Source organism: Emys orbicularis, chromosome 20 (assembly GCF_028017835.1).
Source record: "Emys orbicularis isolate rEmyOrb1 chromosome 20, rEmyOrb1.hap1, whole genome shotgun sequence".
Taxonomy (NCBI): domain Eukaryota; kingdom Metazoa; phylum Chordata; order Testudines; family Emydidae; genus Emys; species Emys orbicularis.
In genome coordinates, this window is record NC_088702.1 from 17,112,925 (window position 1) to 17,184,535 (window position 71,611).

Sequence of the window (71,611 nt, forward strand, 5' to 3'; positions counted from 1 at the left end):
CCATTCTGTCCCCATTTCCCAGCTGAGGGAGTGGATAAATTTGGCATCTGATCCCCCTTAGTGTCCTCAGACACTGATGGCCCTGCCTTCTTTCTGCATTAATCTGACACATTTCCCCTTGTTTTCCAGCAATGGCAATGAAGGGGACGCTGCTGCTCTGTGCCTGGCTGGTGCTTCTGTGTGGTGAGTAAGGATCAAAATATCAGGGCAAAGTTTTCAACCCTGGGTGTCTGAAGTTATGCACGTAGGGGTGGGATACTTAAGCTGGGGGGGCTGGTGCTCCTTAATCACTTAGACGCTGTTGAACATTCTGCCCTAAGTGCCTAAATATGGATCTAAGATGAGAGCTGCTCGGTAATTTCCCCATTGAACGTTTTCTGTCGAAAATTGTGGCTTTGTGGAACATTCTGCGTAATTTCAATTTAATTGTTTCAGAAAAAAAATTGAAGCAAAGCAGAGAGTTAATTAGTTTTCAGAGAGAGCAGGAGAAATGTCTGCGTGGGATTGTACGATGGGTTGTAGGGCCTAGCAGTCTGGGGCTAACTTCCGGTTTCTGTCTTACGTTCCTAAGGCTCATGTTCAGGGTTTCAGCCGGCCGCCATCAGTGGTCAGGAAGGGAATCCCTCCACATCCCCACCTCCTGCTCCTATGTATTCTGGGAGGGTTTTTTAATCTTGTTCCTCTGAAGCATCCGGGATGGCCACAACTGGAGATGGGACATTGGCCAGGGTGAGCCAGGGCTCTGAGGTGGCACCGAGTATTCTCTCTCTCAGGGGGTTGATGGCTGGTTCTTGCTCATATGGCTCAAGGTCGAACTGATCACCATAGATGGGGTAGGAAGGAATTTTCTCCCAGATCAGATTGGCAGGGATGTTGGAGGGTTTCTGCCTTCCTCTGCAGTGGGTGGTGCAGGTCACTTGCTGGGATTATCTGGGTATATTTAAGTTAGGGCTAACAAATGATTAAAAAAATTAATTGCAATTAATCACGTGTTTAAATAAATTAAATGCGATTAATCGCAGTTTTAATCACACTGTTAAACAATAATAGAATACTAACTGAAATTTATTATAAATATTTTGGGATATTTTTCTACATTTTCAAATATATTGATTTCAATTACAGCACAGAATACAAGTGTACAATGCTCACTTTATATTATTATTTTTAATTACAAATATTTACAATGTAAAAAGATAAACAAAAGAAATAGTATTTTTCTATTCACTTCACACAAGTACTGTAGTGCGATCGCTTTATTGTGAAAGTGCAATTTACAAATGTAGATTTTTGTTGTTGCATAACTGCACTCAAAAACAAAACAATGTAAAACTTTAGGGCCTACAGATCCACTCAGTCTTACTTCTTGCTCAGCCAATCGCTAAGACAAACAAGTTTGTTTACATTTACGGCAGATTCAACAGTATGATTAAAACTGCGATTAATTGTGATTAATTTTTTAAATTGTGATTCTTTTTTTGAGTTAATTGCGTGAGTTAACTGCAATTCATGGACAAACCTAATTTAATTTAATCATTTCCCTGCCATTGCAGGGGCCTCGGGCACTGGAGGTCCTCAGTCCCTCCTCTCGTCTGCCTTGGCACGTAATAGTTTATTTTCCTGTGGGTTGTAATACTTTGGTCTCATTTCAGTTGATGGGTTTAGTGTGCAGGTTCTTGGTGGTTTTTGTGGCCTCTGATGTACAGGAGGCCAGCTAGGTAATTTGGTGCTCCCTTCTGGCCCTAAACAATATGACTCTATTTCATAGATTCTAGGATTCATAGATTCTAGGACTGGAAGGGACCTCGAGAGGTCATCGAGTCCAGTCCCCAGCATGATTTAAATGATGTCAAAATGGAACGTTTGCATGTTTTCAGAATGAAATGTTTTTGATTTTTCATTTCACAACAGCTTTTCACTTTGAAATGTATTTTCTTGTCTATTATACTTTTTCACAAAATAAAAGCATTCAAAATCAAAATAAAGCATTTCAATTTTATCAAAGTGTTTCGATTGACTCAAGATAAAATATCATTTTTGGGGGGGGGAATCAATGTTTCTTTCTGATTTGGGACAAAAAGAAATCTTGAAATCTCAGAATTTCCCATGGAATGAAATTTCCAAGTTTGGACCAGTTCTATTTAAGGGTCTAACTTTAGGCATGCAGATTTTAAATTTTTGTCTCAACTCCTGATAAATTATTGCTGCTATTCATTAGGTGTATTACAGTAGAACCTAGGAGCCCCAATCATGGATCAGGACCCCTCTGTGCTAGGCACTGTACATTATTATTGCTATATACTAGGTCTATTATGGCAGCATCTCAGCACCCCAGTCATAGACCAGGACCCCAATGTGCCAGGTGCTGTACATTATTTTTGCTGTTTATTAGGTGCACTACAGTTGCAGTTAAAGCTTTATAACAGTTAAAACACAAATTGTCAACATCCCATGTTAAAATATACAAAATAAATAGCCTGAAATCTAACTCTAATAAGTTCTCAAGCTGCATTTTTCTTACGTTGTCTATCCGTGCATTTTAGTTACTATCAATGGATTTTTTTTGTCAGTGTGTGCATGTATGGTGACATTTATCAATAAAAATATAATCCTCCCAAGCCTAACAGTAGACTGGTTTTAACACACTGGTAGCCTAACTATTCCCATGTGTCTTGAACCCTGGGGCTTCTTATTTGAACATATTCTTGTTGAACTCAAGAGCTCACTGTTAGGAGCCTCTGGGTTTGGGATAGATGGTTAAAGTATGGGCATGCAGTACTCAATCATTCGGCACATGGACAGCATTGTGAGCAGGGCCGGCTCCAGGCACCAGCTGAGCAAGCTGGTGCTTGGGGCAGCAGATTGTTGGAGGCGGCATTCCGCCCAATCCTAGGGCGGCACGGCCGCTTTTTTGTTTGTTTGTTTGTTTTTTGTTTTTTGTTCTTGTTCCGCTCCGGCCGCCCTGTAGGGGGCGGCGGCGCGGAAAACCAGGGCAGTCCTCTTCCTTCCCTCCCCGCCGACCGGAGCGGAGCCCTCGCGGCAGGCAGCAGGAGGCGGCGCAGCGGGAGGGGCCGTGTGCTAGCGCCCCTGCTGTAGCCCTGGCCTCCCCCTTCTCTCTCTCTCTCCCGCCCGCTCCCGGTCCCCTTGCACCCGCGCTCCGGGTGCTTTGCCGTTGTGGCCGCCTGTTTTTTTTTTTTGCTTGGGGCGGCCAAAAAGCCAGAGCCGGCCCTGATTGTGAGATAGACAGCCCTATAACTGATATATAGAGGACTGAACCACTGGTCTTTAGAAGTGAGTGGAGATACAGCTACAGCTTGCACTAAAGCTCCTTAGCTCAGAGATCCCCCTAGAACACACTCACCAGTGGGTTACAAGCCTGTGCTGTGACTGACCCTGAGGTAACTGTGCCGTATGGTGTGTGTGTGTGTATGTAGCCTTCCCACTATTTTGGTATCATGTGTAAACAATTTACCTAGAATGATAGGGCCAGGTATCCTGCGTAAGGTTCTGCCCCTGGGAGAAAGTGCCAAACGGCAGAAGTGTGAGGAATCGTGGTTCTGTACCAGTGTGCAGAATTGGCTGGTACATGGTGGGGAAGGGGAAATTGATTATTTTCCCCTCTCCATGGGAAAAAATGGCTCCCATTAGAGTGGCTAAACATCATGGCTAATTGAGGTCTCATGAGTAAGGCTAAGGTTTTGTCATGGATATTTTTAGTAAAACTCACGGCGAGCTCATGGGCAATAATGAAAAATTCATGGAAGCCCATGGCGGCTGGGAGCTGAGGGGGTCCGCCTGCCTCTACAGACGGAAGGGCACCCTGCAGCTCCCTGCTGGCACTGGCGGAAGTCACGGAGGTCTTTGGAAGTCATGGATGCCGTGACTTCTGTGACCTCTGTGACTAAATCGCAGCCTTACTCATGAAAGCAGGGCCGGCTCCAGGCACCAGCTTAACAAGCAGGTGCTTGGGGCGGCCAAGGGAGAGGGGCGGCACCTGCGGCAATTCGGGGGCGGCAGGTCCCTCACTCCCTCTAGGAGCGAAGGACCTGCCGCTGAACTGCCGCCGCCGATTGCGGCTTTTTTTCCCCCCCCAATTGCCGCCGCCGGTCACGATTGCGATCGCGGGTTTTGTTTTTTTTTGCTTGGGGCGGCAGAAATGCTGGAGCCGGCCCTGCATGAAAGAGTGTAGACTCAGCAAGTTAACCTACAGTTATTAATATTAAAGAATAGAAGGGGAAACATAGCTTCTGAGACCACTGCTTCTTCTTATCCTCTTAGCGCTGGGATGGTGGAGAGTGAAATGGGTTAAGGGGTGACTTGATCACAGTCTACAGTGGCCAAACCACGGTTCAAGAGTCATATGCAGCTCTTTTACAGTTAAAATGTTTCTCCATCACTGGCAATTTTTAAATCAAGATCAGATGTTTTTTCTAAGAAGTCTGCTCTAGTTCAAAGAGGAATTATTGTGGGGAAGTTCTATGGCCTCTCTTATGCAAGAGGTCAGACTAGATGATCGCAGTGGTCCCTTCTGGCCTTAGAAATAATGAATATGAAAGTCAAAACAAAATAAATCAAAAAGATAAAGTCAAAATGAAATATTTTTACCATATTGAAATGACATAGTTCCACATTATCAAATCAAAACATTTCAAAATGGTCCCAAACTGAATAGTTTTGGAATTTCCATTTCACTGGAAATTAATTGGAATTAATTCCCCCCACCTCCCCACTCCACCCAAAAGGTCAGAATTTCCTGCAGAACAGAAATCCTGTTTTCTGATCAGCTGTACTGTCTGCAGTCAGGAGGACCTGTGACATCTTCAGTAACTCCAATCCCCAAAGTTCAAAAATCACAAGTCAGACTCTGACCTCACAAATGATGATATTCGCCCCAAAATCTTAGTGGGCATAATTGGGAAGGTGAATGGAAGGTTAAGCTGTAAATAGGGGCTTCTCAAACAGTATGCTGGAGTCAGGATGTCTGTGTTAGCTAAAATAATCAGTGACACCCTGGTGCTAGGAACTATGGACAAAGTAAATCTGGAATGTGAAGGCCAGGATCCATGTAAACAGCACATGGACAGAGCACGCTGTCAGGGATTGGTTCCTGCAAAGTAACATCCAAAAATGTGTGGTGCAATGGATAGCAAATGCAATGTAATATGTAAATGTATATAAAGGAAGAGGTTTGCTGTGTAACTTTGGTTCTTCTTCAGGTAGTCACCCCTATGAGTGCTCCACTGTAGGTGCAGTGGTGCCTCCTGTGCCTGAGATCGGAGAGTAGCAGTGCCCGTGGGGCCACACATGCACTCCGCGCTGTGAGCAGTGTCTATATAGCGTTGTGCGCTCCAACCGCCCTCAGTTCCTTCTCAACCACCTTTGGTCTGGGACTGAGTCCTGAGCAGAAATAAAAGTAGAATTGCAATCTGTGTTCTATAAACTAGACAGGATTTAAATCAAGCAGTGTCTCATCCTGATGGTGTAGTTCCTTCATACACAAGCTGGGATTCTGCTTTCCAGTCTGGCACCACCTCCCCAGTTCAGTCTTTGTTCTCCAGATGTGTTTCCAGGGGTTGAGTTGTGATGGGAGTGAGGACAAATGATGATGTCACTTCCCCTCTTTTATGGGTTCTTCCAGCTAGCTGGAAAGATCTTTTGCTATGACATGAGTCAAGCAGTGTCCTTTGTCTATGTGCTCCTTCTGAGAAGTCTTCATTGTATATAGATCCTGTGATAGTCCTTGGTAGTGTGGATTCCCCTTAATGGGCATCAGTGCTGTCTGGCTTCTCCATTGTACCTGAAAGGCTGGTTGTGGGTTTTTCCAACTTCACAACATATTTCAGTAACACACACACAGAGCAAAACTTCGTAACTTCACATACAATGAGAGCATGTACAATCCAACAGGATATTAATGTTCAATAGATCAAGACTTTTAGAATGATGCCTCACAAGGCATACTTTGTACAAAACATATCATAATCATATCACTAGGGTAAATATGGGGGTACCGGGGTATTGCTTTGGGGTACAGAGTGTCACATTTTCCCAAACTAACCATGGAGCAGAGGCAGACACAAAGATGATCTCCATCTTCATCAGTCTCTAGACTGCCTGATATGGAACAAGAAATGCTAGTGGAACAGGAGGAAGAAACTGAGGAAGAGGTGACAGCACCAACCCACTTTTCCTCATCTTCCCCTGATGAGGCCATCATGCCACCACCTCCAACATCTGCAGACATTTTCAAGAACCGTTCGATAGGATGGTGGAGGAAGTCAGAGAGCAACAACACAAGTTGCCTGATATCCTGCAAGCCTCTACATCTGCCAAAATAGCACTGTCGGTCAATGAGACCTTGTTTGATCCCGTCAAGGTAATCTGGCAGACCATAGCCTCAATATCATCCACCTGCAAGCAAGCGAATAAGAAATACTATGTCCCCACTAAAGACATGGCGCTTCTTTTCTCCCATCCTACTCCAGACTCCCTGGTGGTCAATGTGGTACAAGAGAAGAGGTGGCAACACCACTCTATAATATCCCCTTATGACAGGGACTGGAAAAGGCTCGACCTCTTAGGTTGGAAAGCCTACTCGCCAGCTATACTCCAGTTCCACATTGATAATTATGAGGCACTCCTGGCAAAATACAATCATATAAAATATTCGAAATGCCAAGACTTTTGTCAACAACCCCCAGAGGACAAAAGGGAACAGTTCCAGGCAGTGATCACAGAGTGAGAACTCCTAGTCCATACAGCACTGCAAGCCTCTTTGGACTCCACAGTCACGGCTGTCCACTCAAGCGTGGGGGGGGAAGTGGGGGTGTGGCTCCTCTCCCCTCTGTCAGGAGGCCGTTCAACTGTGGGAGTTCTATATAGCCCACTCCATTCACCCGGTGGCATCCTTCCTCCCCGGGGTCCAGAACATGCTGGTGGACCGCGTCAGCAGGTTCTTCTGCTTGCATGAGTGGCCGCTCCGGACGGATGTCGTCCACCCCATCTTCCAAAGGTGTGGGATTCCCCAGGTCAACCTCTTCACCTCCCGCAGCAACCGGAAATGCCCGGTGTTCTGCTCCTTCCAAGGTTGCTGCCCGGGCTCCCTCTCTGATGTGTTCCTGCTTCCATGCACAGTTCACCTGTTTTACGCCTTCCTTCCATTTCCCCTTGTGCACAAGGTCCTGCTCAAGATACGCAGGGACAGGGCGTGCGTGACTCTGGTGGCGTGGTCCAAGCAGCATTGGTACACCACGCTGTTGGAACTGTCCGTGGACGCTCCTGTCCTGTTGCCTCTTCTTCCTGACCTGCTCACTCAGGATCACAGTCGCCTCTGTCATCCCGACCTGCATTCTCTCCACCTCATGGCATGGATGCTGCATGGCTGAACCCTTCAGAGCTTCTGTGTTTGGAATCCATACAACAAGTGCTGCTGGGCAGCAGGAAGCCCTCCACTCGAGCCACGTATCTGGCGAAGTGGAAGTGGTTTTCGTGTTGGTGTGCCCAGCGCCGCACACCCTCTCTCCAGGCACTGGTGCCTCTCATTTTGGAGTACCTCCTGGACCTGAAGCTGCAAGGCCTGGCACCATCCTCTGTGAAGGTTCACCTCGCGGCCATCTCGGCCTTTCACCCGGGCGTGTCTGGCCACTCTGTCTTCGCCAGTCCGATGGTTGGTCATTTCCTCAAGGGCTTAGACTGGCTCTACCCTCAGGTCCGGCAGCCAGTCCTCACGTGGGACCTTAACCTGGTCCTTTCAAGACGGGGGCAGCCCCAGCAGCGCCAGACAAGTAGCTCTGTCGGCGGAAGTCTCGCCCCGCTCGTACTGGGCATGCTCCAAATGCTCAGGGAGTATAAAAAGAGGGAACTCAGCTCAGTCTGGGCTGGCGGCCGCAGGAGAAGCACCTATAGGGAGAGCTCCGGCCGAGGACCAGCCCGCACTCTTGAAGCTACCGGGAACGGAGGCCTCTCCAGGCCGGTGTGAAGCCCCACTGCAGGAGGAACCAGAGGAGGCAACAGACCCCAAGACTGGCGGAGAACCAGGGGAGCCGTGGGAGACCCCAACGGCTGAGCTGGTAGGAAGTGACCCGGGGTGGGGAGTGATGGACTGGTATCTCGGCCCCGGTAAGCCTCAGCGTGTTTCGGTAGGATTCCCCTGCTGAGTCAGTAACAAGGTCCTACTGCCCTGTCATGAGGGCTAATTCCCTGGACTCTGGCCACTAGGCCATGCTGCCCTGTGACGAGGGCTAATTCCCTGGACTCTGGCCACTAGGCCGTGCTGCCCTGTGATGAGGGCTAATTCCCTGGACTCTGGTCACTAGGCCGTGCTGCCCTGTGACGAGGGCTAATTCCCTGGACTCTGACCCCTAGGCCGTGCTGCCCTGTGATGAGAGCTAACTCTGTGGGCTCTGGCAACTAGGCCGTGCTGCCCTGTGACTCGGGGGTTAAACCCTCACACGGCCCCCGTTCGAACCACTGGCCACATGCTCCCACCTATATCTCTCTTGGAAGATGGCTTTCCTTGTCGCTATCATGTCGGCGAGGCGTGTCTCCGAGCTGAGGGCCCTTACCTCAGAACCGCCTTACACGGACTTCCATAAGTATAAGGTGCAGCTTCGACCTCACCCGGCCTTTCTTCCCAAGGTGGTGTCGGCCTTCCACACCAGCCGGGACATTTTCCTGCCAGTTTTTTACCCTAAACCGCACTCTGGTCCCCGGGAACAGTGGCTGCACTCCCTCCATGTCCGCAGGTCCCTTGCCTTCTACATCGAGCGCACAAAGCCGTTCAGGAAGTCGACCCGGCTTTTCGTTGCGGTGGCAGACCAGATGAAAGGCCTTCTGGTCTCCTCTCAATGGATCTCTTCATGGATCACGTCCTGCATCCGCCCTTGCTATGAGCTGGCCGGTGTACTGACCCCAGCTCTCACCGCTCACTCCACTAGGGCCCAGGCCTCGTCAGCGGCATTTCTGGCCCAGGTGCCGATCCAGGAGATCTGCAGAGCAGCGACTTGATCCTCAATGCATACTTTCGCCTCACACTATGCCATTGTCTGGCACGCAGCGTTTGGTAGAGCGGTACTGCAGTCCACGTTACCAGAGCCCTTTAAATCCCCGCCATGGAAGCCGGTGCGGTCTGGCACGGCATACTGGCTCTTGCCGGTACGCCGTACCGGACCGCACCGGCTTACTTTCACCTCTGCACCCCCTACAACTTGAGTCTGATCAACTCAGCATAGTTTTGCCAAATAAAGGAACCTGAGTAATGAAATCCAGACTCAAACTGAGTGCTTTGGATCCTAGAGAACTGGATGAAGTGTTCTCCCAGAACTGGACAAGGTGTTCTGGATAAGCCAAGTAGAAAAGGTCTTGGAGGGAATCCCAACAATGAGATTTTTTAAAATGAAGATGATAGAGTGTGTTTTGGACTGTCTTTTCATTTTTGAACCCCCACCCTCCCTGTGTGTGTGAGAGAGACACTGACAATGCTTCTGGCTCTCACAGATGTACAATGACATACGGGGCTTTGACCCTGCTGCAGAACCTTTTGCTAAAGGACCCGATAGAAAGCAAAGTGCTCAGATCTGTATAAAGTGCCACCAGACTGTGCTGAGCTCACAGATTCTCCCTGACCCCTCAAAATGCCAATTAACTAATGCTGTACTCCTCCTCTAGCCCCACATCTGCCACCCCACATCCTGTCTTGACAATTTCACAACAAAAACAATCTGTTTCGGGAGGGATAGCTCAGTGGTTTGAGCATTGGCCTGCTAAACTCAGGGTTGTGAGTTCAATCCTTGAGGGGGCCACTTAGGGATCTGGGGCAAAATCAGTACTTGGTCCTGCTAGTGAAGGCAGGGGGCTGGACTCAATGACCTTTCAAGGTCCCTTCCAGTTCTAGGAGATGGGATATCTCCATTAATTTATTTATTTCAAAGTGACTTTTTGTTTTGACCTGTAAATTTACTTATTCTAAAACTGTGAAAAAAAGATCAAAATTGGAATGAAATGTTTTGAAATGATCAATTCAAAATGTTCCAGTTGATTCAAACTGAGAAAAAATTCAGAGTTTTGGTTTGCAAAAATTTTCAGCATTCCACATTTCATTCCAATTTGGAATGGGAAAAAAATTAGAAATATTGAAAATTCTCAATGGGAATATCATTTCCTATCCAGTCCTTATCATCAAAGTGCTTTATAAAGCGGGTCATTATCATGATTCCTATTTTACAGTTGTGGAAATGAAGGCACAGAAAGGGGAAGTGCTTTGCCTACAATTACCCAGCAAGCCAAGGTCAGACCTGTGAACAGAACCATGTCTTATGAATCCCAGTGACCAATTTTAGCCACAATAGTACACTGCCCCTAAGCACCATTCAAAGTTGCACAGGTGTCTTCAGACGGTTAAATAGTCAAGCTGGCTTACGGTTTTTTAAATTAAAAGGATTCTTATTAAAAATGGCCTTTTTAAAATAACTTTTGCAAAACTGATGGGTTTCCCCACCTTGAAATTTTTTGTTTTTTGAAAAATGTAAATAGAAACAATAAATAAAAATGTGGCCTGTTGGTTTTTCTATTTTTTTTTCTTTTTTAATTTTTTTTCATCTTCCTTTTTAGCCTTCTTGTGCTCAGTCATGTCTATGTTTGGTCTTCTTCTTCCTCTTCTTATCTATGGTAATTCATTACTTTTTTATTTGGTTTTCTTCTTTGATTGAAATTCTTAATACTTTTTGTTCTTCTTTCTCAATCTTCTTCAAGTTGGATTTTTTCCATGCTCATTCTTCTTCCGTCTTCTTTATTCTCAACCTTTTTCTTCAAGTTTGGATTTCTTCATGTTTCTTCTTCATACTGTTCCATCTTCTTCATGCTCAATCTTCTTCTGCTGTGTTCTTTTGTTCAATATTATTATTCAAGTCTGGATTTCTTCATGCTCATTCTTCTTCTGTCTTCATGCTCAGTTTTCTTCACTTTGGGATTTCTTTGTGTTCATGTAACCCACACACCTCCTGGGTGTGGTGTTCTGTCCCATCTAGTGGCATCAAGACCACTTAGAGAGAGAGAAAATAAGTCTGCTCTACAGCCTTAGCTAACATTTATGTGTGCCCGCCTAGTGCCCAGCAGGGGAGAGAAGCCGCAGCCCCACACCTGCCAGGGACAGAGAACTCCGGGGCTGCAGGCTGCAGGCGCCGGTGTTCTCTGTCCCCGGCAGGCACGGGGCCCACCTAGTGCCCAGCAGGGGAGAGAAGCCGGGCCCCGTGCCTGCTGGGGACAGAGTACTCTGGGGCTGCGGGCGCCGGTGTTCTCTGTCCTTGCGGCTTCTCTCCGGCTTCTCTCTTCTCTCTGGATTCATATATTATGTAATATTAAATATGATGTTTTTTGTATAATTTAATGTACAAATACAAAATAAGCCTTGAAAAATTGTTGGCGCCCGCCACACTCTTCTGAAAACATGAATGTGCTACTGGCCACAAAAAGGTTGGGGACCACTGCTGTAGAGGCTCATGCACTAACCTCCAAAGGTCCCCAGTTTGACCCCCGCCCACCAACGTCTATCAGCATTGCACTCACTATCTTGTTCTAGCTTCTTCTTGCTCAATCTTTTCTCTCATTAATGCTCAGTCATTCTTCTCCATCAGTTTTGAGTTTCTTCATGTTTGGTTCTCATCTTCGTGGTTTTCTGGTCTTCCTCACATTTGGTCTTCCTTGTCCTTGTGTTTGTTGGCACTTCTTTGTAGTCTTCTTCTTTGTGTTCATATTCAGTGGTTCTTGTTTTTCAAATTCAGGCATCTCTGCAATGGTTGATTTGCTTTCTTCATTTTTCACATTTAACCTTCTTTATATTTTTCTTCTACCTTTATTAGATCCTTGTATTTGCTCTTCTTCATGATAGATCTTCTTTTCCATGTTCTCCCTTTTCCAGGAGGAGAGTGATAGTCTAATGGTTAAAGCAGAAGCATCTGGGAATCAGGACTTCTCATTTCTACTTTTAAATCTGGAAGGAAAGTGGGATTTAGGGTTGAACTAAGAGGGCCTAGGAGTCAGGACTCCAGAGTTCTATTCCCACCGCGGGTGGGTGACTAGTATCTCTTGCAGTGAATCTGGAAGTTGGGACACTTGGGTTCTTTTCCCAGCTGTGATTTGGTGTGGAGTTTCTGATCTTCTTTCTTAACCCACAATCTGTTACTTTCAGGTCTTTGCAGAGCAAGTTTCCATGGGAAAGAATTCATTACGGTCTTCATGCAAAACTATGTCCAAAATGTCAGAGCAGATTGCAAGCTGTTCATCACTGGTTACCATGCCTCCACTACGGTTACTGTGACGGTGAACAAGGGTACGTTCCGGAAAGTGACGCCTGTTGGAGAAGGACAGACGGTGACCGTGCAGATCCCAGCCTCGGTAGAGATGTTTGGGAGCCAAACATTTGATAGCACCATCCTGATTCAGGCTGACAAAGACATCTCTGTCCTGTCAGTTAACTCAAAGCCCAATTCCATCGATACCACTGTAGTGTATCCCATTGAGAAGTTGGGTACTGTATATTACGTTGTAACTCCCCCTGGCAAATATGGAGGCAGCTACAAAGAGTTTGCTGTCGTAGCAGGGCAGGCTCCCACTACAGTTGATATTTACTTGAAAGGGGCTGTAATGTTCAACCGGTGGATGTATGCTGCTGGGAGCAAACTCACTGTTGCCCTCGCTCCCTACCAAGCCTTGCAACTGCAAAGTGCTGCAGATTTATCTGGCACCAAAATCGAGTCTCGGGAACATGTGGCCGTCTTGACTGGGCACAGCTGTGCTGAACAAAACACCGTTTGTGATCACGCTTTCGAGCAGCTCCTGCCCGTCTCCAGCTGGGGCAGCACATACATCGTCCCTCCTCTGTCCTTCCAGAACAAGTATGACATTGCGTACATCGTCGCCTCCCAAAACACGCGCATTGACTATCAGTCAGGGCCCACACGAGCTTCCCGCAACATATTGGCCGGGCAGGTTGTTGAATTTAAAGTCCGAGTCTCTCACCCACTTTACATCTCTGCTAGCGCCGGCATCCAGGTTCTTCTCTTCTTCACTGGTTCTAAAAATGAGAAATCCACATATGACCCATTCCTCATCAACATCCCACCCGTCACGAACTACTGCCAATCCTACCACATTGATGGGGTGAAGGATTATGAGAACTATGTGCTGATCATAGTCAAGAGCTCAGAGTCCAGCAGGATCATCTCTGATCAGAGAGCCATAGGAAATGTCCAGTGGAGGCAGATCCCCGGCACGGAGTATTCTTGGGGAGAGTACAACTTCGGCACAAAGATTAGTACCCTTTCCATACAGCACCCGACCTCTCCCTTCGGTCTGCTGAGCTTTGGAGGGAGGGCGCGCAGTGGATATGGCTCGGCTGGCCTTTGTGCACGCAGTAAGTAATTTTTGTGTTTCTATAATTCCCAGGCAGTAAGTAATTTTTGTGTGTGTTTAATATCCAGGCAACACTCCACTCCCCAAGAACTGCATAGGATGGGAAATGACAACAAATATACACAAAGAGGCTGTACACTGCTTGAAATCAAGCTTTGTCTCCTTTGTTTACCGGCCCCCTCATCCTGCACTGAGACTGCTAGTGGCTGAAAAATGCACAGCAAACAAACAGATTGTTTCAATGCCTGCCAGTACATGGCATACGTGAGTTCTTGTATAACTGGCCGGTTGAATCTTTCTAGGTAACCCGACCCTGTCCTGCAGCACTGTTCAATGCAGGAAGAAGGAGACGTGTCAGATTGTAGATGGCCGCCCGGAGTGTGTGGCTGAGTCAGAATCCACCTGCTGGGCCCAGGGAGACCCACATTATCACACCTTCGATGGGCGGAATTTCGACTTCATGGGCACCTGCACCTACACCATCGCCAAGACCTGTGGCTCAGACTCAACTCTCCCGTCGTTCAGTGTCAAGGCCAAGAACGACAACAGGGGCAACACGCGTGTTTCCTATGTTGGTTATGTGACGGTTGAAGTCTATAATGTCACCGTCTCAGTGGTCAGAGATGAGACTGGATTTGTGAGGGTAAGAGAGCAATGTGAATAGATACTGATACTTTGTTTTCTGCTTATGTTTTAAGGGTAGATTTGGTGATGCTAACATAAAATCGCATTTGCTAGAGGCAGTTGCTGGAAAGTTTTACTATAGAGATTCACACTTCTACTTTAGATCTGAACAACGACTCACTGCTATTCCAGCCTCCCTTCCCCTTCATCTCTACTTCTCCTTCCTCACTTCCCCTTCATCTCTGCCAGTGCCCCTCAGTCCTGACCCACAGCCCCCTGCTACTCCAGCCCTGGGCTCTCCTCACACAAAGTGGTGCCAGTGCCTCTCAATGTCAACTCACAGTCCCCCAGCAACTCCAGCCCTGGGCTCCCCAAATACACACAGATCGGCTGATGGTCATCAATCCAGCCCCCCAGTGTCCTCCCCCCACACTATCCCAGCCCTAGGCTACCCCCACAGCCCCGCATACATACAGCTTTACTATCCCAGCTCTGGGATCCCCTCCCTCTCACAATTCTGCTCATGTAACTCTCTACCTCTGTCTTCACCAGAGCATGACAAGCTACATGGTGGCTTTATATAGAAAAATCTGTGTCTGAGATTTCCAAGGATGACTTGGGTATGTAACTACATTGCAATTAATGGGAGTTGTGTGGCTAAATCCCCTAGCTAACCTTGCAAATCTCAACCTATTATTATTTATTATTTGTACTGCAGTGCCACAGAGCAGCCTCAGTGCAGGGTCAGTAAGTCCTTCACTGTGCCAGATTCCTTTGGGTAATGCACCCAAAACAATGTCTGTTTCTTGTGGTTCCTTTCCCAGGTGAATGACCAGCGCTCCCGCCTTCCCATCTCCCTGCTCGAGGGGAAGCTGAAGGTGTATCAGAGTGGAGGTTCTGTGGTCATTGAGACTGACTTCTCCCTGAGGGTCTCCTATGACTGGAAGAGCTACCTGGTGGTGAAGATCTCCAGCAGCTTCTCGGAGAGCATGTGCGGCCTGTGTGGCAACTACAACGGGGATGCCAGGGATGACTTTGCCACCCCGGCCGGGACGCTGGCTGCCAGCCCCGTTGAGTTCGGGAAGAGCTGGAAGGTGAAGGACGGGGACAGGTTCTGCTGGGACGACTGCCACGGGGAATGCAAGAGCTGCTCCCCAGAGCTGGTCAGCAGGTTCAAAGCTGAGCCCTTCTGCGGCTGGATCACCAAAGAGGGGAGTGGCCCCTTCAGCCGGTGCCACTCCGTGATTGACCCCAAAACCTACCTGGACAACTGCGTCTATGACCTGTGCATGAACGATGGCCGCAAGGAGATGCTGTGCTGGGCGCTGACAACCTATGCTGATGCCTGCCGGAGAGAGGGGGTGGCCATCTCCGAGTGGAGGATATCAACAGGGTGCTGTGAGTATTCCCAGGGTGACAAAGAGATGCTGGCTCATGACCTTCAGGCAACAGGTTTTAGTAGCAGAGTTTGAAGCCAATGGCAAAATGGGAACAGGTCCCCCAAGAGGTCTAAAGTGATTTGTAAAACTGAGTGTAAATATCATGGAGACTCTGAGATATCATGGATGTGGTAGGACTGCACAGATAGATGTTTAAGTGGCTTTGGAACATAACAATGAGAATTGATCTCTCTGTATCAAACCTCAGTGGTCCCCAGTTGGCTTCTTTTGAATCTCTGTCTTCTTTTAATACTTGTGCTGTTTGTTAGGCACCTATAAACTAAAGACAATGAGACATTCCTTCCCTGGTGGAAATCAGCAGGATTTCTTTGATTTCAGCAGAGGTTCTGGCCTCACTCTTGGCTGTTGGGGGAATTTTAAAAATGGCCAATGCAAATAATGTAAAGAAGCGGGGGGACTGAATAAGAAGGAAACAGTCAAAGGTGTGCCTGTGCATAGCTTGGCTAACTGATGACTCAGGCCAGGTCTATGCCTGAAACATTTGCCAGTATAATAATGGCAGTTAGGACTGTGATTCTTTGTAACATTTTTATACTGGCAAAAAAACCTAGTGTAGACGCAATTACACTGGCAAACATGGGACTGGAAGGGACCTCTTGGATCATCGCGTTCAGTCCCTCCTGTTGCAGCCATCCTGTCATACAATCCCATTCATAATTTTATCAAGCTCCATCTTCAAATTAGGTAGGTCCTTTACCCAACTGCTCCTATTGCAAATCTGTTCCAGAACTTCACTCTGCTCTGATGGTAAGAAACCTTCTAATTTCAAGTATCAGGGGGTAGCCGTGTTAGTCTGTATCTACAAAAACAACAAAAACTGGTGGCACCTTAAAGACTAACAGATTTATTTGGGCATAAGCTTTCGTGGGTAAAAACCTCACTTCTTCAGATGCATAGAGTGAAAGTTACAGATGCAGGCATTATATACTGACACATGGAGAGCAGGGAGTTACTTCGCAAGTGGAGAACCAGTGTTGACAGGGCCAATTCAATCAGGGTGGATGTCGTCCACTCCCAATAATAGATGAGGTGGTGTCAATTCCAGGAGAGGAAAAGCTGCTTCTGTAATGAGCCAGCCACCCCCAGTCCCTATTCAAGCCCAGATTAATGGTGTTAAATTTGCAAATGAATTTTAGTTCTGCTGTTTCTCTTTGAAGTCTGTTTCTGAAGTTTTTTTGTTCAATGATAGTGACTTTTAAATCTGTAATACTTCTAATTTCAAGTGTAAACTGACTCATGGCCAGTTTAGCCTCCTTTGTTCTTGTGCCAATGTTGTCCTTCCGTTAAAATACCTTTTCTCCCTCGATGTATTTATGGAGCGCAATCACATCATAGGCACCGACTTCCTGAGTTCCCTGGGGGTTCTTGACCCCCCTCTCCATCCCAGGCCCTGCCCCCACTCCACCCCTTCCCCCAAACCTCCATCCTGCCCTGCCTCTTTCTGCCCCCATTTCTCCCCCTCCTCCTCAGCACCTCCTGCATGCTGCTGAAGAGCTGCTCACCGGTGGGCGGGAGGCACAGGGTGGAGGGGGAGGAGCTGATAGATGGAGCTGCCAGTGGGTGCTGAGCACCCACTATTTTTTCCCCCTGGATGCTCCAGCCCCAGAGCACCCATGGAGTCAGCACCTAATCCTCTCCTTTGCTAGGTTAAATAAGCAAAGCTCTTTTAGTCTACATTCGTAAAATAGGCCCTCCCTTCCCCATATCATCCTACTAGCCCTTCTCTGCATCTACCCCACTCTGATTAGATCTTTCTTCAACATGGGTGAGCACAGCTGGACACAGGACCCAGCAAAGACCCTTTGCCATTATAGCTTAATTCATTTGGGGAAATGGTATGAGCTATATCAGCATAAAAACTCTTTTGCTGGTATAAGCAGTATCCCGACTCGGGGAGTTTGCTGGTATAGGTATACTGGCATACCCTTTCTCGTGTAGATTAGGCATAAGCACTGGATGAGACAACCCTCTCAGAGGATCTGAAGAGTGAGGAAGTGGGTAGGGGAAATGTTCAAGGTACTCCCAGTGGGTATATCTAACAGTAATGGGACAAGACGGAGCAAAGGGGAAACGATGAAGTCTATCAGCCTACAGAATTATCTTCTCCAGTGGATGGGTGGGAGCCCCATTACTTCAGTCTTTTAAAGGTAAACTGGACAAAGCCATGGACTGAAGGTGATGGGGGCTGTAACATCTCTAGGTCTATGGGTCAGAGCTCACTGTAGGTTCAGGAGTATCATTAGGGGCTGCTATGATGCAGAATTTCCAGCTGGGCCTCCTCAGACCTGTGCCAAACTGTTTAATGCTACAGGGAGCAATATTCCCAGAGACCTCAGTGTCCTGTTCTTTTGACAGCTCTGCCCTGCCCAGAGAACAGCCAGTATAAGGCTTGCGGCTCTGCATGTCCTGCCACCTGCAATGACCAAGCGGCCCCTAACAACTGCTCTTCGCCCTGCGTGGAGACCTGCCAGTGCAATGAGGGCTTCGTGCTGGATGCTGGAAAATGCATCCCCAAGGCTGGATGTGGGTGCGAGTTCCAGGGGCGTCTATATGCCCTTGGAGAGCAATTCTGGGGGGACGGTGCCTGCACCAGACGGTGCCTCTGTGACCCCCAAACCAGGCAAGTGAGCTGCCAGGCCACAGGGTGCAGGACTGGGGAGCAGTGCCGGGTAGAGAATGGCATCCGGAACTGCTACCCCAGCAGCTACGGAACCTGCTCCGCTTCGGGGGATCCTCACTACATCAGCTTTGACGGGAAGAAGTTTGACTTCCAGGGCACCTGCCTGTATCAGTTTGCCGGGATGTGCATCAAAAGCCAGGACCTGGTGGATTTCCAGGTCCTAGTTCAGAACGACCATCGGGGCAGCCAAGTTGTGTCCTTCACCAAAGTTGTGCAGGTCAAAGTCTATGAGGTCGACATTGTGATCAGCAGGGAAAACCCTGGCAGAGTCATGGTGAGTTTATCAAACCTTTCTATCCTTTCCTGGTCAGTCATCAGACCTGTCTTCCTTTGCCATGTTTAGCCACCGAAACTTTCTTTCTTTCCTGTGGTCAGTCATCCTTCTTTTCTTCTTTCCTGAGTTCGCTCATTTTACCTTTTCTTTTACCCAGGACACTGTGATTAGATGTTTAATTCAACCACATTTTTAACACACACTGAAATTGCCATGTATATTTTGGACTTGAGGTGGCTAACGGTTTTCATACCAAAACTTTTTTGGTAAAAAGTGCAGGTTTGGCGAAACGAAAACACTTTGTGAGATTGTGTCAGTTTCACCAAATTGTTTCAATTGGAAAGAACCCTAAAAAAAAAAAAAAAAATCCAAACAATCAAATGTTCCATTTTGACATTTTAAAACATAAATTCAGTTCAAAATGACTTTTAATTTCAAATTTTCCTTTATGATAGTTTTAGAAATAAAATTAAACACAAGACCTGCTTGAAATTCAACCAAAACATTTTGTTTTGGGTCAAATGGAAAGTTTAGTCCCATCCCATCACCCTCCCTCCCCCCCCATTTGCTTTTTCATTCACTGAAAATTTTGGAACCTTTCATTTTGGTTCAATGTGATTTTTTTGTTTGTTTGTTTTTGTTTTTGTTTTTGGAATTGCCACCAAACTGAAAAACCCGTTATTCTCCCAGCTAGAATTTGGAGTTGTCTGGAGCTGCATCCATCTAGGACATGCCCACATCTGCCTCTCTCAGTTCTAGGGTTGCCAACCTTCTTATTTCTGAAAACTGGACCCTTTTCCCCATCTCTTCCCCCGAGGCGCCGTCCCCCATTTGCTCCTCTTTCCCGCCTCCCCCTGTCACTCACTGCTCTCCCCCCTCAACTCCAGGCAGGGCCGGCTCTGGCTTTTTTGCCGCCCCAGGCAAAAAAGCCTCCGGCCGCCCGCCCCGCCCGCCCTCCCCCCACGGGGGGGGGGGAGGGAGGGCGGCCGGAGCCCCGGGGGGAGGGCGGCGAGCCCCGGCGGGGGCTCCGCTCTCCCCCCGGCGGCCGGGGGGAGGGCACCGGGGGGGAGGGCGGCTGGAGCCCCGGGGGGAGGGCGGCAAGCCCCGGCGGGGGCTCCGCTCTCCCCCCGGCGGCCAGAGCGCCGGGGGCAGGGCGGCGAGAGGTCGGCGAGCCCCGGCTGGGGCTCGGCTTTCTCCCCAGCGGCCAGAGCGCTGGCGGCCGGGGGGAGGGCGCAGGGGGGGAGGGCGGCCAGAGCGCCGGGGGGAGGGCGGCGAGCCCGGCTGTGGCCCCGCTCTCCCCGGCGGCCGGAGCGCCGTGCCGCCCCCCTCCAGGTGCCGCCCCAAGCACAAGCTTGGTGGGCTGGTGCCTGGAGCCGGCCCTGACTCCAGGGTGAGCCGCCCCAAAGGACTTGCCAACCCCACCTCCAGCGGGCTGCCTGGGAGTGCAGGTCAGAAGAGCGCTGTAGCCACCCAGGAGCAGCTCCACTGAACTAGGAGGCAGCCCTCCTGCACGGCAGCCTCCCACCTCCCTCTGCGCTGCCTGCCCAGCAGCCCCCTTCCCTGCCCGCTCGAGCCCTTCCAGTTGGGTTACCAACTTTCTAATTGCACAAAACTGAACACCCTTGCCCTGCCCCCTGTCCTGCTCCTTCCCTGAGCCCTGCCTCGTCTCTTCTCTGAGGCCCTGCCCCCACTCACTCCAACCCCCTCCCTCCGTCACTTGCTCTCCCCTACGCTCACTCCCTTTCACTGGGCTGGGGCAGGGGGTTGGGGTGCGGGGGGGTCTGAGGGCTCCAGCTGGGGGTGAGGGTTCTGGGGTAGGGCCAGAAATGAGGGGTTCAGGGTGCAGGAGGGCGCTCTGGGCTGGGGCAGGGGGTTGGGGTGCGGGAGGGGCTGAGGGCTCCAGTTGGGGGGGTGGGCTGTGGGGTGGGGCTGGTGATGAGGGGTTTGGAATGCGGGAGGGGGCTCAGGGCTGGGGTAGGGCATTAGCGTGTGGGAGGGGGTGCGGGCTCTGGGAGGGTGTTTGGGTGTGGGAGAGGGTTCCGACCTGGGGCAGGGGGTTGGTGTGCAGGGTCTGGGAGGGAGTTAGGGTGCAGGAGGGGGTTCTGACCTGGGGCAGGGGGTTCGGGATGTGCTCTCCAGCCAGGTGGCACTTACCTCGGGTGGCTCCCGGTTGGTGGCTCAGCAAGGCTAAGGCAGGCTCGCTGCCTGCCCTGGCTCCGCGCTGCTCCCGCAGGTGGCCGGCATGTCCACTTTTCGACTGGACTTTCCGGTTGAAAATGGGACATTTGGCAATCCTGTTCAGTTTCCCCAGCTCAGATGTAATTTCATGTAGATAATCAGCCGAACCTTACTTTTGGCATTGCTGCTACACAAATAAGGCCTTCTCCGTGTATGTCTGCATGGCAAGTGGAGCTGAGTGAAATGTGGACTGTGAACCACAGAGGAAGTTTAGATATTTCCAGACTGAGTTTTCATCCCAAAATGGGGTAAAAAGTTGAAATGTCAAAATATTACATTTTGTGTTCAAGTGAATGAAATATTTCAAGCAACTCAAACAGAAATGTTCTGATCCAACTTGTTGAGCCACATTTCAAGATTAAATTGTATTTCCCTATTGCCTGATAGGAGCTGTAGTTCTTGACACCATTTTCTCCTTGGGGACTATATCACCCATAATACAACTAGAGTAATGTGATACCCATGATGCTCCAAGGAGCGGAAATCTATTACAGGGAGTTGTTGTCCTCCAGGGAGTCCAGCCCATAGGAGAGAATGGGGACTAGAACTACAACTCCCATAAGGCAATGTACAATAGGGAAAAGAAGCTAATTTCTTTTTAATTGACTCAAAATGAAACATTGTGGGGCAGTTACAAAATGAAATATTCCAGTTCAGGTCGAATTGACCCAAAATGAATATTTCATTTGGGTTTTCTTGTCAGGAAAATAGATTTTTTTTTCAGGAAATCAAAGTTTTCTGACTGCATTTTCTTCTGTAAAAATCATTCTAATGGAGAATTCTGACCAGCTTTTGCAAGTTATTTCTCCTCAGATTCATTAGCTTTCTTCCTTTTCTATGTTCATTTGTCAGCCTTTCTGTGTTTCTTCTCTTTTTGTGTTTAGTTGCCATAACTTTCTTTCTTTGGCATTTTGTCATTGTACCCCTATCTCTTATTCTTCTATCTACAGTCATCGGTGATTGTGCATTGCGCTTCATTTGGGAGGAGGTTTGTATTGGCAATTTTAATCAGTCACCCTGCTGACAAAACGTTCCCAAATTGAAAATGTTTGGTTTTGGAATCAATAAAATTTCATTTTCAAAAACTACTTAATCTCCAAATGGAAACATAGTTAAAGAGTTTTTTAAAAAAGGAAAATAAAAAATGAACAGAATGAAAATGAAATCAAAATTCACCATTTGGGTTTTGTTTTCAACCAGCTCTACCTGTAAAGTTCTTTAGAGGGCCGGGGTTCTGCAGGTTCAAAGTTGCTTTCTCAGTGTCAGACCATTCTCACTGATCCTTTGGCATTGATCCCAGGTGAACAGCGTGCTGATCAACCTACCATATAGCACCAACAACAGCAAGATCTCCATATACCGGAGGGGGCAGGAAGCAGTGATCCAGACTGACTTTGGTCTCACCGTCGCCTTTGACTGGCAGGGCCGGATCACTGTCACTGCTCCAAGCACCTACGCTGGAGCCATGTGCGGTCTCTGTGGGAACTTCAACGGAGACAAGGGAGATGAGTTGACCACGAGGGGCGGCACATTGGCCCCAAACCCAACGGCCTTTGGGCAGAGCTGGAAGGTGAAGGATATCCCCGGCTGTGTGGAGGTTGCCAAGGATGAGTGCTCAGATCTAGCAGCTGTTGAGAGACGCCAAAGAGGAATGAATGGGGAGTGTGGGATCCTCCTAGACAAGAGCGGCCCCTTCCGAGAGTGTCACAGCAAAGTCGACCCTGAGGGCTACTTCCAAGACTGCGTGTACGATTATTGCTTATTCAAAGGCCAACAAGCCGTGATATGCCAGCTTATCACCAGCTATACTGCAGCCTGCCATGCTGCTGGGGTGACTATATATGCCTGGAGGACCAACTCCTTCTGCAGTAAGTGGAAGCAGCTTGGGACCGCCTTCTGGGATGAAAGTTAATGTACGAGGGAAAGAAAACAGGGTCTTTGCTCAAGGGAAAGCCAAGTTGGTTGGTGTTCAGGGAAGGGGATAGGAGATGTTTCTCCCCTAGGGGGTGCAGGCTTTGATCCAGCCCCAGGGTAGGGGGACTGGCCAGGTCAGGGTGGGCATGGGAGATGATATGGGGCTTTTCCCTTCTAGGGGGCACCAGCTCTGATCTCACCCCAAGACAGGGTACCTGACTGGCTCAGGGGCAGGGAATTGGAATTCAGGGCCTGTTGCCTGAAGGGTGCGAATTCCAATCCAGGCCCTGCCTGGGGTCGAGAAGTTGACTCAGTGTGGGTTGTCCAGGGAATGGGATATGGGGCCTGTATTTCATGAGCATGTGAATCTCATGCAGGTCCTTACTGTACAAATGAGCCTGTCACAGAGCTCACGGTAATAACTGGAACTAAATACCCCTGAGTTGCCAGTGTCAGAAGAGGCCAAGAGCTGAAGGGGCCATGGAGACTGAACTCTCCTCTGACAAGGGGTCCTGCAACAACATACTGGCAAGGCACAGTATGAAGGAAGCTTGCCTGGCAGCTTCCCATACTGCACCCAACAGACTCCATTCTCCAGGGCTTTCATCAGGCTCCCTTCTCCAGCCCTTACATTGTTACATAGTTCAGACTCCATCTAGTTTTCTTTTATGGGATGCTACCGTCTTGTTGTTTCAATGGCAGGTCTCTCCTGTGCCCAAAACAGCCACTACGAGGTCTGTGCCCGGGGCTGCCAGTCGACCTGCAGCAGCCTCTACGCCCCAGTTCAGTGCTCGGCCCAGTGCTGGGAAGGCTGCGTGTGTGATGAGGGCTTTGTGCTCAGCGGTGATGAGTGCGTCCCTATATCCCAGTGTGGATGTGTCTACCTGGGATTGTATTATAAGGCTGGGGAGACCTTCCACCCAACATGCCAGGAGCAGTGTGTGTGCCAGGCCAGCGGAGAGGTGGTGTGTAAGGGGTTGACCTGCCGCTCTTATGAGGAGTGCAAGCTGGTGAATGGCATCCGGAAATGCCAGCCTGTCGGATCCGCAACATGCTCCGCAGCCGGGGACCCCCACTACCTCTCCTTCGATGGGGTCGCCTTCGATTTCCAAGGCACCTGCACCTACATCCTGGCCAAGACCTGCACCAACACCGGGAACCTGACGTCCTTTGCCGTGAAGGTGGATAATGTGCCCTGGGGCAATGGGAAGGTGTCTGTCACCAAGCTGGTGTCCGTGGAGGTCTACGGGCTCACGCTCACCCTGCTGCAGAACAAGAAGGGGCTTGTCATGGTAAGTCCTGCTCAAGATGATCCCGTGGGGTGAACCCTGCAATGGGGCAGCCCCACTGATGTGGCAATGCAAGGAGCATTTGTCTCACAGGTCAGTCATTAGAATCAACTCTCTGGGGAGATCCCAACTGAGATCAAAGACTGAGTGTGTGATCCTGACCTCATTGACACCAGTGTAAATCCAGAGGCCTCACACTAAAAAATGTGGACTATGGATTTTGAATGGTACAAGTGACACCAGAATCCAGTCCTCACCCCATTTCAGTGAGTGGATGATTGCAGATTAACCCCAGGGAACTGAGATCAGAATCCAGACCTGACCCTGTTACCCTGAAAGAAGTGACTCTGGTTTTACCTTGGGATCAGTGAGATGAGAATCTGGCCCTAACTTAATTCAGTTCAGTGGAGTCACTACAGATTTAACCAGGTGTCACTGAGACCCTATCTTCTGCCCATAACCCACCTCTACAGCATCCACTCCCCCGGATCACAGGGAATGCTCTGTCTCTTTCAGGTGGACGGGGTGTCCCACAACCTGCCTGTGGTCGTGGCTGATGGGCAGCTCCAAGCATATCAGCACGGCGGGAACATGCTGGTGCAAACGGACTTCGGCCTCACCGTGAGCTACGACCTGGTTTACCACGCCAGAGTCACCATCCCAGGGAACTACCAGGGCCAGATGTGCGGCCTGTGCGGGAACTACAACGGGCTTCGGTATGACGAGTTCCTGCTCCCCAATGGCAGGGCGGCCCTTAACATGGCAGTGTTCGGTTCTGCCTGGAAAGTCCCGATCCCGGGGGCGGCCTGTGAGGACGGATGCGCCGGGAACAACTGCCCGGTCTGTGAGGAGAGGAAGAAGGATGTCTTCAAACAGCGCAACTACTGCGGGCTGCTCACGGCCCGCGACGGCCCCTTCGCCGCCTGCCACAGCACAGTCAGCCCCACTGTGTATTTCAACAACTGCCTGTATGATCTGTGCCTGGGCAACGGAGACTCCCAGGTCCTGTGCCAGAGCATCCACAGCTATGTGACGGCCTGCCAAGAGGCCCGGGTCACCATCCAGCCCTGGAGGAGCACTTCCTTCTGTCGTAAGTGCCGTGATGCTGGTATAGCACAAGGGCCTGTCCCACTCGCTCCCCTCCCTCTGCAGGGCGGGGACAGCGATTCTAGGTATCTCATTCCAGGCCGCTGGGCTTCTTGAGAGACTCCTTTGGGTGGGAACCAACAACTTCATGTTCCGTTATAAAGGTGACCTGGTCCTCTCGTCACTGTTAGATTCTCCTCTCCTTCATGTCTGTCCCTCTAAGCTGTGGGGTGAGATCTCTCCAGCCATCAATTACTTCTCTCTCTGCTTTAGCTCTGCGCTGCCCGGCCAACAGTCACTATGAGGTGTGCGCCGACCTCTGCACCACCACCTGTGCCAGGATCACTGACGCCAGGAAGTGCCCAGACACCTGCGCCGAAGGCTGCCAGTGCGATGATGGCTTCCTTTTCGATGGCCAGGGCTGCGTGGCTCTACAGAGCTGTGGGTGCTTCAACAAGGGGATATATTACAAGGTACCGCCCCCTGCTGGGGTATTAACTCTTATCCGTTCGCTTCCTCCACGCCCTGCTCTCATCAGCCATGTTGTTTCAGTCCGTTGTCACTTGCCAATGGCCAATACATAAATCTCTATAGAAAGGCAAACAACACTAATGGTGCAATTCTCTTTCCATGAACCCTGGCTCTGAAAGGGGAGTTTGATCTAGTGGATTAGAGCAGGGTGGCTGGGAATGATAACTAATAGCTTCTGTCCCTTGCTCTGGGAGGAGAGTAGGGTCTAGTGGTTAGAGCAAAAGGGGGCAGGGACCCAGGACTCCTGGGTTCTATAGCGAGCTCTCAAGGAGAGTGGGGTCTCTGTCAAATCAAGTCAGGGATTTTATCATTGGCTTTTGGATCAGGGACTTGACAGTCAAGAGGTAAAGAAAAGAGCTGGGGGGGGGGGGGGGGGAGCCAGGACTCCAGGGTTCTGTTCCTGGCTCTAGGAGAAGAGTGAGATCTGGTGAGTTAGGGAGGCTGGGAGACAAGAGATGTGATTTTTGTACCCATATATGGGCTACATATAACTGAAAACCTCCTCACTGTAAAACTATATTTGTCTGGGTTACATTGTATTATTTCTCCTTTTTTCAAACAGCCCAACAACACGGTCCTGAAGAACAAGTGCCAGCAAAGCTGCACCTGTATTCCTTTCCAAGGATTCACCTGTGAGGCCCACAGCTGTGCCAGTGATGAAACCTGTGAGATCAGAGATGGAGTCATGCAATGTATCAACAAAGGTAAAAGAGAGTGAGTGAAAGAAGAAGAGAGGTGACTGTAGAACTGGACATTAGAGCAGACTCAATGGAGTCACAACAGCTGAGGGTCTGGCCCAGAGTAGAGTTTCTATCCTTAGATCTAGGAGGGGAGTGGGGTCAAGTGGTTAGAGCAGGGGGGCTAGGAGCCAGTTCTCCTGGGATTTATCCCTAGTTCTAGGAGGGGAGTGGGATCTAATGAGTTTTATGGGTAGGAGATGGGGGGCTGGGAGGCAGGACATGTGAAATCAAGTATTGATTTTATCCTTGGCTTTTGGATCAGGGACTTGACAGTCAAGAAGTAAATAAAAGTCTCCTTTGTTCCTGCCTTTTAGGTCAAATGTTGAGGTCCTTACTCTACCTATTTACTTAATCCCTATTCAGGCAGAGCTTCTAGCCTGCATCTTAGCAGGAGGTTAGACTACTTGACCCTTTCGGTCCCTTCTAACCATCTGATTCCATGATTCTACAGAAGCCAAGGGAATTTCTTCCTCATCAATCACTGAGCAGGGACATATAGTCTAGGTCTCTCATCTGTAGCAAACTGTCTCTCATTGACTCCTCTCTGGTTGGCCCCTCTTCCGAATGACTTTGGTGGGCCAGTTGGTTCTGGACAATAACTGGGCCTATGCTGACCCGAGCTTGCCTGGCATCTAGCTCTCACTCACGGACTGCTGGGGTTTCTCCCCTTTCAGATCCTTGCAAAGTCCTGAAGTGCCGGACCAAGGAGACGTGCAAGATTGAGAACGGCCGTGCAACGTGTGTTCCCAACTACACTGGAACCTGCTGGGGCTGGGGGGACCCACACTATCACACCTTTGATGGGCTGAAATTTGACTTCCAGGGCACCTGCACCTACACCATTGCCAAGTACTGTGGGACCGATCCCACCTTGGTGCCCTTCACCATCAATGAGAAGAACGACAACAGGGGGGGCAACCAGGCTGTCTCCTACGTGCGTCTGACCAACATCTATGTCTACGGGTACATCATCTCCATCTACAAGAAGGAAGTTGGGAAAATCAGAGTGAGTACAAAATGCAAAAATGATTGGAGAGGTTACATTTGGAATAAAAACTTCTCCCCGTCCACCCCCCCAAATATGTCTATCTTTGAATCCATCTCCTCTTCCATCCTCGTACACATCTATCTATCCTCATACCTGTGCATCCATCCTCCCTTCCATCTCCGTACAAAGCTCTTTATCTATCCATCCCCATACACATCTATCCATCGCTCTGACTATCCCCCACAGACATCTCTTTTTCTCTCCATCCATCCTATCCATCCTCATGCACATCTATCTATCTATCTATCTATCTATCTATCTATCTATCTATCTATCTATCTATCTATCTATCTACCTTGTTGAAGACCAAGTATTCTTTGGAGAATTGCAAAATCTTTTTTGTTCCATTCATACAAAAAGGACCAATATTTTTATTTGCTTTTCAAGAATTTCCACTGAATCATGTCATTCATTTTGAAATGGGTAATTCAAATTATATTTAGAAATTTCAGAATTGAAAACTTTTGGATTTTCATTGAAAAAAATCCGCTTTTTGTGGTCTCAAAGTGGCCATGAAAAGAAAAAAGATCCAAAATGCCAACATCACATAGGAATCTGAACAGCCAAAAATGAACGGATTTTAAATTATATGCTCCAGGCCCCTGGGTCCTACCAAGTCATCAGGGCAATCTTGTCTCCATGAACCACATGGGCCACCTGGTCCCCTTGGGCCTCCCAGAATTCCTGTTCCACCAGTCTCTCTAGGCCACATTGCCCCTCCAAATCACACAGGCTAACTGGTTCCTTGGATTGAGCACATTGAAGGACAGTGATGACCAAATGCAATACAGGGCCATGGTGATTGAACACCAGGAAGAACAAAGATGATGAGGACCAAACCTGGTACAGTGCAAAGATGACCAAAACCAACACAGAACAAGGATGAGGATGACCCAACCCAACAAAGGGTGATGAGAAATGACCACAAAGAAGAACAAGGACAACAATGACCAAACAGAAAGAAAAACAAAGATGATGATGACCAAACTCAATAATGCACTGTGATGAATGTCCATAAAAAAGAACAGAGACTACAGTGATGATACTCAGTAAATGACAGGAACAACCAAAAACAAAAACAAAGATGACCACGGCTGAACACAATAAAGAGTTACAGTGACTGAACACAAAGAAGAACATGACCACGCACAAAGAAGAAGAAGGATGCTGACAGTTTGTATTCAGAGAAAACCGATAATAAAGAAGCCAAGTTTTTCATTTTGAAAAATTGTTTTCATTTAAAACATTTTGACCATCTCTCCCTCTCTTTTTCTCTCTGGTTTTGTACTGCCAGCCAACACCACAGTATCCAAGCATCCTCTGCATAAAATATATATTGACAATAGTAAATGCTCTGGTGAAATCCATGGAGTTTTGGGTTATTCTTCTCTTTTTGGACTATACAAAACTCTACTTGAGGTGGAATTTTGTGGTGAGTTAGGTGGGTTTCAAGCTGTGAATGTCATTGTCATTATGATGGGAAAGCTTTATGATATGGAAGGGTCTTCCAGCATTTCCTAAAGTTGGTCAGACTCTAGATTTATCTATACTGCACTGGGAATACATTCCACAGCCAGGTCCCTTGGACAGAGAACATTTTATCGCTGAGCTCTCAAGTGCTTAATTCTGGGCTTTCCAATCTGTATTGTCCCAGAAGAGCAACTTGTAAGAGGTGAGATTGAAAGAGAAATAATGATTGGTTCTTTCCTCCTATCTCTAGATCAATGACGTGATCACCAGCTTGCCGGTGACCCTTGAAGATGGTAAAATCAAGCTCTACCAGAGCGGTCTCAATGCTATCCTGCAGACAGACTTTGGTCTGCAGGTGTCATATGACTGGAATTGGCACCTGATCATCACCCTCCCCAGCAGCTATTATGGGTCCATGTGCGGCCTCTGTGGGGACTTCAACCAAAAACGTGGCGATGACATGACATCACCCAATGGCACCAGAGTCTCTTCCATCGTGGAATGGGCCAAGGGTTGGAAAGTCAAAGACCGGGACCCTTTCTGCTGGGATGATTGCAAAGGGAAATGCCCAACGTGCGATGAGAGCAAGCAGAAGATCTACGGGGGCGACGAATACTGTGGTTTGATCAGCAAAGCACCGGGAGGGCCCTTCAGAGAGTGTCACCCCAAAGTGAGCCCTGAGGACATTTTTGACAGCTGCATCTACGACGTGTGTCTGAACGGGGGAGCCAAGAACATCCTGTGCCAGGCGCTGGAGGTCTACGCAGCCATCTGCAAGAAACAGGGCATCACCGTCTATGACTGGAGGACACCGTCCGGCTGTGGTGAGCTCTGTGGTTTGCTTTCTTTATTGACAAAAGCAGCAATAAGACTAACCAATCTACTTACTCTACCGCTTGAGGAGATGTTGAGGGGGGTTAGCATCAGGCAGATAAACTTAGATACTGCACCTTGGCAACTAGGCACTATGGGGATCTGTGCATTAGAAATCCCTGGAACAGACTAGATAAATTGACAATGGATAGACACATGGGTTTGGTAGATTAGATTAGAGAAAGAGAAAGACTCAGTATATTGTTGGGAGGAATAGATGGATTGCATGGATAGGGAGATTAAATGGATTTAATGGATGGATATATGGATTTGATGCACAGGGAGATTAAATCGATTAGAGGTAACGCTTGGTAGATTAGACATTAGACAGATGGATGGATAAATTAAATGGATTAGATCATAGATGAGACAGATATAGATACTCATGGGTGTACACATCAGATGTGTGGTGTAAACATCAGGTGTACACATTAGGTGGAGGCATGGGAGACAAAGAAAATGACTGACTGATCAGTAAGGAGAATTTCCATCCCATGGGAAATTCTGATGTTTTAATATTTCCATTTCTCCCCAAATGGGCCCAAAATGTCAAAATATTCATGTTCTGAAAAAAATTAAATTCAAAAATGTCCAAATGAAATACTTAGATAGAAACAAACATTATGATATTCCCAAATCGAATGTTTCAGATTGGGGTTCTGAAAGGAAACATTTTATTTCACATCAGCATTAATCTCTGCTCCTGCCTGAGCAGCCACATGGGAGCTGTAGTTCCGGATCCCTCGCACTCCCATTCTCTCCTACGGGCATTGCTCCCTGACCATCTCCCATGATGCACCATGGTCTCTCCCTGCCCCATTATGGACCACAAGAATTCTGCCATTTCTTTTTAAATTTCCCACAGAAAATTTAAATTTTGACAAAGCCGCATTGTCTGATGGAAAAATATTTTTTTCAAGCTTTTTTCAGCCAGCACTATTAGATAATTGCATAAAATCATACGACTGGAAGGGACCTCGAGAGGTCATCTAGTCTGGTCCTCTGCACTCAAGGCAGGAATCAGCATGGACAAGCTGGTTGGGGCACGGTTAAGGAATCATCACTGAGCAGCTAAGTTCCCTGTAAGCTGCACAGCCGCACGGCCGTGCAGCAGTCTAGCAAGGGCCGTGCAGGTGGGGAGAGGTGCCCCTCCCCCGGCCCGGCACAGCCCTGCCGGTGCTGCCATGGCTGTGGAGAGGCGCCTCTGACTTGGCCCTGAGCTGCTGCAGCGAGAGAGGGCTGGGGGGAGTCCTCTCTCCCCACTGCAGCCCTGGAGCAGCCTGCACCCCAAACCCCTCATCCCCGGCCCCATCCCAGAGTCCTCACCCCCCCACAACCCAACCCTCTGCCCCAGCCCTGAGGCCCCTCCCACACTCCAAACCCCTCATCCCCGGCCCCATCCCAGAGTCCTCACCCCCAGCCAGAGCCCTCATCCCCCCACAACCCAACCCTCTGCCCCAGCCCTGAGGCCCCTCCCACACTCCAAACCCCTCATCCCCGGCCCCACCCTAGAGCCCCCACCCCCAGCCAGAGCCCTTATCCCCCCACAAACTAACCCTCTGCCCCAGCCCTGAGCCCCCTCCCGCACCCCAATCCCCTCATCCCCGGCCCCACCCAGAGCCATCACCCCCCACACCCCAACCCTCTGCCCCAGCCCTGAGGCCCCTCCCACACTCCAAACCCCTTGGGCCCACCCCCGCAACATGAATTTTGGTGTGTGCACCAATATGGAGGTGATTCATTCCACATATGGTGGGAAAAATGAGAGGGAACACTGCTGAGCAGGTGTGTTTCCAGAGGGATTGCTAATTACCATTTTATCAATGACCCAGATGCAGGAGGGTGCAAAAGGGGGGGCAACCAGGGGCATGGGCCCCCCAATAATTGGCAGGTGGCACAGAGCTCCTTGGATGCCTGGGGGCCCCAGCAGGAAGAGCGCAAGCTCCTCCAGCCCCCAGGGCTCTGGCAGGGTCGGCACGCAAGCTCCTCCAGTCCTAGGGCCCTGGCAGGGTGAGCACGCTAGCTCCTCCAGTGCTGGAACCCCGACGGGAGCTGACAGTTCCTCTGTCCCTGGGACCCCTGCAGGGGCACAGAACTTGCCCCTCCAAAAATGCTGGAATCTAAATTCCTGTGCACGCCCCTGCCCAGAAGAAAACATCAAATCATCACTGATCAAGTTTGCAGATGACACAAAAGTTGGGGGAGTGGTAACTAAAGAAGAGAACAGGTCACCAATTCAGAGCAATCTGGATTGCTCGGTAAACTCGGTGCAAACAAATTATATGTGTTTTAATACAGCTAAATGTAAATATGTAAATCTAGGAACAGAAAATGTAGGCCAGACTTACAGGAGGGGGACTCGATCCTGGGAAGCAGCGACTGTCGAAAAGATTTGGGGGTCATAGTGGATAATCAGCTGAACACGAGCTCCCAGTGTGTTGCTGTGGCCAAAAGAACTAATGCGACCCTGAGATACATAAAGAAGGGAATCATGAGTAGGAGCAGAGAAGTCATTTTACCTCTAGATTTGGCATTGGTGTGATTGCTGCTGGATTCCCGTGTCCAGTTCTGGTGTCCACAGTTCAAGAAGGATGTTGATAAATTGGAGAGGGTCAGAGAAGAGCCAGGAGAATGATTAAAGGATCAGAAAACCTGCTTTATAGTGATTAAGCTTAGCAGTGGTTAAGGGCTGACTTGATCACAGTCTATAAGTATCTAAATGGGAAACTAATATTTAATAATGGGCACTTCAGTCTAGGAGATGAAGTTATAACACCCCCCAATAGCTGGAAGGTGAAGCTAGACAAATTCAGACGGGAAATAAGGAGTAAATTTTTAACAGAGAGAGTAATTGACCATTGGAACAACTTGATAAGATGCATGGTGGATGCTCCATCACTGACAATTTTTAAATCAAGATTGGATTTTTTTTTTAAAGATTTGCTGTAGGGTTTATTTTGGGGATGTTCTCTGGCCGGTGGTATACAGGGCTAGATGATCACAGTGGTGCCTTCTGGTATTAGACTCTGTAAATGTAGCCTACACTTAGAAGACCACGGTTCCAATCCCTGTTCTTCCAGCTGCTTCCTGTGTGACTTTTGACAGGTCACTTCTTCTGTTTCCATGTGTACAATGGGGATAATAGAACTGCTTTCTCTCACAAGGAGAAGGGAGGGTAAATATATTCTATATTGTGAGCTGCTCAGATAGTATAGTAATGTATGCTATATAATTACCTAAAATAGGCAAATAGTCTTTGATGCAGTGGATTTCATGATTTATTGGATTATATGGATGGATTAGATCAGTGGTCCCCAATGCGGTGCCCGCGGCGCCATGGCGCATGCCGGGGCGTCTACGTGCGACCGCGTACTGGCCGGCGGATGAGCATCCGCCGAAATGCCACCGACAAGCAGCGTCATCCAGAGGCGTTGCCGCCTAAATGCCGCCAATCTTCGGCAGAATTACGGCGGCGACGCCTCTGGATGACGCTGCTTGTCGGCGGCATTTCAGGATGCTCGTCCGCCGCCACGGTCCTCCGTGGTGCGTCATCTGGTGCCCGCCAGACGAAAAAGGTTGGGGACCACTGGATTAGATAAATGGATTTTTTTTTAATGGATGGATTGAATGCTTTAGAGAAGTGTTCCTCAACCAATGAGTCACGACACACCCCTCCCCCCCAGCAGAAGTCACGAAAGACAATTAAGGGGTCTTGGGAGGCATTGAGCATTTTATTACAATCAAAAGTAAAGAAAATCTCACTTTCTCCTCTCCCTGTGCATCCTAACGCTTCAAGGTCAAGTATTCTCGGCCAACCTTTGGAAACACATCCACATTCCAGTTATGTAGCTGTATCATTGTATTCATCAATATATTTTTTGCTCTTACCAGTAAATGTAAGGAGGTTGTGAAAATGAATGACTTCAAATAAGGGGTCGTCAATATTGTGTAAGAGGGATGTAACTGAGGAAGAGAAGAGAGGGATGGATTTGGTGGGTGGATTGGACAGAAGAGAGGGATGAATCAGAAAGAGATGGAAAGGTGAGACACATCCAAAATACTACCTGGAAATACAGGATCTACTTAACCGCTCGACTTCAATGGCACAGGTGCTAAGTCCTAGGCCATCTGGCATGGGTGGGGCTTCCAGATGAGGCCCTGACAAGTGAGGTCTTATCTGCTCTGGGTGCACTTTGCAGATCTTCTTGGATTTTCTATATGAAGAGAGCATTTCCCTGCTCTCCCAGCTAGCAAACACCCTTGCCCAGTGGGGTTGTTCCCCGTGCTGTGCTCCAGAGGTGGCCTTAGTGTGGCTGCTTGTACATCGGGCCTGTGATATAGAGGATGCTGATTGCACATTAGAATTTGTCTCTGGCTCTTGCTGCATCTAAGCAGGTGTTTTTAGTTCATTTCCTGTGATGTTAAATCTCCCCCTCTCTGACCCCCTCCCAGTCCTGCCCTGCCCTGAGAACAGCCACTACGAGGCCTGTGGAAACGCCTGCCCGGCCAGCTGCTCTGACGGAACTGCCCCCTCCTCCTGCCGGGAGCCCTGCGTGGAGACCTGCCAGTGTGACAACGGTTATGTCCTGAGTGCCGGCCAGTGCGTCCCCGTGGGGAGCTGTGGCTGTGACTACAATGGCCGCTACTACCAACCCAACGAGGAGTTCTGGGCTGATGAGAACTGCCGCTCTCGGTGCAGGTGTGACCCCAGCCTGGGCATGGTGGTTTGCCAGGAGACCAGCTGCAAGGCCAGCGAGAGATGCGCCGTGATCAACGGGGTCCGTGACTGCCACGCAATCAGCTACTCCACCTGCACGGCCTCCGGGGACCCTCACTACACCACCTTCGACGGGAAAAAGTACGATTTCATGGGCACCTGCATCTACCAGCTGGCTGGGGTCTGCTCCGAGGACCCCACGCTCACCCCGTTCAATGTCAAGGTGGAGAATAACAACCGTGGCAGCAAGGCCGTGTCCTACACCAAAACGGTGACCTTGGAGGTCTACGGCAGAAACATCACTGTCAGCCAGCAATATCCCCGCAAGATCAAGGTAGGGATGCAGAACCACAGGGTAATTTTGGAAGCTGTGAGCAGGAACTCTTGCTCTTGATAAGTTGCCCCTGATTTCAGTCCCCGCTGTAGAACCAAGTCCTGTGTCCATTGTACACTGAGCTGGTGGGTGTGTGGGAAGTCACTGAGTGCCCCTTTGTGAATCTAGAATGAATGATTTTCTCCTCCCCATAAGTGCAGTTATGCCATTGTAACTCCTGTGCACTCAAACAACCTACTCATTTAGCTGGGGATTGGGCGCAATTAACTCCAATGGAGCTATGGCCGATTCATGCCACTTTGATATCTGGCCCCATTGACTCCAGGGGAATCAACAGCCCTAAAAGCTTCCTCTGCTAAGGTACTTGACCCTGACTTGTGTTGTGCTAAGGCCCTTTACACTGCTCTGCCAGCCAAAGTTGAAATAAATTGCACTTATACTGCCCAAGAGGTGTGAAAGGGACTTAGTGTAACTGGGAATTCAGACCTTGACCATCCCTGACACGTCTTTTCTACATGGATAGCATCTTTGTGGACTGGATGAGGGATAGCTCAGGGTTGTGAGTTCAGTCCTTGAGGGGACCATTTAGGGATCTGGGGCAAAAATCTGTCTGGGGATTGGTCCTGCTTTGAGCAGGGGGTTGGACTAGATGACCTCCTGAGGTCCCTTCCAACCCTGGTATTCTATGTTTCTATCCTTCTACATTCTCTCAAGACTAGACCCCACACCCCTTGCAGAGCCAGGGATAGAACCCAGGTGTTCTGGATCCCCACTCTCTGCTTGCAGTGTTCATTCAAAATTAAGCCCCGGTCCTGCCACATCTGTTCCAGGTGGATGGAGTCTTCATGGACCTGCCGTTCTACCATGAGGAGAAGCTACAGGCCTACATCAGTGGATCCCACATCGTCATCAAGACCGCCTTCGACCTGAAGGTGACCTTCGACGGGAGCAGCGTGGTCCGGGTCACTGTTCCCAACACCTACACCAATGCCCTTTGCGGCCTCTGTGGCAATAACAACCAAACTGCCAGTGACGACCTGACCATGAGGGACGGGAGCCGGGCAGCCAACGCCATCCAGTTTGCAGAGAGCTGGAAGGTGGGGGAGGTCCCTGGATGCTTGCCCAGTTGCACCAAGGACTGCCCAGTTTGCAGTGAGGCTCAGAGACAACCCTACAAGGGAGATCGGTACTGTGGGGTCATCACCAGAGGGGACGGGCCGTTCAGAGAGTGCCATGAGGTCATCGACCCAGCCCCCTTCTTTGACGACTGCGTCTTTGATACCTGCCAGTACAAGGGTCACCGTGACGCTCTCTGCAGTGCAATCAGTGCCTATGTGACAGCCTGCCAGGCCAGGGGCATCCAGATAGGGCAGTGGAGATCGGCCTCATTCTGCAGTGAGTGTTGCTAATTGACTTCGCTTTATGTGTGCATAGTGTGCATGTGCAGCGCCCTCTACAGGGTGGTCTCAGAATGGCTCAGTCATGTGTCAATGGCCCTCTAGAGTTATCATCTTGCAGTAGTTTTCCTCCAGTGTCACGGACAGTAAGGGTCACCTGCTTTAACTTTATTCTGTAGTAACGTAATGCTGTCTGCTTGCCGGCACCTTTCTCCCAAGTGTCGGAAATACTTTACAAACACTAGTCATCCTTCCCATAAGAGAGCAGGAAAATAGAGGCAGAGAGAAATAAAGTCATTTGCTCAAAGTCACACGAGAAGCCAATGCCAGAACCCAGGAATCCTGACTCCCAGTCCCCTATCGCTACAATACACAGCAGCCCACTGCCAGAATTCGAAACACATTGGAACAGATCCCCTTGTCTGCAGCTCTTACCACTAGACCAAACATCCCTCCAAGGGTCAGAAAGAAAATCCAGAGTCCTGACTCCCAGCTCACACTGCTTTAACCCTCTAGACCTGGCCGCCCTTCCACATCTGGGATACAACCCAGGAGACCTGACTCCCAGCCTCCCTGCTCTAACCACTAGGCCCCACTCCCCTCCCAGAGTTAGGAATAGAATCCAGGAGTCCTGGCTCCCAACCCCACCAGAACAATCCTATTGTAAGTGATATGACTTGAGAGAGATTTTTTTCAATTTACCTTTGCATTTCTTCTTTCTCTCATCCCTATCTGCACGTTCTCTCTGATCTTCTCCTTCAGGCCCCACCTGCCCCCGTAACTTCCACTACGAGCTCTGTGGGAGCGGCTGCCCTGCCACCTGCCACGGCCTCTCGGCGCCGGACGGCTGTGACGCCCCCTGTGCCGAAGGGTGTTTCTGCGACGCCGGGTTCCTCCTGAGCGGAGACCGGTGTGTCCCCATCGCGCAGTGCGGCTGTGTGCACCAGGGCAGGTACTACAGGAAGGGAGAGGAGTTCTACGCCAGCACCTCCTGCCAGAAACGGTGCCGGTGCAAAGACAATGGGATCGTTGAGTGCAAGGAGGCCTCCTGTGGAGCCAACGAACAGTGCAGGGTGGAGAATGGAATCCTAGGCTGCCACGCCACGGGCTGCGGCAAATGTGTAGTGTCTGGTGATCGTCACTATCTGACCTTTGACGGACGGGCCTTTGATTTCCAGGGCACTTGCACTTACAGCTTAGCCAGAGTCTGTAGCAGTGACGCTGGGCTGGCAAACTTCTCCGTGGTGGTAGAAAATGAGAGCTACGGTAATGGCCAAGTGTCAGTGGCACGGATGGTGGTGGTCTCCGTTCATGGTTACACCATCACCATGGAGAGGGGAAGGAAGTGGAAAGTCATGGTAAGTCCCTGTTTGAGATTATTCTCATTGTAGCCTAGAACAGTGGCTCCCAGCCTTTCCAGATGACTGTACCCCTTTCAGGAGTCTGATTTGTCTTGCGTACCCCCAAGTTTCACTCACTGAAGAACTACTTGCTTGCAAACTCAGACATAAAAATACAAAAGTGTCACAAACACACTAGTACTGAAAAATCGCTTACTCTCCCATTTTTACCATAAAATTATAAAATAAATAATTTGAAATATAAATATCATATGTACATTTCAGTGTATAGTATATTGAGCAATATAAACAAGTCATTGTCTGTCTGAAATTTTAGGTTGTACTGACTTCACTAGTGTTTTTTTAAATAGGCTGTTGTAAAACTAGATAAATATGTAGATGAGTTAATGTACCCTGTGGAAGACCTCTGCATACCCCTGGTTGAGAACCACTGGCCCAGAGAGACTAACATTGTGTGTGTGTAACCAGGAGACAGCTGCTGAGTCCCCACTAGTGACCGGTGAATTTCCCTCTCATTGGCACAGGTGGACGGGGAGTTCTACACTCTCCCGCTGTCTATGAACGACGGGAAACTTCATATCAACCAGGAGGGGAACAACATCATTGTCCAGTCTGCCTCTGGCCTCAAAGTCCTTTATGACACCTCCTATTATGTCCTAGTCTCCATCCCCAGCTCCTACAAGGGACACGTGTGCGGCTTGTGCGGCAACTTCAACGGAGACAAGAATGACGATTTCCTGCTGCCCAGTGGGAAGAGCGCCCAGAACGCGGATGAGTTCGGGGCCTCCTGGAAGGTGCCCGTTGATGGTGCCACGTGCACCGACGGCTGTGGGGAAAGATGCCCGGTCTGTGATGCAGCTAAAACAGCACCGTACCAGGTCGATAGCTCCTGTGGGTTGCTCAAAGCGACATCAGGTCCCTTTCAATACTGTCACTCGCTGGTCAGCCCTACCGAGTATTTCAACCATTGTCTCTATGACATGTGTGCTGCCAACGGAGCAAGAGAAATCCTCTGCCAGAGTGTCCAGGCCTACGCGGCCGCATGCCAGGCAGCTGGAGGCACAGTCAGTGCCTGGAGAACAGCCTCCTTCTGCCGTAAGTTTACAGAACAATCTACAGCCTGCTCTTATCTTCAGCTGTATTTGCAGCTAGTGATGTGGTATCACAATCTCTCTGCTTGTCAGACACCTTTGCGAAGAGTGAGTAGCTGGTTGGGAGCATGCGGCAGGGGGTGGGATGGGTGAGGCAGGCCTGGTCTACACTACACCTAAAAATTAGATTGACCTAGCCACATCGCTCAGGGCTGTGAAAATTTCACACCCTGTGTGACATAGCTAGGTCGACCTAACTCCACGGTAGACACAGCTGTGTTGATGGAAGAATTCTTCCATTGACCGAGCTATCGTATCTCAAACGGATGGGAGAGCCCCGTCTGTTGATGCAGGAAGCATTTACACCAGGGGGCTACAGCAGAAGAGCTGCAGTGCTGTAGCGATGCCGCTGTCGCTGCTGTAGTGCAGACATAGCCTCAGGTTTTCATCCTTTTCTCATTCGCTTCTGTCTGTCCAGCTTTCACCTGCCCGGCCAACAGCCACTACGAGCTGTGCACTAGATCCTGCGATTTCACATGCGCTGGCTTGTTCTCTCCTGCCCAATGCACTGCGAAATGCTTTGAAGGCTGCCAGTGTGACGCCGGCTACGCATTCAATGGGGAAACGTGCACACCCATGGAAGGATGCGGCTGCGTGCGTGACGGACGCTACATCAAGGTGGGTGCTGGGATATGAGTCGGCTGTCGTCCTCGATGCTGTCATTTGGCATCGGATGCCCTTGTAGGTGTGGGATTGTCCCAGCTTCCCACGGGGAGTTACAGTGACTGTGTGTCTGTGCCCTTCAGTGCAGCGACACACAAAACCTACAGCTAGGTCCTGCCTTCAGTCACCATGTGACTTCCGCTGCAGTCAGTGGCACTTGGTTAGATGAGCATCCAAACGCCTGCCCTGTGTGATCCTTGCACGTGGAAATGAAACTATGCCATGTGCTAGGGATTCATCACAGGAAAACCATGGGACTGGATGGAAAATGGGATATGGAGCCTTTCCCCACTAGAGGGCGCCAGCTCTGATCTGGCCCAGCATGGGACACTGGCTGGCTTAGGGGGTTGGGAAAGGGACATATTGCCTTTCCCCTCTAGGGGGCTGCAGGTCTAATCCTGACCCCAGTTAGGGTAAGTGGCTGGCTTGGAGGATGGGGAATGGGACAGGTCCTTTCCCGTCTAGGAAGTTCATAAACTTATCATGCTCCGTCTTCAACCCAGTCAGGAAGCACTTCACACAACACACAGTCAACCTGTGGAAGTCATTGCCAGAGGATGTTGTGAAGGCCAAAACTATACCTGGGTTCAAAAAAGAATTAGATACATTCAAGCAGGATAGGACCATCAATGGCTATTTGCCAAGATTTTCAGGGCTCCAACCCCATGCTCCGGGTTATCTCTAACCCTCTGACTGCCAGAAGCTGTGAGTGGATGACAGGGGATGGATCACACACTAATTGCCCTGTTCTGTTCATTCTCTCTCCAGCATCTGGCACTGGTCACTGCCAGAGACAGAATATTGGGCTAGATGGACATTGGTCTGACCCACTATGGCCATTCTGATGTTCTCACTCGAGTTCAGTGGTTCTTTCAGCCCAGGTTGGCCGGCCCATCCAGGGGGTGGGGTGGGAGTGGAGTGGGGGTGTGGTTGGACCCTGGGTGCTGTTTACACTCAGGCTGGTAATAGGCACTTTGCCATGAAGACACAGGCTAAATCACTGATAGCCCTCCGGTGCCACAATTCACTGGGGAAGAATTCCAGTGTCATGGATTCACAGGGACTGGTCTATGCGCCAGCCTATAACTAGTCCCTTAGGGCGACCTCTTTAGTGTGCCGGGCCCCAAGGACCCACCAGCTCCACAGGGGCAGGTCCATGGCCCCGTGAGTCCGCAACTGGCCCTTTGGGCACCAGTGATCCCTTGTCTCTCCACGGCTCCCTGCAGCGAGTCCAGTCAAGCCGGACTCCTGTGGGAGTTTTGTTCTTACCTCTTCAGGGTGCAAAGCTCTCAGTGAGAATTTGCAGCGACACCAGGCGGCCTTGTCAAGGTAACAGCTTGTTAGTCCCCTGGCTACAGCATCTGAAAGGCCTTGGGTTAGCGCAGAGAAGCAAAGGTCACGGCAGAGTTCAGACTGGCTAATGCCCGGGCTCCCTTGAGCCATGCTGCCAGAGGAACCATGTCGCTTCCTCTCTTTGGCTCTATCCTTTTGTCTCCATCGCAGGAGAGAGTCCCTGTGAGCTAAGCTCTTCACCCAGCCACCTGGCACCTTTCCCCTTCATTCTCCAGCTCAGGGCCTTTGCTCTGCTTCCTTGCAGCTAAATTCCTGTCTTTGGTAGTTGGTCAGTGTGGGTGAATGTCCCAGCCTTTGGGGTTTCCATTGTCTCTTCCAGACCCTCTGTTCACAAGCCTAGACTTTATTCCATTTGTTAATGACTCTGGCCTCCAACCAGGCGACTACATGAGTCCAACACCTCACCCCTTCCCTTTACACTCAGTGTACAGCAGTACAAAGTGCCGAGGGAAACTGAGGCGCACATAGACCTGATAAAATATTACCAAAATTCCCACATTTATTGCAGCACAAAGCACCACGGGATATGCCCCCAGAAGTCCCAGTGGCACACACAGTGGAGCTCAGCACCAGGGGGGACAGAGTAATTTGGGTAGGGTTTGCGGTGTGACCGCTCACACCTAGGCTAGGCTACCCCAGAAAAAGAAAGATCTCTCGAGATAACTCTGCAGTAAAGACATACCTTTTGGGGCAGGGACTGTCTCTCACTATTTATATGTACAGCACCCAGCACAATGGGACCCTGACCTCGGCAGGCTACAGTAATGTAAATAATCAAAGGGAGCTTTGAGTTGATCCCATCCCGGGACTTTTCTCCTGCTGCTTTCCTGTAACAAAGTTGTTTGGGAATTTCCCTACAGGCCGGGGAGAGCATCATCTCTGGTGCTTGCTCCGAGAAGTGCACCTGCCAGGCCTCAGGCGGACTCATCTGCAAGCCACACAGCTGCCCCGACAAAGAGATCTGTGCGCTCCAGGACGGGGTGCGTGGCTGCGTGACGCAGGAAGGCCGGTGCACACTACTCCTCGGAGCCCAGCTCACCTCCTTCGACGGCGCCTCTGGAGGAGATCTCCACAGTGGAGCTTACGAGCTGGCCTCTCTCTGCAACGACAGCGCCCCCTCCTGGTTCAGGGTGGTGGTGGACATCAGGGCATGTGGCGACGGGGCAGCAATGGCTGGGACAACCGCCTACATTTTCTTCCGAGATGCTTTCATAGCTGTGAAAAGGAACAAGGAGACCTGGGTAAGAGGGGGCCACGTTAGAACAGCCTGAGTCGAAGGGGCAGGAAGTTCATTCAGCTGCCACCGAAATGATGAAAAGACTAGAAATTACAGTGATGCTAATCCTCTTAACTGGGGCTTATCTGGGCATCAAAGATCAATTCATTCAGCCTCATGAACCCCCGGTGTTGACAGGACGTGGTGTACAGGCTGTGGGGGATGACCTGAGTTATGGATGAACAATTATTCAGGCCTTGGCTACACTCGCGGATTCACAGCGCTGCCGTGGCAGCGCTGTGAAGCGTGAGTGTAGTCGCGCCGCCAGCGCTGCGAGAGCTCTCTCGCAGCGCTGCAAGTACTCCACCTCTCCGAGGGGAATAGCTTGCAGCGCTGCGAGGGAGCGTGCAGCGCTGCAGGCGCTGATTACACTGGCGCTTTACAGCGCTGCACTCGCTGCGCTCGGGGGGGTGTTTTTTCACACCCCTGAGCACAGCAAGTGCAGCGCTGTGAATTGCCAGTGTAGCCAAGGCCTCAGTAGCAAAGACTGAATTAGAACCCAGGAGTCCTGACTTCCCCCTGTTCTAACCCACTAAAGCCCACTCCCCTCCCAGAGCTGGGGATGCAATCCAGGAGTCCTGACACCCAGCCCCCCTCACCCCTGCTGTGTTCCACCTCTAAGGTTGGAGGAGAGGCAGGGAACTGCTCTAGGAAGGGTCTCTGTAACCCAGTAGGTTCCCTGGGAGATTCCTCCTTTTGCTGGGGCACCTCTCCATTGGGGGAAAGACCCCCCCTTCATGGGGGGACCTGTCCATTGTGGGAGCAAGATTGCCCCCAGGGGACTGAGGGAGGAATCAGAGGCAGTATCATGGTGTCACATTCAGAACTCGGTAACCTGAACAGCTGTTTGCAGTGTTGTTATAGGCATGTTGGTCCCGGGATAGTAGAGACACAAACTGGGTGAGGTGATACCTTGTATTGGACCAACGTCTGTTGGTGAAGGAAGGAGCTTGCAAGCTGTACACGCCTGAAGAAGAGCTCTGTGTAGCTTGAAAGCTTGTGCTGCTACCAACAGAAGTTGATCCCATAAAAGGTATTACCTCACCCACCTTGTCTCTTTCTTGATTGGCTGCTGTCATTTATGCAAATAAGTGCAGGTATCATTCATCAAATATGTAAATTAGGGTATTAAAACATTTGCATAAAATCTTTTCCCACTAAGAAACACAATTGCTCACAGGTCAATAACATTGAAATCAGGAGGGACTTTAGCCAATCAAGTTGCCTATGCAAATCAGTGCACCTTCATTGGGTATTGACAGAATTGGAAAAATTTGCTCTCCAGAGCACTGTTTATTATTGATTGGCTTCTCAGTCAGTCATAGTGTTTTCTGCACCTCTCAGTGTAAGACTATTGCCTTTTATTGTGGCCCATACTCTCTAGTCCCCATTGCCTTATAATGGGGCCCACAGTCACTAGACCCTTTGCTTCGTAACGTGGCCCATAGACTCTAGACCCCAGGCCCCATTGCCTTCTAATATGGCCCATAGATTCTAGACCCCATTGCTTTTTATTGTGACTCATAGACTCTAGATCCCATTACCTGGTATTGAGGCCCATGGACTCTAGATCCCACAGCCTTACGATGGGGCCTATAGACTCTAGATCCTTTTGCCATGTAATGTGGCCTATGGACTCTAGCTCAGCTCCTGGCCTATTTCTATTTCATTCACCTCCACATTCCCCAGCTCTCCTCTGACCTACGTCTGTGTGTTCCAGGTGAACGGGCGCCTGGTGCAGTTGCCGGTGAACGTCTCCGGTGCTGTGTCTGTGAGCAGGTCTCAGGGCGGCGTGGCAGTGGTCCAAGGCTCGGGGATGCAGGTTCTGTTCAGCCCCAGTGGGGAGGTGACGGTGAGAGTCAGCGAGAGCCTGGCTAACAAGCTGTGCGCATCCTGCGGGAACTTCAATGGCGACGTCTCCGACGACCTGCGGCTGCCCAGCGGGAAGGTCGCAGGAAACATCGCTGAGGTCATCGATGCCTGGAAGGCCAGAGACTTCTCCGGGTGGTGAGTGGCTCTGCAGATGCTGCCCTTTCCATGATCTTTCTATGATGGTCTATAGGTACCTCCCTGGGGGGGAAAGAGTGGTTGAAATTCCCTGGCCTGTGCTGACTAGATGATCTGGTCCCTTCTGGCCTTAAAATCTATGAATCAATTGCAAAGGAATCTTACTGAGACATCTTCCCAGTCCTGAAGGAGGCTGACTAATTCCTCTCCTGTTTTTTGTCTTCTAGTGACGTCTAAACAAAATTCTGGCTGCTGAAGCATCTTCCCTCTCTGGAGTGAACTCCGCTGCCATCTTAGCTAGGAATTGTTCATAGGGCCATAACTGTAGCCCTCGTGACTTTCTGTGTCCTCTAGGGTATTTAATGAGGAAAAAGACTTTGTTCTGATTGTCAATAAAAACAAATAAACCTGCAGACATGATTGTGAAGCAATAAACTCATTTTTGCAAACTTCATCCAGTGATTTTATTATAGCAGCCTGTTTCTTTCTATCTTAAGGTAATTTCCTGACTCAGAGGAAGAGAACAAGACAGTCTTTTTGTTCCGTGTCTGTACAGCGCTGAGCACAATGGAGTGAAATCGCCATACAAATAGTTAACAATAATAATAGTAATAATAGTGCATCCTGCTACTAAAACTTGTTAGTAAGGATGAAGCTTTATCCCACGAGTTAGAGAAGTCCGTGTTTCTCGAATGGACGGTCCTGAGTTGTATTCCCCATGGTAGCTTCTGTCTTTGTGTTACATTGGGCTTGGGGGGAAAAAAGATAACAGATGTGCAGGAGTTAACAAGCTAGCTACATCATTGGGGGCAGAGTTGGAGAGGCTTCAGCAAAGAGCTACAAGGATGCCTGAAGAACAGGGCCAATAGAGCAAGACTTAAGGAGCTCAATCTTCATCAAAAAGAAGGTTAAGAGATTATTTTACCTCTTTATGTGGCACTGATGGAACCACAGCTGGAATACTGTCTCCAGTTCTGGTGTCTACAGTTCAGGAAAGATGTCGATAAATTCTAGAGATGTTCAGAAGAGAGATACGAGAATGAAAGGGTATGTCTACACTACGAAATTAGGTCAAATTTATAGAAGCTGGTTTTATAGAAATCGGTTGTATGCAGCCGATCGTGTGTGTCCCCACATAAAATGCTCTAAGTGCATGAAGTCGGCGGACCGCGTCCACAGTACCGAGGCTAGGGTTGACTTCCGGCGCATTGCACTATGGGTAGCTATCCCACAGTTCCCGCAGTCTCCAGCGCCCATTGGAATTATGGGTTGAGATCGCAATGCCCGAATGATGCAAAACAGTGCCGCGGGGGGTTCTGGGTACATTGCGTCAGGCCCCTCCCCCTCCGTCACAGCAACGGCAGACAATAGATTCGCGCCTTTTTACCTGGGTTACCTGTGCAGACAACATACCACGCCAAGCATGGAGCCCACTCAGCTCAGCTCACCATCACCATATGTCATCCGGGTGCCGGCAGATGTGGGACTGCATTGCTACACAGCAGCAGCAGCTAACTGCCTTTTGGCAGTAGACGGTGCAGCATGACTGGTAGCCTTCATCGGTGATCTGGGTGCTGGTAGCTGTGGGGCTGGCAGCCGTAGGGCTGCATTGCACCAGCCCCTTACCTTTTGCCTTTTGGCAGTAGATGGTTTATTATGACTGGTAACCGTCCTTGTCGGACAATGATGGCTATCAGTCATAGTATACTATTTTCTGCCAAGTATTGTCTGCTAAGCACCCAGAAGAGGCCGAGGGCGATCTGGGTGCTGGCAGACATGTGGCTGGCACACGTGGGGCTACATTGCTACACAGCAGCAACCCCTTGCCTTTTGGCAGTAAATAGTATATTATGATTGGTATCCGTCATCATCATACTGCCAAGCGCCCAGTATTTGCTGCCAAGCACCCAGAAAATGCCGAGGGCTATCAGTCATGCTGCACTGTCGTCTTAAGATGTAAAAAATAGATTTGTTCTGTATTCATTTCCTTCCCCCCTTTCCTCCGTCAAATCAACGGCCCGCTAAACCCAGGCTTAGGAGTTCAATCTCTGGGGGGGGGGGGGGCATTCTGTGTGACAGTTGTCTGTATTTCTCCCTGATGCACAGCCACCTTTCTTGATTTTAATTCCCTGTACCTGTATGCCATGTCGTCACTCGCCCCTCCCTCCCTCCCTCCTTCCCCTGGTCCTTCAGATACTAATTTTGCGCCTTTTTTCAGACCAGACGCCATAGCTAGCACTGGGATCATGGAGCCCGCTCAGATCACTGCGGCAATTATGAGCACTATGAACACCACGCGCATTGTCCTGGAGTATATGCAGAGCCAGGACATGCCAAAGCAAAACCAGGACCAGCCGAGGAGGAGGCGATTGCAGCGCGGCGACGAGAGTGATGAGGAAATGGACATGGACCTAGACCTCTCACAAGGCACAGGCCCCAGCAATGTGGAAATCATGGTGTTCCTGGGGCAGGTTCATGCCGTGGAACGCCGATTCTGGGCCCGGGAAACAAGCACAGACTGGTGGGACCGCATCGTGCTGCAGGTGTGGGACGATTCCCAGTGGCTGCGAAACTTTCGCATGCGTAAGGGCACTTTCATGGAACTTTGTGACTTGCTTTCCCCTGCCCTGAAGCACCAGAATACCAGGATGAGAGCAGCGCTCACAGTTGAGAAGCGAGTGGCGATAGCCCTGTGGAAGCTTGCAACGCCAGACAGCTACCGGTCAGTCGGGAATCAATTTGGAGTGGGCAAATCTACTGTGGGGGCTGCTGTGATCCAAGTTGCCAGGGCAATGAGAGACCTGGTGATATCAAGGGTAGTGACTCTGGGAAACGTGCAGGACATAGTGGATGGCTTTGCTGCAATGGGATTCCCTAACTGTGGTGGGGCGATAGATGGAACCCATATCCCTATCTTGGCACCGGAGCACCAAGCCACCGAGTACATAAACCGCAAGGGGTACTTCTCAATGCTGCTGCAAGCCCTGGTGGATCACAAGGGACGTTTCACCGACATCAACGTGGGCTGGCCGGGAAGGGTACATGATGCTCGCGTCTTCAGGCACTCTGTTCTGTTTCGAAAGCTGGAGGAAGGGACTTCCTTCCCGGACCAGAAAATAACCGTTGGGGATGTTGAAATGCCTATCGTGATCCTTGGGGACCCAGCCTACCCCTTAATGCCATGGCTCATGAAGCCATACACAGGCAGCCTGGACAGGAGTCAGGACCTGTTCAACTACAGGCTGAGCAAGTGCCGAATGGTGGTGGAATGTGCATTTGGGCGTTTAAAAGCGCGCTGGCGCAGCTTACTGACTCGCTCAGACCTTAGCGAAAAGAATATCCCCATTGTTATTGCTGCTTGCTGTGCGCTCCACAATATCTGTGAGAGTAAGGGGGAGACATTTATGGTGGGGTGGGAGGTAGAGGCAAATCGCCTGGCCGCTGATTACGCGCAGCCAGACACCAGGTCGGTTAGAGCAGCACAGCAGGGCGCTGTGCGCATCAGAGAAGCTTTGAAAACTAGTTTTGTGACTGGCCAGGCTACGGTGTGAAACTTCTGTTTGTTTCTCCTTGATGAAATCTCCGCCCCCCCACCCACCCAGTTAACTCTACTTCCCTGTAAACCAACCACCCCACCCTCTCCTACCCTCCCCCCTTCAAGCACCACTTGCAGAGGCAATAAAGTCATTGTTACTTCACATTCATGCATTCTTTATTAATTCAGCACACAACTAGGGGGATAATTGCAAAGGTAGCCCAGGACGGGTGGGGGAGGAGGGAAGGAAAAGGACACACTGCAGTTTAAAACTTTAAAACTTTAACACTTATTGCTCGGGAAATCATCTAGGGTGGAGTGACTGGGTGGCCGGAGGCCCCCCCACCGTGTTCTTGGGCGTCTGGGTGAGGAGGCAATGGGACTTGGGGAGGAGGGCTGTTGGTTACACAGGGGCTGTAGCGGCAGTCTCTGCTCCTGCTGCCTTTCCTGCAGCTCAACCATACGCAGGAGCATATCAGTTTGATGCTCCAGCAGCCGGAGCATCCAGCAGCCGGAGCATCGACTCTTGCCTTCTGTGTGCAAGCTGACGCCACCTCTCCTCTTCAGCCCGCGATTCAGCACGCAACTTCTCCTCTTCAGCCCGCGATTCAGCACGCCACCTCTCCTCTCGCTCATATTGGGCTTTTCTAAAATCAGTAATTGACTGCCTCCACGCATTCTGCTGTGCTCTGTCAGCGTGGGAGGCAGTCTGTAGTTCAGTAAACATTTCATCACGCGTCCTTCGCTTCCGCTTTCGAATATTCACTAGCCTCTGTGAAGGAGAAACATTTGCAGCTGGTGGAGGAGAAGGGAGAGGTGGTTAAAAAAGATACATTTTAGAGAACAATGGGTACACTCTTTCACGTTAGATTTTGCTGTTCACATCACACAGCACATGTGCTTTCGTTACAAGGTCGCATTTTTCCTCTTATATTGAGAGCCTGCAGGTTTGGTGTGAGAGATCACTCACGCAGTGCCAGGCCACAGATTTCAGGTTGCAGGCAGCCATGGTAAGACACAGTCTTTTGGCTTTTTTAACCTTGTTAACATGTGGGGGTGGTTTAAAACAGTACTGCTCTCATTAACCATACCAAGCACCCGTTGGGTTGGCCATTTAAAATGGGTTTGCAATGTAAAAGGAGGGGCTGCGGTTTCAGGGTTAACATGCAGCACAAACCCAACTAACTACCCTCCCCCACACACCCAATTCTCTGGGATGGTCACTTCACCCCTCCCCCCCACCGCGTGGTTAACAGCGGGGAATATTTCTGTTCAGCAGAGCAGGAAGGGGCACCTCTGAATGTCCCCTTAATAAAATCGCCCCATTTCAACCAGGTGACCGTGAATGATATCACTCTCCTGAGGATAACAAAGAGCGATAAGGAATGGATGTTGTCTGCATGCCAGCAAACACCGGGACCATACGCTGCCATGCTTTGTTATGCAATGATTCCAGACTACGTGCTACTGGCCTGGCGTGGTAAAGTGTCCTACCATGGCGGACGGGATAAGGCAGCCCTCCCCAGAAACCTTTTGCAAAGGCTTTGGGAGTACATGAAGGAGAGCTTTCTGGAGATGTCCCTGGAGGATTTCCGCTCCATCCCCATACACGTTAACAGACTTTTCCAGTAGCTGTACTGGCCGCGATTGCCAGGGCAAATTAATCATTAATCATTAAACACGCTTGCTTTTAAACCATGTGTAATATTTACAAAGGTACACTCACCAGAGGTCCCCTGTGTGCCCACAGGGTCTTGGGTGAGTTCGGGGGTTACTGGTTCCAGGTCCAGGGTGATAAACATATCCTGGCTGTTGGGGAAACCGGTTTCTCCGCTTCCTTGCTGCTGTGAGCTATCTATATTATCTCCATCCTCATCTTCCTCGTCCCCCGAACCCGCTTCCCTGTGTGTTTCTCCAGTGAGGGACTCATAGCACACGGTTGGGGTAGTGGTGGCTGCACCCCCTAGAATGGCATGCAGCTCCGCGTAGAAGCGGCATGTTTGCGGCTCAGCCCCGGACCTTCCGTTTGCTTCTCTGGCTTTGTGGTAGGCTTGCCTTAGCTCCTTAATTTTCACGCAGCACTGCTGTGCGTCCCTGTTATGGCCTCTGTCCTTCATGGCCTTGGAGACCTTTTCTAATATTTTGCCATTTCGTTTACTGCTTCGGAGTTCGGCCAGCACAGATTCATCTCCCCATATGGCGAGCAGATCCCGTACCTCCCGTTCGGTCCAGGCTGGAGCTCTTTTGCGATCCTGGGACTCCATCACGGTTACCTGTGCTGATGAGCTCTGCGTGGTCACCTGTGCTCTCCACGCTGAGCAAACAGGAAATGAAATTCAAACGTTTGCGGGGCTTTTCCTGTCTACCTGGCCAGTGCATCTGAGTTGAGAGTGCTGTCCAGAGCGGTCACAATGAAGCACTGTGGGATAGCTCCCGGAGGCCAATAACGTCTAATTCCGTCCACACTAACCCAATTCCGACCCCCTAAGGCCGATTTTATCGCTAATCCCCTCGTCGGAGGTGGTGTAAAGAAACCGGTTTAAAGGGCCCTTTAAGTCGAAAGAAAGGGCTTCGTCGTGTAAACGTGTCCAGGCTAAATTCGAATTAACGCGGCTAAAGTCGACCTAAACTCGTAGTGTAGATCAGGCCAAAGGAATAGAAAACACATTTTTATAATGAGAGACTCCAGCAGCTATCTATTTAGTAGAACAAAGAGAAGATTAAAGGGTGACTTGATCCCAGTCTATAAGTACCTACATGGGGAACAAATGTTAAATAATGGGCTCTTCGATCTAGCAGAGAAAGGTTCAACACAATCCAATACCAGGAAGTTGAAGCTAGACAATTTTATACTGGAAATAAGGTGTAAAGTTTTAACAGTGAGCGTAATTAGCCATTGGAACAAGTTACAGTGAATTTTTTGTCACTGGCAATTTTTAAATCAAGATTGGATGTTTTTCTAACAGATCTGCTCCAGGAATTATTTTGGGGAAGATCTCTGGGCTGTGTTATAGAGGAGGTCAGACTATATGATCAAAATGATGTCTTCTATCCTTGAAAGCTATGAATCTAAAAGGTGTCTGGACTAGTGCCTGTAAACTAGAGCAGTGTGAATAATGAATGTTTCAGTTTGCTGGCAATTCGGAGAAATAAAAAAAATCATTTTGATTTTGAGCGTTTCTTTCCATTTCTGATTTTTTTAAAATATCTGTGTTTGAAGAATGTTTTGAAACAAAAAGTCATTTTAACCTCAAAAATCAAAAATGTTTCATTTAGAAATTGTCACGGACTCCCAGGCTGTGCCCACTCTTGGCCCCGTGCGGTCCCTGTGGGACCCTTCAGTGTGACAGCCCTTCTCGGGGCTGTCTCAGGGTTTAAGCCCCTCCGCCTCTTGGAGCCGCACCTTTCTGAGCCATAGCACGCCTGTCTCTCGCTGTGGGCCCCCTCAGGGAGTCCACTCGCTCTGGACCCCCGGGGCCTCCACTCCCAGAGGGAATAATGCAACCCTGCTATCTAGATGGGAGCGACTCTCAGCCAGCGTAAAACAGGAGGGTTTATTGAGCGTCTGAACACAGCATAGGAAACTCTCAGGGCCCTCAGGCCTGGCCTCCCTCAGCACAGCACATGCAAGTCTCCCCTGCATCCAGGTGGGCTCTGCCTGCTCTCTCTCCCCAGTCCCAAGCCCCTCTGCAGGCAAACCATTGGAAAAACCAAGGAAACCCCCCACTTCATCACATCTCTCCCCCCTTCAAGTCTGAACGGAGCAGGGTCACTTAGCCAGTGACCTCGGGAAGTTCAGGGCCCCCGCCCTGTGATAAAGCATCGGCTATAACATTGGCACTCCCCCTCACATGGACCAGCTCCATGTCATACCCCTGAAGGAGCAGGCTCCATCTCAGCAGCTTAGCCCCTTTCATTTGGTGCAGCCACATCAGGGGCGAATGGTCAGTGTACAGAGTAAAGCGCTGCCCAAATAGATACAGCTGCAGTTTTCTAAGGCCCACCCCATGGCCAGGCATTGCTTCTCTATGGCCACATAGTGCTGCTCCCGGGGCAGCAGCTTCTTGCTCAGGTACACAATGGGGTGTCTCTCCCCCTTAGTATCAGTTTGCATCAGCACCGCACCCAGCCCCATGTCTGAGGTGCCAGTGAACACCAGGAAGGGTTTGTTAAACTCTGGGTTTACCAGCACCGGACTTTGGATAAGTCCCCCCTTCAGTGCATAGAGAGCCCTTGGGCACTGCTCGGTCCAGACCACCTTGTCCTGCTTTCCCTTCCTACAAAGTTCTGTGAGGGGAGCTGCCAGGGAGCTAAAGTGGGGCACAAACCTCCGGTAATATCCCGCCATCCGAATGAAAGCCTGGACCTGCTTCTTAGTCTGGGGAGCGGGCCAGTCCTTGATTGCCTCCACTTTGGCTGGCTCCAGCTTCAGGTGGCTGCTCCCCACCTTGTGGCCCAGGTATGACACCTCTGCCATCCCCATCTTGCACTTTCCAGCTTTTATGGTCAGTCCTGCATCCTGGAGGCGGCCCAGCACCCTCTTTACCTGGGACACGTGTTCTTCCCAGGTCTGGCTAAAGACACAGATATCGTCAATATACGCTAGAGCAAAGTCCTCCATCCCCCTTAGCAACTGATCCACCAGGCGCTGGATGGTGGCAGATGCCCCCTTGAGGCTGAAAGGCAGGACCAGGAACTCAAAGAGCCCTATTGGGGGGGTGAAGGCAGACATTGCCCTGGCCTCTGGGTCCAAATGCACCTGCCAGTAGCCGTTGGTAAGATCCATGGTAGTGAGGTACTGGGTGCCCCCCAACTTGTCTAGGATCTCATTGGTCCTAGGCATGGGGTAGGCTTCGGATATGGTGATAGCCTTGAGCTTCTGATAGTCCACACAGAACTGGATCGACCCGTCCTTCTTGGGGATCAGCACCACGGGCAAGGCCCAGGGGCTGGAGGACGGCTGGATCACCCCTAAGGCCAGCATGTCTCCGACCTCTCTCTCCAGGTCCTGGGCTGTTTTCCCAGTGACCCTGAATGGGGAACACCTGATGGGAGGGTTGGCTCCCATCTCCACCAGGTGGACAGCCAGGTTAGTGAGCCCGGGCCGGTTGGAGAACAGCTGCTGGTATGAATGCAGGGTTAGCTGGTTTGAGAGGGGAATTGATTCCAGCAAGGGGTCAGCCCCAGCCTGAGGGAGGAGTCCCACCAGGGGATCATCGCCCTGTTCCTCCCACTGCCCACACACAGCCAGCACCAACTTCTCCCTGTCCCAGTATGGCTTCATCATGTTGACATGGTACACCCGGTGGCTGTGTGCCTGGTTGGACAGTTCCACTACATAGTTCACCTCGGTTACCTGTCTGATGACCTTGACGAGGCAGTCCCAGGCAGCTTGTAACTTGTTCTTCCTCAAGGTGATGAGAAGCATCACCTGGTCCCCGGTAGCATAGGAGCGGGCACGTGCTGAGTGGTCGTACCAGACCTTCTGCTTCCTCTGTGCCCTGGCTAGGTTTCCCCTGGCCAAGCCCATGAGCTCCACAAGCTTTTCCCGGAAAGTCAGTACATACTCCATCACTGATTCTCTGTCAGGAGAGGCCTTCCCCTCCCACTCATCCCTCATCAAGTCAAGGGGTCCCCTCACTCTCCTCCCATACAGCAACTTGAACGGGGAAAACCCTATGGATTCCTGGGGCACTTCCCTGTATGCGAACAGCAGGTGGGGTAAATACTTGTCCCAGTCCTGTGGGTGATGGTCCATAAAGGTTTTCAGCATCATCGTTAGGGTCCTGTTGAACCTTTCCACCAGCCCGTTGGACTGAGGGTGATACACCGAGGCCCAGGTCTGTCAGACCCCACACTTCTCCCACAAGCACCGGAGCAGGGTTGTCATGAAGTTAGACCCCTGGTCTGTAAGAACCACCTTGGGGAACCCCACTCTGCTGAAAATGGTCAGCAGCGCATCTGCCACAGTGTCTGCCTCGATAGAAGACAAGGCCACTGCCTTGGGGTAGCGCATAGCGAAATCTACCACCACCAGGATGTATTTCTTCCCCGACCGGGTTGCCCTGCTGAGGGGCCCCACTATGTCCATAGCCAACTCCTGGAAAGGCTCCTCTATGATGGGCAAAGGTCTCAGAGGTGCTTTACACATATCCCGGGCCTTCCCCACCCTCTGCAGGAGTCACAGGACTTGCAATACTGTTGGACAGCGTCAAAGACCCCCAGGCCAGTAAAAGTTCTGCAGCAGCCTCTGCCTGGGGCGCCGGATGCCCTGATGCCCCAAAAAGGGGATATCGTGGGCCAAGTACAACAGTCTGCGGCGGTACCTCTGGGGGACCACCAACTGCCTCCTGACTTTCCAAGGTTCAGTTTGCCCCAAACCAGCCCATTCCCGGTACAGGAATCCCTTCTCCCATAGGAATCTCTCCTGGCGGTCCTCCCCCTGGGATCCTGCACCACTATGGCCAGCCAGGGCTCTCAGATTCTCTAAGGAGGGATCCTCCTGCAGCTCTGTCTGGAATTCAGCTGCTGGGTTTGAGGATGTGTGTCAGCCCAATGCGGCTCTGCCTCCTTCCAAGAAGCAGTCAGACCGGCTGACGCACTGTGCTTCCCCTATCCCTCCAGGATAGGAGCAGAGAGGGCAGATGGCACAAATCAGTAGCTAGTAGAGGTTATGGGGAGGTGTGTGGTCCAGTGCCTGGGTTGCTGGTCTTGCAATCTGAAGAGCTGAGTTCTACTCATGACTGAGCAGTCTAGCAAATTGCTTCATCTATGTTTACGTCTGGAAGTCTATGAAAAAAGGGAGGCCACAGAGTGTGCTGCTCTCTGATAGACAGTGAGGGGAGTGTGACATTTTATACCTTGGGGGAGCATACTGTAACCCCCATATTCCTCATTTACATATAATCGTGATCTTACATATAAAGCATGCCTTGTAAGGTATCAGGGGAAAGGTTATGATCTGCTGAAAGTCATTTCTCTATCCATAGATGTGTATCATTAATGCATATGAAGTTATGAGAATTGTGTAGTATGGTGTAGAATTTGTGTAGAATTGTGTAGTAGGCAAGTCTCCCAGCTGCATAGGTAATCCATCTCCCCCAGAGGTGGTAGTGCGGTCGACGGAAGAATTCTTTTGTTGACCTACCCAGGGGCACCGGAACCTTTGTAAAAGTGTGGGAGGGAAGCCAAAGTGGTGGAGGAATTAAAATACTACTTAAATATCCAGCAGAAAACAACGGTAACATAAATAACCAGAATATAAAATGTAGCCACATTATATTTCAGGTATAATTATAGTACGAACAAATGAAAAAAATAAGACAACTTTAGTTCTAAACATCGAGACTACATTTTATTTTTGAACTTCATGTATTGTTCTTCACTTTCATTTATCGTTTTCTGCGTATACTCAGGATACAGATGCTAAAATTAAAACTCCCAGGCTCAGAGTGAAGTAAGATCAAAGCAGAAGGCTACTTGCATCAAGATTGACACTCCTCCCCTAAGTGGCCAAGATTCATGCTCTCAGTACATTCGGATGCACCCAACAGGGCTATAATGACAGGATTCACATTAGAGAGATGAGGTGGGTGATTTTGACTGGGTCCCCGGGGTGCAACCTGGACTGTGGGACTGCTGAGCCCTCCAAACCCACCAGCCTGGGCTGCCTCTCACACTGTGATGCTGTGACAAGCTACAGCCATCCCCAGGCAGGACACACCCAGCTGGGTTACATGAATGATCTCCCAACCACTCCTGAATCATCAATAGGGAGGCTCCAGCCAATTCCCCCCAGCTCCCCAGTCTTGCATCTCAGGACTGTACTGTCTTGCACTGGTCAAAAGCCTGGCCAGTGTAAGCTCATTACCCAGTTCGCCACTTCTTCATAGGAAAATGGACATGCACCAGCCTTTGTAATCTGAGCTGAGATCCTCCAAGCACTTCCAACTAAAACACACTGTTTTCGGTAAAATATAAAACTGATTCTTAGATTTTAAGTGATTATAAGTAGCAGATGTAGAGATCGGAGTTTGTACCGGTTAAAAGATAGGAAACAAAGGGTAGGAATAAATGGTCAGTTTTCAGAATGGAGATTGGTAAATAGTGGCGTTCCCTAGGGGTCTGTAATGGGATCAATACTATTCAACATGTTCATAAATTATCTGAAAAAGGGGTTAAACAGTGAGGTGGCAAAGCTTGCAGATGATACAAAACTACTCAGAATAGTTAAGCCCAAAGCAGACTGCGAAGAGTTACAAAGGAATCTCTCAAAACCGGGTGACCGGGCAACAAACTGGTAGGTGAAATTCAATGTTGATAAGTGCAAAGTAATGCACATTGGAAAACATAATCCCAACTGTAGCTATAAACTAATAGGGTCTAAATTAACTGTTATTACTCAAGAAAGAGATCTTGGAGTCATTGTGGATAGTTCTCTGAAAACATCCACTCAATGTGCAGTGGCAGTCAAAAATGCTAAAAGAATGTTGGGAATCATTAGGAAAGGGATAGATAATAAGACAGAAAATATCATATTGCCTCTATATAAATCCATGATACGCCCACATCTTGAATACTGCGTGCAGTTCTGGTCGCCCCATCTCAAAAAAAATATATTGGAACTGGAAAATGTTCCAAAAAGGGCAAAAAAAAATGACTGGGGTATGGAACAGCTTCCATATGAAGAGAGATTAATAAGACTGGGACTGTTCAGCTTGGAAAAGAGATGAATTGGCGGGGTATGATCGAGGTATAAAATCATGACTGGTGTGGAGAAAGTAAATAAAAAAGTGTTATTGACTCCTTTTCCTAACACAAGAACTAGGGGTACCTGATTAAATTAATAGGCAGCAGGATTAAAACAAACAAGAGGAAGTATTTCTTCACACAATGCACAGTCAACCTGTGGAAGTCGTTGCCAGGGGATGCTGTGAAGGCCAAAACTATAACTGGGTTCAAAAAAGAATTAGATAAGAACATAAGAACAGCCATACTGGGTCAGACCAGAGGTCCATCCAGCCCAGTATCCTGTCTACCGACAGTGACCAATGCCAGGTGTCCCAGAGGGAGTGAACCTAACAGGTAATGGACAAGTGATCTCTCTCCTGCCATCCATCTCCACCTTCTGACAAACAGAGGCTAGGGACACCATTCCTTACCCATCCTGGCTAATAGCCATTAATGGACTTAACCTTCATGAATTTATCTAGTTCTCTTTTAAACCCTGTTATTGTCCTAGCCTTCACAACCTCCTCAGGCAAGGAGTTCCACAGGTTGACTGTGTGCTGTGTGAAGAAGAACTTCCTTTTATTTGTTTTAAACCTGCTGCCCATTAATTTTATTTGGTGGCCCCTAGTTCTTATATTATGGGAACAAGTAAATAACTTTTCCTTATTCACTTTCTCCACACCACTCATAATTTTATATACCTCTATCATATCCCCCCTTAGTCTCCTCTTTTCCAACCTGAAGAGTCCTAGCCTCTTTAATCTCTCCTCATATGGGACCCGTTCCAAACCCCTAATCATTTTAGTTGCCCTTCTCTGAACCTTTTCTAATGCCAGTATATCTTTTTTGAGATGAGGAGACCACATCTGTACGCAGCATTCAAGATGTGGGCGTACCATGGATTTATATAAAGGCAATAAGATATTCTCTGTCTTATTATCTATCCTCTTTTTAATGATTCCTAACATCCTATTTGCTTTTTTGACCGCCGCTGCATACTGTGTGGACATCTTCAGAGAACTATCCACGATGACTCCAAGATCTCTTTCCTGATTAGTTGTAGCTAAATTAGCCCCCATCATATTGTATGTATAGTTGGGGTTATTTTTTCCAATGTGCATTACTTTACATTTATCCACATTAAATTTCATCTGCCATTTTGTTGCCCAGTCACTTAGTTTTGTGAGATCTTTTTGAAGTTCTTCACAGTCTGCTTTGGTCTTAACTATCTCGAGCAGTTTAGTATCATCTGCAAACTTTGCCACCTCACTGTTTACCCTTTTCTCCAGATCATTTATAAATAAGTTGAATAGGATTGGTCCTAGGACTGACCCTTGGGGAACACCACTAGTTACCCCTCTCCATTCTGAAAATTTACCATTTATTCCTACCCTTTGTTCCCTGTCTTTTAACCAGTTCTCAATCCATGGAAGGATCTTCCCTCTTATCCCATGACAATTTAATTTACGTAAGAGCCTTTGATGAGGGACCTTGTCAAAGGCTTTCTGGAAATCTAAGTACACTATGTCCACTGGATCCCCCTTGTCCACATGTTTGTTGACCCCTTCAAAGAACTCTAATAGATTAGTAAGACATGATTTCCCTTTACAGAAACCATGTTGACTTTTGCCCAACAATTTATGATCTTCTATGTGTCTGACAATTTTATTCTTTACTATTGTTTCAACTAATTTGCCCAGTACCGACGTTAGACTTACCAGTCTGTAATTGCCGGGATCACCTCTAGAGCCCTTTTTAAATATTGGCATTACATTAGCTATCTTCCAGTCACTGAGTACAGAAGCCGATTTAAAGGACAGGTTATAAACCATAGTTAATAGTTCCGTAATTTCACATTTGAGTTCTTTCAGAACTCTTGAATGAATGCCATCTGGTCCCAGTGACTCGTTACTGTTAAGTTTATCAAATAATTCCAAAACCTCCTCTAGTGACACTTCAATCTGTGACAATTCCTCAGGTTTGTCACCTACAAAGGACAGCTCGGGTTTGGGAATATCTCTAACATCCTCAGTCGTGAAGACTGAAGCAAAGAATTCATTAAGGCCTGGTCTACACTACGAGTTTAGGTCGACTTTAGCTGCGTTAAGTCGACTTAAACCTGGACACGTTTACACGACGAAGCCCTTTCTTTCGACTTAAAGGGCCCTTTAAACCGGTTTCTTTACACCACCTCGACGAGGGGATTAGCGATAAAATTGGCCTTATGGGGGTCGGAATTGGGTAGTGAGGACGGAATTCGACATTAGTGACCTCCGGGAGCTATCCCACAGTGCTTCATTGTGACCGCTCTGGACAGCACTCTCATCTCAGATGCACTGGCCAGGTAGACAGGAAAAGCCCCGCGAACGTTTGAATTTCATTTCCTGTTTGCTCAGCGTGGAGAGCACAGGTGACCACGCAGAGCTCATCAGCACAGGTAACCGTGATGGAGTCCCAGTCCCAGTCCCAGGATCGCAAAAGAGCTCCAGCCTGGACCGAACGGGAGGTACGGGATCTGATCGCCATCTGGGGAGATGAAGCAGTGCTGGCCGAACTCCGAAACAGTAAAAGAAATGGCAAAACATTAGAAAAGATCTCCAAGGCCATGAAGGACAGAGGCCATAACAGGGACGCACAGCAGTGCCGCGTGAAAATTAAGGAGCTAAGGCAAGCCTACCACAAAGCCAGAGACGCAAACGGAAGGTCCGGGGCAGAGCCGCAAACATGCCACTACTACGAGGAGCTGCATGCCATTCTAGGGGGTGCAGCCACCAGTAGCCCAAGCGTGTGCTATCAGTCCCTCTCTGGAGACAGGGAAGCGGGTTCGGCGGACGAGGAAGATGAGGATGGAGAGAACATCATAGATAGCTCACAGCAGCAAGGAAGCGGAGAAACCAGTTTCCCCAACAGCCAGGATATGTTTGTCACCCTGGACCTGGAACCAGTAACCCCCGAACTCACCCAAGACCCTGTGGGCACACAGGGGACCTCTGGTGAGTGTACCTTTGTAAATATTACACATGGTTTAAAAACAAGTGTGTTTAATGATTAATGATTAATTTGCCCTGGCAATCGCGGCCAGTACAGCTACTGGAAAAGTCTGTTAACGTGTATGGGGATGGAGTGGAAATCCTCCAGGGACATCTCCAGAAAGCTCTCCTTCATGTACTCCCAAAGCCTTTGCAAAAGGTTTCTGGGGAGGGCTGCCTTATCCCGTCCGCCATGGTAGGACACTTTACCACGCCAGGCCAGTAGCACGTAGTCTGGAATCATTGCATAACAACGCATGGCAGCGTATGGTCCCGGTGTTTGCTGGCATGCAGACGACATCCATTCCTTATCTCTCTTTGTTATCCTCAGGAGAGTGATATCATTCACGGTCACCTGGTTGAAATGGGGTGATTTTATTAAGGGGACATTCAGAGGTGCCCCTTCCTGCTCTGCTGAACAGAAATATTCCCCGCTGTTAACCACGCGGTGGGGGGGAGGGGTGAAGTGACCATCCCAGAGAATTGGGTGTGTGGGGGAGGGGAGTTAGTTGGGTTTGTGCTGCATGTTAAACCTGAAACCGCAGCCCCTCCTTTTACATTGCAAACCCATTTTAAATGGCCAACCCAGCGGGTGCTTGGTATGGGTAATGAGAGCAGTACTGTTTTAAACCATCCCCACTTGTTAACAAGGTTAAAAAAGCCAAAAGACTGTGTCTTACCATGGCTGCCTGCAAGCTGAAATCTGTGGCCTGGAACTGCGTGAGTGATCTCTCACACCAAACAGGCAGGCCCTCAATATAAGAGGAAAAATGCGACCTTGTAACAAAAGCACATGTGCTGTGTGATGCACGGCAAAATCTAAAGTGAAAGAGTGTACCCATTGTTCTCAAAAATGTATCTTTTTTAAACAACTCTCCCTTCTCCTCCACCAGCTGCAAATGTTTCACCTTCACAGAGGCTAGTGAATATTCGAAGAAGGAAGCGAAGGACGCGTGACGAAATGTTCACTGAACTACAGACTGCCTCCCACGCTGACAGAGCACAGCAGAATGCGTGGAGGCAGTCAATGACTGATTTTAAAAAAGCCCAATATGAGCGAGAGGAGAGGTGGCGGGCTGAAATGCGGGCTGAAGAGGAGAAGTGGCGTGAGCTTGTACTCAGAAAGCAAGAGTCGATGCTCCGGCTGCTGGAGCATCAAAGTGATATGCTCCTGCGTATGGTTGAGCTGCAGGAAAGGCAGCAGGAGCAGAGACCGCTGCTACAGCCCCTCTGTTTTCAACAGCAGGAGCAGAGACCGCCGCTACAGCCCCTCTGTAACCAACAGCAGGAGCAGAGACCGCCGCTACAGCCCCTCTGTAACCAACAGCAGGAGCAGAGACCGCCGCTACAGCCTCTCTGTAACCAACAGCAGGAGCAGAGACCGCCGCTACAGCCCCTCTGTAACCAACAGCAGGAGCAGAGACCGCCGCTACAGCCCCTCTGTAACCACCAGCCCTCCTCCCCAAGTCCCATTGCCTCCTCACCCAGACGCCCAAGAACACGGTGGGGGGGCCTCCGGCCACCCAATCACTCCACCCTAGATGATTTCCACAGCAATAAGTTTTAAAGTTTTAAAGTGCAGTGTGTCCTTTTCCTTCCCTCCTCCCCCACCCATCCCGGGCTACCTTTGCAATTATCCCCCTAGTTGTGTGCTGCTTCCCTCCTCCCCCACCCATCCCGGGCTACCTTTGCAATTATCCCCCTAGTTGTGTGCTGCTTCCCTCCTCCCCCACCCATCCCGGGCTACCTTTGCAATTATCCCCCTAGTTGTGTGCTCAATTAATAAAGAATGCATGAATGTGAAGTAACAATGACTTTATTGCCTCTGCAAGTGGTGCTTGAAGAGGGGAGGGTAGGGGAGGTTGGGGTGCTTGGTTTACAGGGTAGTAGAGTTAACCGGGTGCGTGGGGGGGGCTGCGATTTCATCAAGGAGAAACAAACAGAAGTTTCACACCATATCCTGCCCAGTCACAAAACTAGTTTTCAAAGCCTCTCTGATGCGCACCGCGCCCTGCTGTGCTGCTCTAACCGACCTGGTGTCTGGCTGCGCGTAATCAGCGGCCAGGCGATTTGCCTCTACCTCCCACCCCGCCATAAATGTCTCCCCCTTACTCTCACAGATATTGTGGAGCGCACAGCAAGTAGCAATAACAATGGGGATATTCTTTTCGCTGAGGTCACAGCGAGTCAGTAAGCTGCGCCAGCGCGCTTTTAAACGCCCAAATGCACATTCCACCACCATTCGGCACTTGCTCAGCCTGTAGTTGAACAGGTCCTGACTCCTGTCCAGGCTGCCTGTGTATGGCTTCATGAGCCATGGCATTAAGGGGTAGGCTGGGTCCCCAAGGATCACGATAGGCATTTCAACATCCCCAATGGTTATTTTCTGGTCCGGGAAGAAAGTCCCTTCCTCCAGCTTTCGAAACAGAAGAGAGTGCCTGAAGATGCGAGCATCATGTACCCTTCCCGGCCAGCCCACGTTGATGTCGGTGAAACGTCCCTTGTGATCCACCAGGGCTTGCAGCAGCATTGAAAAGTACCCCTTGCAGTTTATGTACTCGGTGGCTTGGTGCACCGGTGCCAAGATAGGGATATGGGTTCCGTCTATCGCCCCACCACAGTTTGGGAATCCCATTGCAGCAAAGCCATCCACTATGTCCTGCACGTTTCCCAGAGTCACTACCCTTGATATCACCAGGTCTTTCATTGCCCTGGCAACTTGGATCACAGCAGCCCCCACAGTAGATTTGCCCACTCCAAATTGATTCCCGACTGACCGGTAGCTGTCTGGCGTTGCAAGCTTCCACAGGGCTATCGCCACTCGCTTCTCAACTGTGAGGGCTGCTCTCATCCTGGTATTCTGGTGCTTCAGGGCAGGGGAAAGCAAGTCACAAAGTTCCATGAAAGTGCCCTTTCGCATGCGAAAGTTTCGCAGCCACTGGGAATCGTCCCAGACCTGCAACACGATGCGGTCCCACCAGTCTGTGCTTGTTTCCCGGGCCCAGAATCGGCGTTCCATGGCATGAACCTGCCCCAGTAACACCATGATTTCCACATTGCTGGGGCCTGTGCCTTGTGAGAGGTCTAGGTCCATGTCAATTTCCTCATCACTATCGTCGCCGCGCTGCAATCGCCTCCTCCTCCTCAGCTGGTCCTCCTGGTTTTGCTTTGGCATGTCCAGGCTCTGCATATACTCCAGGACAATGCGCGTGGTGTTCATAGTGCTCATAATTGCCGCGGTGATCTGAGCGGGCTCCATGATCCCAGTGCTAGCTATGGCGTCTGGTCTGAAAAAAGGCGCGAAACTAGTATCTAAAGACCAGGGGAAGAAGGGAGGGAGGGAGGGAGGGGCGGGCGACTGACGACATGGCGTACAGGTACAGGGAATTAAAATCAAGAAAGGTGGCTGTGCATCAGGGAGAAATACAAACAACTGTCACACAGAATGCCCCCCCCCTCAGAGATTGAACTCCTAAGCCTGGGTTTAGCGGGCCGTTGATTTGACGGAGGGAGGGGGGAAGGAAATGAATACAGAACAAATCTATTTTTTACATCTTAAGACGACAGTGCAGCATGACTGATAGCCCTCGGCATTTTCTGGGTGCTTGGCAGCAAATACTTGGCAGCAAATAGTATACTACGACTGGTAACCATCATTGTCCAACGAGGACGGTTAAAGGCAAGTATTGTCTGCCAGCACCCAGATCGCCCTCGACCTTTTCTGGGTGCTTAGCAGACAATACTTGGCAGCAAATAGTATACTACGACTGGTAACCATCATTGTCCAACGAGGACATCTATGAGCATTTCAGGCAACCTGTAAATTTACTTGCTTTCAGACCTGAGGAAAGCTCTTCTTGCAGATCTGCTGAGCACCCAGATCGCCCTCGGCCTCTTCTGGATGCTCAGCAGACAATACTGACAGGACGGTTACCAGTCGTAATAAACCATCTACTGCCAAAAGGCAAGGGGCTGGTGCAATGCAGCTCTACGGCTGCCAGCCCCACAGCTACCAGCATCCCGAGCGCCGATGACGGCTACTACTCATGCTGCACCGTCTACCGCCAAAAGGCAGTAAGCTGCTGCTGCTGTTTAGCAATGCAGTCCCACGTTTGCCGGCACCCGGAAGACATATGGTGACGGTGAGCTGAGCTGAGCGGGCTCCATGCTTGGCGTGGTATGTTGTCTGCACAGGTAACCCAGGTAAAAAGGCGCGAATCTATTGTCTGCCGTTGCTGTGACGGCGGGGGAGGGGCGTGACGCAATGTACCCAGAACCCCCCGCGGCACTGCTTTGCATCATTCGGGCATTGCGATCTCAACCCATAATTCCAATGGGCGCCGGAGACTCCGGGAACTGTGGGATAGGTACCCATAGGCACCCATAGTGCAATGCGCCGGAAGTCGACGCTAGCCTCGGTACTGTGGACGCGGTCCGCCGACTTCATGCACTTAGAGCATTTTATGTGGGGGGACACACAGTCGGCTGCATAAAACCGGTTTCTATAAAACCGGCTTCTATAAATCCGACCTAATTTTGTAGTGTAGACAAGCCCTTAGTTTCTCCGCAATGACTTTATCGCCTTTAAGCGCTCCTTTTGTATCTCGATCGTCCAGGGGCCCCACTGGTTGTTTAGAAGGCTTCCTGCTTCTGATGTACTTAAAAAACATTTTGTTATTACCTTTTGGGTTTTTGGCTAGCTGTTCTTCAAACTCCTTTTTGGCTTTTCTTATTACATTTTTACACTTAATTTGGCAGTGTTTATGCTCCTTTCTATTTACCTCACTAGGATTTGACTTCCACTTTTAAAAAGATGCCTTTTTATCTCTCACTGCTTCTTTTACATTTGTTGTTAAGCCACGGTGGCTCTTTTTTAGTTCTTTTACTGTGTTTTTTAATTTGGGGTATACATTGAAGTTGGGCCTCTATTATGGCGTCTTTGAAAAGTGTCCATGCAGCTTGCAGGGATTTCACTCTAGTCACTGTACCTTTTAATTTCTGTTTAACTAACCCCCTCATTTTTGCATAGTTCCCCTTTCTGAAATTAAATGCCACAGTGTTGGGCTGTTGAGATGTTCTTCCCACCACAGGAATGTTAAATGTTATTATATTATGGTCACTATTTCCAAGCGGTCCTGTTATAGTTACCTCTTGGACCAGATCCTGCGCTCCACTCAGGACTAAATCGAGAATTGCCTCTCCCCTTGTGGGTTCCCGTACCAGCTGCTCCAAGAAGCAGTCATTTAAAGTATCAAGAAATTTTGTCTCTGCATTTCATCATGAGGTGACGTACCCAGTCAATATGCGGATAATTGAAATCCCCCACTATTACTGAGTTCTTTATTTTGATAGCCTCTCTAATCTCCCTTAGCATTTCATCGTCACTATCACTGTCCTGGTGAGGTGGTCGATAATAGATCCCTACTGTTATATTCTTATTAGAGCATGGAATTACTATCCATAGAGATTCTATGAAACATGTGGATTCATTTAAGATTTTTACTTCATTTGATTCTACATTTTCTTTCACATATAGTGCCACTCCCCCCCCCCTACCCCGCATGACCTGTTCTGTCCTTCCGATATATTTTGTACCCCGGAATGATTGTGTCCCATTGATTGTCCCCACTCCATCAGGTTTCTGTGATGCCTATTTCAGTAGCACATGTAGCAATACCCCATAACTCCACATACAATGACAGCACATTTAATCCGACAGGATATTAATGTTCAACAGATCAAGACTTTTAAATTGATACCTCACAAGGCAGACTTTGTACAAAACATATAAGACAATGGTGAATATGAATGTTCCAGGGTGCTGCTTTGAGGTACAGAGTGTCAAAGTGAGATAGTATCTTTTATTGTACCAGCTTCTGTAGGTGAGAGAGACAAACCTTCCAACTAACACAGAGCTCTTCCTCAGAATCCTCTCACTTCACAGAGGCTTTGACTGACTCATGTTTGGCCATCAGGAGGCAGCTGTAATTAACCAGAGGGAGAGAAGTGGGTTTGTTGACTTTCTTCTGAAATTCCAAAGAACCGGCCACTCCCACCACATAAGCCATGCCAGTGATTTGATCGTTAATAGGCCCCTTGCAGCAGAGGATGAGTTATTTATTGGATTCACAGTGTTCTTGTAGCCGTGTTGATCCCAGGATATTACAGAGACAAGGTGGGTGAGAGACTATCTATTATTGCACCACTGTCTGTTGGTGAAAGAGACATGCTTTTGAGCTTACACAGAGCTTTTCTTCAGGTCTGAGAAGGCTTGTCTCTTTCATCAGCAGAGGTTGGTCCAATAAAAGATATTATCTCACCCACCTCTTCTCTCTCATTTATTGGGTGCCAGAACACAGACAGAATTAACTAGCCCAGTGCTGGCTGAGCTTGTGAATTTCAGATGCACTAACAGAGCTGTCTGGTTTCTTAGATATAAAACAAGTTAGGAGTTTAGGGGCCAGGGAATCGAGCGGTGAGTTTGCTAAGGAGCTAGCCAGACATTCAGGAATCTGCACAGGAAGAAGAGCTCTGTGTAAGCAAAGCTTGTCTCTCTCTCATCAACAGAAGTTGCTCCAATAAAAGATATTAGCTCACCCACCTGGTCTCTCTCATATCCTGGGACCAGCATGGCTACCACACCACTGCCTACAAAAGTGGAGGATTCACACTGACAGCCCAGAGTTACCATCGCACCAGGGCACTATTTTCAGGATTCAGGTTCCTAGCATAAGGTCGTCATCACACCACGGCGCTGACCGTACCAGCGCAATGAGATACATATAGCATGGTCCGAGTGCCAGGAATTCACAGTACAAGCACCCTGGGACGCACACAGCCGGGTCAAAATGCATGCTCACAATATAGTGGAGATACAGTCAGGGACTGGGTGCAAGGGTTCAGCTGAACACAAGGGCACCTGCAAACAGCTGTACTAACAGCAGGATCTACACTACTGGCCTAGGAGGAGTTGCACGTCAGGGCACTAAATCACAATCCCAGTGCAGTGGGATCCAAGCACCAGGTCTTTAGTACCAGAATGGGCACTCCCAGAACAGTGGGGTGGAATTATAGCAGTTAGAGGAGGAAATGCTCTCTGTGATCACCCTGTCTCGGTCTATCTCCCTCACAGCATGTTTGGTCCAGTCTCCTTTTAAAAGTTCCAAGCGTTGAGGTTTCCAGCCCTTCCCTCGGGAGACTGTTCCACATGTAAGCGGGGGAATGGGCCCGTTATTGTGGGGAACTTTCCTGGCTTATACACTACCCTGGTGAAATGGGCTAGTGAAAGGATCTGAGTCTTCGCTCCCACTCCCTTTACCCAGAGGCCTGCCTGACCTCGAGGGCTCCCCTTCCACTCTCCTGTGTGGCAGAGTCCTCGTAACCCCAACAAGGCTGGGCCCAGGATTCCTGGGGGGCTTGAACCCCAACCTTGTCGTGGTCACATAGGGCAGGGTCTAGGGTGTCCCCACTCCGGGGTGCTCTCTCCGCACTGGATGCTTCCCTGACCCGCTGATCGTTACATACAGTTCAAAGCAAATACAATTTATTAAACCGCAACCAATTTAAAAAAATAAGGAAAAAATGGGAAAAGTTAAAGGAAAACCCGTCAGCCCGCTCTGTGGCATGGGGACATCACAACCAGCGTCTCTGGGATGTCAGGGAAATTCAATCTGTTCCTCACATGTCCCAGGCCCCTGGCCAGGCCCTGGCTGTGCTGCAGGGATGCTGCAGGTCAGACACTTGCTCTGGTGGTGGCCACACGCCCTCAGGCTTTAGGTGGCAGGACCCTTCTTCCCAGCGTCACCCCTGCCCCGTCAGAGTTATGATCCCCCCAAGTCTGGCCTGCAAGGCCTCTTGGCTGGGGGCATCTCCCTGTGCTGGGTCCGCTGCCCAGGGTCCCCCTCGCTCTCCCCAGCTGCTCACCGCACCCGGCTCCGGACAGCTCCAGCCCCAGCCCCAGCTCCACTCTACTTCAGCACGGCTGCAGCTACTGCTCTGCCTCCAGCTCCTTGGGCTGCTTCTCTGGGCCCTCCGGCTCTGGTTGCTACAGCTCTGCCCCCAGCACAGGTCTGCTCTGTGGGTTGCTTCTGTGCACTGATCTGCTTCCTGGGCCGCTTTTCTGGCCCCTCTTGCCGGCGTAGGGCGACCAGACAGCAAATGTGAAAAATCGGAACAGGAGGTGGGGGGTAACAGGAGCCTAGATGTAAGCAGAGTCAGGATGAGCTCTACCCTGACATCTGGTGGTGAATTATGGCGAGTGTGGAAAAGAACTCCAGGGGCTGATCTTGTTTGCATAGGCACACCCACTCGCCTGGCATGAAACAACAGCAACTGAAAGTGGTTACTTTGGCTGGTGTGGGATCCCCAGTTTCTCTGTTATTGGGGCAGGAAGAATAAAGTTTTGTTACCCTGATTCTGTGAATCAAGGCCAGTGGAACTGTTGTGTGACAGAAGGACTGAGTGAGACCTTCACCATTACCTAAGTAGCACTTGCTTGACAAGGGGCATGGGTTACAAAACCCAGTGAATTGAAAAAGGATGGGGGATAGGTATTTATACCTGATGACATGTTCCCCTTTGTTTCCTTGAGAATGTGGAACACCAATTGTGTCATCTTCTCTCTCTACTGTTGAATGTCAGAGCTAACTTTGATTCCATTAGTAGTCTAATTACAGGCTGTTGAGCTGAATTCACTTTGAATCAATGGTATACCAGCACTGGGGCTCCCCTATTCTGAGCTGAAATCACAAGAGAGTTAAAAAGAACAGGAGTACTTGTGGCACCTTAGAGACTAACAAATTTATTAGAGCATAAACTGGAGCAGCCCGGAGCTGGGTGTGGTGACCAGTGGGAGAACACTTTAACCTGTCTGGCCATTCAATGACAGACCTGCGGGTGGCTATCTTACAACAGAAAAACTTCAAAAACAGACTCCAACCAGAGACTGCTGAGCTGGAATTGATATGCAAACTAGACACAAAAAGAACAGGAGTACTTGTGGCACCGTAGAGACTAACAAATTTATTAGAGCATAAGCTTTCGTGGGCTACAACCCACTTCTTCGGATGCATATAGAGTGAAACATATATTGAGGAGATATATATACACACATACAGAGAGCATGAACAGGTGGGAGTTGTCTTACCAACTCTGAGAGGCCAATTAAGTTGCCGCGGGTGTCTGGGTTCGCTGCAGGGGCCATGGAGAGAGATATGGGTTGCTGGTGCCAAAGGTCCAGACTCAGAGCCAGGGAGGCCATGGGCCTGTCCTTATGGAGCTGTCGGGTCCTTGGGGTGCGGCCTACTCAAGGGGTCACTCCAGGGAGATTGATTCCAGTGTGGGGCACAGACCAGACCCTGTGAGTCCATGACACGGGCGCTGCCTTTTGCGTGAATTGTCTGTCTAGTCTAGTTAAATGTAACCTTTATAGGGCAGTGACCATCTCCAACTGTCTGGGCAGCACCTGGTGCAACAGGGCCCTGATCTCAGCTGGGGCAGGGATTGTCTCTCGCCATGGGTCCAGCAGCGCCCAGTGCAACGCGGCCCTGATCTCAGCTGGGGCAGGAACTGACTGTCTCTTGTTGTGTGTCTGGGTAGTGCCCGGCGCAACGGGGCCCTGATCTCAGCTGGGTCAAGGACTGTCTCTTGCTGTGTGTCTGGGTAGTGCCCGGCGCAACGGGGCCCTGATCTCAGGTGGGGCAGGGACTGACTGTCTCTCGTTGTGTGTCTGGGCAGTGCCTGGTACTGTTAGGCGCTGCCCAATCTCAGCTAGGGTTGCCAACTTTCTAATTTCTGAAAACTGGACCCCCCTACCCCACGTCTTCCCCCTCCAGCCCCCCTCTGCCCCGCCTCTTCCCCTGATCCCCTGCCCCCCTCTTCCCTCAAAGCCCCGCCTCTTACCCGCTCCTCTCCCCCGTCGCTTGCTGCTCTCCCTGCCCCCTGTTACTCTGCTGCTTTAATGTGTATCCCTCCGCACTTGAACTGTGACATAAGAGTCACAGAGAAATGAATTCAGGCCTGGTGTAAGCAAGGGACCCGTCCCTAGGAGTTAACAGCCTCGGGCCCTCTTCTTATCATGGGTCTGAATTTGGCCTCTTTGCTTTAAGAGGAGGCCTAACAAGCAGCTTCCCGTCCCAGCGGCACCTCTCTAAACCTGGGGCAACTCCAACGTGAGCAGCCCCAAGGGACTTGCAAACCCCAGATCCAGCAGGCTTCCTGGGAGAGCAGGTCAGAAGAGCGTCGCGGCCACACGGGAGCAGCCAGGCAGCCCCGCTGACGAGCTAAGACACGCCCCCCCCGCACAGCAGCCTCCCACCTCCCTCTGCGCTGCCTGCCCAGCAGCCTCCTTCCCTCCCCACCCCGGAGCTGCCTGAGAGCATGGCCGGGGGAAGCGCTGGCTGGCGGGGGAAGCGCTGGCTGGCGGGGCAGCTCGCGTTCCTTCCCTCCCAGGGAATGTCCCATACCCTGCTCGGCATAGGCCCCCGCACTCTGTCCTCTGTCACAGCCCTGCAAACCGGGCTCCCCAAAGGGGCCGTCTGAGCTGGTGCATGTCTGCTGCCGCTGGAGCCGCCTCTTCAGGGCTGGGCGACAGGCTGCCACTCCCCCAGCCCCTGCACTTGGTAACTGGACTTTTAGTGGCTCATCAGTACATCTGACTGGACACTGCCAGGACCCCTTTTTGACCGGACTTTTTGGCCAAAAACTGGACACCTGGCAACCCTAGTTGGGACAGGGACTCTCTCTTGCTGTGTGTCTGGTCAGTGCCCGGCCATCATCTCAGTGGGGCCTGTAGGTGCTGCCATAACAGTATAGGCTGTTTAAAACCAGTACACCTTGCCTTACAGCAGAGATTAACTTCTGTGGGATGGTTCAGAAAAGGCGCCATACGTCCTTGTTTGTATTACAGGGGAACATTAGATCCTGCGATTTCAGGGCCATTCTGCTAAGCGTTGTGCATAGCGAGAGACAGGTCATGAGGATCTTAACAATCTAAACAGATTAAGGGTATGTCTACACTACGAAATTAGGTTGATTTTATAGAAGTCGATTTTTTAGAAATCGATTTCATACAGTCGATTGTGTGTGTCCCCACTAAGCGCATTTAGTCGGCGGAGTGCATCCACAGTACCGAGGCTAGCATCGACTTTCGGAGCATTGCATTGTGGGTAGCTATCCCACAGTTCCCACAGTCTCTGCCACCCATTGGAATTCTGGGTTGAGCTCCCAATGCCTGATGGGGCAAAAACATTGTCGCAGGTGGTTTTGGGTACATGTCGTCAGGCCCCCCCTTCCTCCCTCCCTCCCTCCATGAAAGCAACGGCAAACAATCGTTTCTCGCCTTTTTTCCTGGGTTACCCATGCAGACGACATACCACGGCAAGCATGGAACCCGCTCAGCTCACCGTACATCTCCTGGGTGCTGCTGGCAGATGCGGTACTGCATTGCTACACAGCAGCAACTCCTTGCCTTTGCGGCGGCAGACAGTGCAGTGTGACAGCTAGCTGTCGTCGTCATCTCCTGGGTGCTCCTGGCTGACCTTGGTGAGGTCGGTCAGGGGCGCCTGGACATAAATGGAAGTGACTCCAGGTCATTCTCTTATTTAAGTTTCATCTAATGGAGATTCAGTCCTGCCTGGAATATCATGCGAGCTGGAAGCTTCTGCCTCAGGCTGCTCTCCCAGCCGGCAGCACCGTGCGGTCGCACCTACCCCAGCCTATCCCTTGCTCCCATGGCTCATGAAGCCTGGACAGTAGTAAGGAACAGGTCAACCTTAGGGTGAGCAAGTGCAGAATGGTGGTAGAATGTGGCTTTGGACGTTTAAAAGCTCGCTGGCGCTGTTTGCTGACTAGGCTGTTTGCAATTAGAAGAGCACAGCAAGGTGCGCTGTGCATCACAGAGGCTTTGAAAACCAGTTTCATGACTGGCCAGGCTTTGGTGTGACAGATGTGTGTGTTTCTCCTTGATGCAAACCCGCCCCCTTTGTTGATTTTAATTCCCTGTAAGCCAACCCTGTAAGCCATGTTGTCTGTTGCCCCTCCCTTCGTGAGAGCAACGGCAGACAATCGTTTCGTGCCTTTTTTCCACACAGACGCCATACCACGGCAGTTATGAGCACTGTAAACACCACACGCATTATCCTGCAGTATATGCAGCACCAGAACCTGCAAAAGCAGGTGAGGAGGCGACGGCAGTGCGGTGACGAGAGTGATGAGGACATGGACACAGACTTCTCTTAAAGCACGGGCCCTGGCAATTTGGACATCATGGTGGTAATGGGGCAGGTTCATGCCATGGAATGCCGATTCTGGGCCCGGGAAACAAGCACAGACTGGTGGGACCGCATAGTGTTGCAGGTCTGGGATGATTCCCAGTGGCTGCGAAACTTTCGCATGCGTAAGGGCACTTTCATGGAACTTTGTGACT

At 49.8% G+C, this 71,611-nt stretch overlaps 1 protein-coding gene across 1 annotated transcript; it reads left to right on the plus strand.

Moving 5' to 3' along the window:
* The first annotated feature begins 12,231 nt into the window (after positions 1 to 12,231).
* LOC135892203 (IgGFc-binding protein-like) lies at positions 12,232 to 30,101 on the plus strand. Its single transcript, XM_065419915.1, has 12 exons — positions 12,232 to 13,408; positions 13,710 to 14,050; positions 14,856 to 15,429; positions 17,847 to 18,445; positions 21,984 to 22,551; positions 23,300 to 23,889; positions 24,403 to 24,976; positions 25,246 to 25,445; positions 26,066 to 26,207; positions 26,918 to 27,249; positions 29,012 to 29,585; positions 30,070 to 30,101. The coding sequence occupies exons 1-12, from the start codon at positions 12,232 to 12,234 to the stop codon at positions 30,099 to 30,101; spliced, it is 5,703 nt and encodes a 1,900-aa protein (XP_065275987.1).
* The last annotated feature ends 41,510 nt before the right edge of the window (positions 30,102 to 71,611 follow it).

What these genes read in the sequence shown, in the direction of transcription:
- LOC135892203 (XM_065419915.1), top strand. Translation starts at nt 12,232, where the DNA reads ATGCAAAACTATGTCCAAAATGTCAGAGCAGATTGCAAGCTGTTCATC. An exon ending in GAGGATATCAACAGGGTGCT is followed by an intron (nt 15,430 to 17,846) that starts GTGAGTATTCCC and finishes TTCTTTTGACAG; the next exon opens with CTCTGCCCTGCCCAGAGAAC. An exon ending in CATGCAATGTATCAACAAAG is followed by an intron (nt 26,208 to 26,917) that starts GTAAAAGAGAGT and finishes CTCCCCTTTCAG; the next exon opens with ATCCTTGCAAAGTCCTGAAG.